Source organism: Sabethes cyaneus, chromosome 2 (assembly GCF_943734655.1).
Source record: "Sabethes cyaneus chromosome 2, idSabCyanKW18_F2, whole genome shotgun sequence".
In the NCBI taxonomy this organism is placed as follows: Eukaryota; Metazoa; Arthropoda; class Insecta; order Diptera; family Culicidae; genus Sabethes; species Sabethes cyaneus.
In genome coordinates this window covers 212,193,016-212,265,104 of record NC_071354.1, presented here as the reverse complement: position 1 = coordinate 212,265,104, position 72,089 = coordinate 212,193,016, and the positions used below count along the sequence as shown (strand labels likewise).

Below are 72,089 nucleotides of genomic sequence, written 5' to 3'. Positions count from 1 at the left end.
CATAAAAAACGGTACAGAAAGGAAGAACAAACGAAACAAAAAGTGGAAAAACGGGACTGGAAAAGAGCAAATACGGAACAGAAAATTGACAAGGGAAATGGAAAGAAAATGGAACAGAAAATCTGTGACCAAGTCAAAATTGAAGTAAAATTCCAAGACCAGAAAAGCGAAGCTTTGCGCTTAAGCGTCTTTACTTGACCCTTCTTTATCGACAGACTTCGCAATCGGCTGTTACGAGTACAGGACAATTACAGGGCTAGTGCAAAGGCCCTACTGACTGTATCTATCTCGGCCTAGCCAAGATTCGAACATGCGACCGACTGGTTTGTTGTGATTTCAAGACCAATTTTAAATACAAAACTCCAAATACTCTCCAATTGCAATAGTCCAATTTCATGTCTAATCCCTAATAAAACGTCCAGTCCAAATTATTTTAAAATGAAGTCCAATTTTAAATCTAGTTTTAAGACCAATTTCTAGTTCAATTTGAAATAAAGCTTCAAGTCCAAATTAGTCCAAATTCAAGGCTAATTTAATGCCCTGCGTTAATTCTAATTTCAACCTTCTAATTCCAAGAGTCCAATTTTTAGCCTCCGAAAGTCAAGAGATTTCAACATAATTAACCGATATTCTTGTGACAAGTAATAATATTCACCAGCCCACGATTAGTCGATAGTGCAGGCCTAAACATTCTTTTGAAAGGTCGGATGACCCCTCCATTTGCTTATCTGGATTCGTTAGTGATTTCATAGACACTGCAGCAGCTTCACTCCTGCAATCATCTGGAATCATCTCCAATAGTTGAATGTGTAAATATTCAAAGCATAATGATTCATAAAAAGTGCACTCAAAATTAGGCTCGTATTCAAAACTAACGGCACCATTCCGGAGTGCTTCTTTTATTTAAGTTGATATATCGTATGAAAACTTTCCGATTGATTTTAAAACAGCAATACAAACATACATCAGTAGGGCGGTAAACTTATGCTAGCAGCCCGCTGCGCTCTGTGCTCCCTCCCGTGACGTTGGTCGTCGTTCGTGTCTGTTTCTGTCGTTTTAACGCAGACAAATGCAGCTTATTTCGCGACGCTCAATAGCAAACGAATCTGGAAAGTATATTTTTGATAGCCGAGTGCAAAAGAAAAACGTTGATTGAGTTTCCTTCGCTTTTCCTGCTATCGGTGCTCTCCAAGTTTTCAGTTGTAATCCATTTCCTATCCCTCTTGCTGCCCATTTCAAGGTACATTCGATTTCTTCAACGAAATAAACCAGTATCCGGACCCGTCTCCCGCTGTATATCCTTCCATCGTCGCCGCCGCCGCCGCTGTGTCCCATACGGTCGAAGCTAAGTGGATAGGATCAGTTGAAGGAAAACTGTGCGCTCGACAGAGGCAAAATAGATCGCACAAAACGGGTATCGGCGAATCTTGGCATAACGCAGGAAGGGAACCCATTCCACTCCCGTGAACCCGTGCCATGCGAGGGAAGCTGGCATGTATGGAAAAATCACTGAAAAAGAAATATTAGCGTGGCTTCTTATTTGTACGAGACTGACTGCAATGCGAATTTTTCATCTTCAACTGCATACTGACTGTTGTAGCTGTTTAGTGCAGAATCATAACTGGTACTTCTCTAGTGCATTCCATGCCGTTGTTGGGCGAATTTACATACGGCAAATAAATGGCGTGGCAGTGATGCGATGGGTACCCAGCTGGATACAGGCAATCGTAACCACTTGTACTGGATGGAGCAGGACTTGACTGCCGGTGCTGATGCGGACTGTACGCTACGTACCGAGAACAAGCCGAGTCTGATTAAAATCGATGAAGTTATTCCTTTTCTATAAGCCAACTAATTTCGAATGAAATGTTCAAGCTAACGCACTTCGTGCTTGCTGTGTTGGTGCTAAATTCAATCTTCTGCAGCAAAGAGTAGTTTTACTTGCATAACAATAAATGCGCTACCGTTCAAGAACACTTCTTATAACTCGATTTTATTAAGTTTACAAATTACAGCACATGAAAATGATACTGAGTTAAGCTTTCAATGAAACTGGATTTTTTTTTGACAAAACGGTAAGATTGACGCTATGAATAGTGGTTCTTGTCTGACTATCAAGGACCTGCTGAACTTTGGATCTTGCAGATCCACGTTTCCGCATCTCATCAAGTAGGGACCTTGTCATCGGAAGTAAAGGTGCGGTTTGCTCCATCTACAAAATAGGCAAACAGCTCGATGGCTCCATTTACCACCGCAGTACGCTAATCAACATCGCCTTCGAGATACTCTCCCAGTTCTTGTTACGTCGTTTATCTCCAATTGGAAAGATTTCGTGAAGCAGTACCTAGCGGGCTTTATAGGAGCCTTTTATTTGCCGCCAGGATAGGTTTGTAACAACAGCCTGATTATAATTGGCTAGAGTATGCTGCCTTGAGTCTCTGCGTCTATCTTTTTTGCATTTTCACTGCAGATTACTCCTGAGTGCCTCCTGCAGATTTCGCTCGAACCTCTCCTCAAAGTATATTTGATCCACCTTCACTGGACCTCCCTAATCTCTGTTTCTATCGAGCGCTGGTGACATCGAACACCACATTTTGGTGGCTTTTGGGAGGCTGCAGTCAGGTCACCAAAGACAAACCTGTTGAAAACAGTAGGCAACGTCAAAGAAGCCTATATGCTCATATATGATAATAAGCTCACATTAACGGAACATACAGAAACTTACTTACTTATGTGACCATGTCCGCTGGTCCGGCAGAACAATGAAGTCAGAGATCTCCACTGCTGACAGTTTCCCGCCATGGCTTTTACCTGTAGTGATGTAGTTGATAAGCTCAATGATAACGTGGTAACACGTATAGAGGTCTAAATCTGGTGGGAGATAATGGTAAAGTGCTTTGATTCATAATATGGTTCGAAGTCTGCCAAAAAACTGTGGACCAAAATGTGGCTGAGGTCTAGAACTTGGTACAGGTGCAAAATCTGGTCCAAAATCTGATCGAAAGTGTAGCCCAAAATTTGCTTTAATCTGGACCAAATCTGAAAAATATGTGGTACCAAAATCAAGTCCAGGACCAAAATCTGATCTTGGTCCAGAATGTGGTTCAAAATTGTGTCCCACATCTGATCCGAAATCTGTCTGAAATCTGACCCAGAATCTGATGGAAGATCAACATATGGTTCAGGTCCAAAATGTGATCCAAAATATGGCTGAAATCTAATAAAAAAGGTAATCCAAAATCCGGTTCAGAATTTAGTCTAAATCTGTTACTAAATGTGTTACAAAATTTGATAAAAAAATGTAGTTCGCAATCTAATCCAGGTCCAAAATATGGTCCAATTCCAGAATCTGGCTCAAATTCTGACCCAAAAGCTGGTTGGAGGTTTTAAAAATGATAAAAAATATGGCCCAAAGTCAGGTTTAAACTCGGTCCAGTTCAAGGATCTGGACTCAAATTTGATTCAAATTCTGGTCCAAAATCTGATAAAAACTGTGGTTCAGAATCGAGCAAAAGGGTCAGAATCCGGTCCAAATGATTAATTTGATTTGATTCAAATCCGATAAAAATGTGGTCCAGAATCTGGTTTAAAGTTTGTTCAAGAATGTGGTCCAAAATCTAATCCAAAATCTGATTCAAAATCAGGTCGAAAATCTGGTTCAAAGTTTGGTTCAGAATCTTACCTAGAGCTATTCCCAAGTCTGATACAAAAATTGATAATAGTTAATGATAGTTAGTCAAAAACTGCTCAAAAAACTGGGCCCCAAAAATTCTGATTAAAAATGTGGTCCAAAATCTGGTTTATAACCCGGTCCAGTTCCATAATCTGGTCCAAATTTTGATCCAAAATGTGATCCAAAATCTGGTCCGAAATCTGCTAAAAAAAATTGTGACCAAAATGTGGCTCGGGTTTAGAATTTGGTCCAGGTCCATAATCTGATCTTGGTCCAGAATGTGGTTCAATATCTGCTCCCATATATGATCCAAGATCTGATCAAAAATGTGGTTCAAAATCAAAATATTATCCAAAATGGTCCGAAATATGGCCCAGAATCTGATAGGTGATCAACATCTGGTTCAAAATCTGATGCAAAAGATGGCTGAAATCTAATCAAAAATGTAATCCAAAATTTGGCTAAGAATCTAGTTTAAATCTATTCCTAAATTTGTTACAAATCTGAAACAAAATTTGATTAACAAAAACCAAAATCCGGTTTAGAATTTAGTCTAAATCTGTTACTAAATACGTTACAAAATTTGAAAAAATGTAGTTCGCAACTAATCCAGGTCCAAAATACGGTCCAAGTCAAGAATCTAGCTTAAATTCTGACCCAAAAGCTGGTTGCTGGTTTTAAATATGATAAAAAATATGGCCCAAAGTCAGGTTTAAACTGGGTCCAGATCGAGAATCTGGACTCAAATTTGATTCAAATTCTGGTCCAAAATCTGATAAAAATGTAGTTCAGAATCGAGGAGAGGTCCAGAATCCGGTCCAAATGATTGATTTGATTTGATTCAAATCCGATAAAAATGTGGTCCAGAATCTGGTCTAAAGTTTGTTCAAAAATGTGGTCTAAAATCTAATTCAAAATCTGATCGAAAATCTGGTTCAAAATTTGGTCCAGAATCTTGCCTAAAGCTGTTCCAAAATCTGATACAAAAGTTGATAGACGTTAATGATAGTTAGTCAAACTGTTAAAAAAAACTGGGCCCCAAAAGTTCTGATTATAAATGTGGTCCAAAATCTGGTTTATAACCCGGTCTAGTTCCATAATATGGTACAAATTTTGATCCAAAATGTGATCCAAAATCTGGTCCGAAATCTGTTAAAAAAAATTGTGACCAAAATGTGGCTCAGGTTTAGAATTTGGTCCAGGTCCATAATCTGGTCTTGGTCCAGAATGTGGTTCAAAATCTGCTCCCACATCTGATCCAAGATCTGATCAAAAATGTGGTTTAAACTCAAAAAAATTATCCAAAATGGTCCGAAATCTGGCCCAGAGTCTGATAGCTGATCCACATCTGGTTCAGAATCTGGTGCAAAAGATGGCTGAAATCTAATCAAAAATGTAATCCAAAATTTGGCTAAGAATCTAGTTTAAATCTATTCCTAAATTTGTTACAAATCTGAAACAAAATTTGATTAACAAAAACCAAAATCCGGTTTAGAATTTAGTCTAAATCTGTTACTAAATACGTTACAAAATTTGAAAAAATGTAGTTCGCAACTAATCCAGGTCCAAAATACGGTCCAAGTCAAGAATCTAGCTTAAATTCTGACCCAAAAGCTGGTTGGTGGTTTTAAATATGATAAAAAATATGGCCCAAAGTCAGGTTTAAACTGGGTCCAGATCGAGAATCTGGACTCAAATTTGATTCAAATTCTGGTCCAAAATCTGATAAAAATGTAGTTCAGAATCGAGGAAAGGTCCAGAATCCGGTCCAAATGATTGATTTGATTTGATTCAAATCCGATAAAAATGTGGTCCAGAATCTGGTCTAAAGTTTGTTCAAAAATGTGGTCTAAAATCTAATTCAAAATCTGATCGAAAATCAGGTCGAAAATCTGGTTCAAAATTTAGTCTAGAATCTTGCCTAAATCTGTTCCAAAATCTGATACAAAAGTTGATAGACGTTAATGATAGTTAGTCAAACTGTTAAAAAAAACTGGGCCCCAAAAGTTCTGATTATAAATGTGGTCCAAAATCTGGTTTATAACCCGGTCCAGTTCCATAATCTGGTCCAAATTTTGATCCAAAATGTGATCCAAAATCTGGTCCGAAATCTGCTAAAAAAATTGTGACCAAAATGTGGCTCTGGTTTAGAATTTGGTCCAGGTCCATAATCTGGTCTTGGTCCAGAATGTGGTACAATATCTGCTCCCACATATGATCCAAGATCTGATCAAAAATGTGGTTCAAAATCAAAATATTATCCAAAATGGTCCGAAATATGGCCCAGAATCTGATAGGTGATCAACATCTGTTTCAGAATCTGGTGCGAAAAATGGCTGAAATCTAATCAAAAATGTAACCCAAAATTTGGTTAAGAATCTAGTTTAAATTTATTCCTAAATTTGTTACAAAATCTGGAACAAAATTTGATAAAAAAATAAATAAACCAAAATCCGGTTTAGAATTTAGTCTAAATCTGTTACTAAATTCATTACAAAATTTGAAAAAATGTAGTTCGCAATCTAATCCAGGTCCAAAATACGGTTCAAGTCCAGAATCTGGCTCAAATTCTGACCCAAAAGCTGGTTGGTGGTATTAAATATGATAAAAAATATAGCCCAAAGTCAGGTTTAAACTCGGTCCAGATCAAGAATCAGGACTCAAATTTGATTCAAATTCTGGTCCAAAATCTGATAAAAATGTGGTTCAGAATCGAGGAAAGGTCCAGAATCCGGTCCAAATGATTGATTTGATTTGATTCAAATCCGATAAAAATCTGGTCTAAAGTTTGTTCAGAAATGTGGTCCAAAATCTAATCCAAAATCTGATTCAAAATCGGGTCGAAAATCTGGTTCAAAATTTGATCCAGAATCTTACCTAAAGCTATTCCAATATCTGATACAAAAGTTGATAATAGCTAATGATAGTTAGTCAAAAACTGTTCAAAAAACTGAGCCCAAAAATTCTGAATAAAAATGTGGTCCACAATCTGGTTTATAACCAGGTCCAGTTCCATAATCTGGTCCAAATTTTGATCCAAAAATGTGATCCAAAATGTGGCTCTGGTTTAGAATTTGGTTCAGGTCCATAATTTGGTCTTGGTTCAGAAGATGGTTCAAAAGCTGCTCCCACATCTGATCCAAGATCTGACCAAAAATGTGGTTCAAAATCAAAATATTATTCAAAATGGTTCGAAATCTGGCCCAGAATCTGATAGGTGATCAACATCTGGTTCAGAATCTGGTGAAAAAGATGACTGAAATCCAAGACTTGTTCGTTCACTTTGACTCAATTTTGATTCACTTGACAGTGCCGTCTCAGCCGAGCAAAATTTGACAAAGTTGTGTATGGAGCATTTGTAGAACAAGTTATCATCTTCAATTTTGCTGAACAAGGTTTTGCTGTATCTGTTGTAGTTATGATGCTACAACGCTAGTATGTCACTAGTAACTAAATGAGCATTCATTTAGTCACTAATAAGGTACTAGCATTGTAGCACGGTATATACAAAAGATACAGTAAAACTTTATTCAGTAAATTTGTAGATGCTGCTGAAATCTAATCAAAAATGTAATCCAAAATTTGGTTTAGAATCTAGTTTAAATCTGTTCCTAAATTTGTTACAAAATCTGGAACAAAATTTGATAAAAAAAATATGGTTTGCAATCTAATCCAGGTCCAAATTATGGTCCAGATTCAGAATCTGGTTCACAAAATCTGGTTGGTGGTTTGGAGTCTTAATAAAAGGTTGCCCAAATTTGATTCAAAATCTGGTCCAAAATCTGTTAAAGTGTGGTCCAGAATCAGGGCATTATCCACAATTTGATCCAGGTCTAAAATCTGGTTCAAATATTGATCAAAAATGTGGTCCAAAATCTGGTCAAAAATCTGTTCAAAAATCTGGTTTAAAATTTAGTAAAAAGTGTGGTTCAAAATATTATCCAAAATCTAATCTGATCCAGAATCCAGAATCTAATGGAAGATCAACATCTGGTTCAGGTCCATAATGTGGTCCAAAATATTGCCGAAATCTAATAAAACTGTAATCACAAAATCCGGTCCAAATCTGATAAAAATGTGGTCCAGAAACTGGTCTAAAATTTGATCAAAATGTGGTCTAAAAACTAATCCAAAATCGTATCCAAAATCTGGTCAAAAATTTTATCAAAAATCTGGTTTAGAATTTGGTTCGGAATCTAACCTAAATCTGTTCCAAAATCTGAGACATAAGTTAATGATAGTGGGTAGTTTAAAAGCTGATCAAAAACCTGGGACCCAAAAATTCTGATTATAAATGTGGTCCATAATCTGGTTTATAACCTGGTCCAGATTCAGAATCTGGCTCAAAATTTGATCCAAAGTCTGGTCCGAAGTCTGCTAAAAACATGTGGACCAAATGGGGTTAAGGTATAGAATTTGGTCCAGGTCCAATATCTGGTCTTGGTCCAGAAGAACCTCATTCTTGAAAATTGATCCTTCATCTGATCAAAATTGTGGTTCAAAATATTATCCAAAATCTGGTTTAAAATCTGTTCCTAAATTTGTTACAAAATCTGGAACAAAATTTGATAACAAATGTGGTCCAAGTCCAGAATCTGGTTCAAACCCTGAACCAAAATCTGGTTGGTGATATAAAGTCTGATTAAAAATGTTGTTCAAAAGCTGATTTATATATTTGTCACGTTTCAGAATCCGGACTTAAATTTGAATCAAAGTCTTTCCCAAAAAATGTGGTCCAGAATTCGGGCAAGTTCCACAATCTGGTCCAGGTCCAGAATCTGGTTCACAATTTCATGAAAAATGTGATCTAAAGTCTTATCCAAAATCTGGTCCAAATCTGAAAAAAATGTGGTTCAAAATTTGTTCCGGAATCTAACCAAAATCTGAAACAAAAGTTGATACTAGTTGTTGGTTTAAAAACAGATCAAAATTTTGGAGCCCAAAAAACGGATCAAAAATGTGGTCCAAAATCTGCTGTGGTCCAGTTCCAGAATCTGGTCCTGAAATCTGATTAAAAAGTGTGTACCAAGGTTCGGTCCAGAATGTAGTTTAAATTTACACCCAAATTTGTAACAAAATCTGATAAAAAATGTGGTCCAGAATATAGTGCAAACACAGAGTCTGGTTGGTTGTTTATCAAAAATAATAATCTTGGAGGGAACCAGAGGTGGGCACAATTCCGCTAATCCGCTAACAGCTAATTAGCTCAGCTAACATTTTGGTTAGCGGTTAGCGTTTTCGCTAATTTTTATAACCGTTAGCGTTTTTGTTAGCTTCCGCTAAATTTATGTACCGCTAAATAAACCGCTAACTTTTTTTGGCAGAAGGAAAATTTGTGAGAAATATCACACAGGCTTCAGTTGAAGGGTTCCAAATTCCAAACTTTTGTACGTACTTTACCAGCCAAGAGCCGGGGTGGCTCTCACCGTATCAAGAATTCCTCTCCATTGTACTTCTGGGGTGACATTGCGATTCTCGTTTCGAGTGATTTTGGTTCGTTTCGCCCATTCGTTTAACGTGTTCGAAGCGAACCAAAATCACTCGAAACGAGAATCGCAATGTCACCTCTGGGTCCTGGGCTACTCGTTTCCAAATCGTTACGCGTCTCGGCACATGCAAGTCGGCTTCAACCTGGTCAAGCCATCTAACTCGTTTGGCCCTCTATTCCTGGTGCCAGTGGGGCTCTTGTAGAGAACAGATTTTACTGCACAATCGTTCGGTATCCTTGCGATGTGGCCGGCCCACAGTAGTCTCCCAACTTTTTCCAAATAGTGACTACAACTCATGGTGCATACGCCTATGCCACTCTCCGCTATCCGTTTGTACTCCGCCAAAAATAGTTCGCAATACCTTTCGTTCAAATACGGCAAGTGCACTTCCGTAAACAAAGTTGCTGTCTCAAGTCCGTAGAGGACTACTTTTGTACGCGGGCTCAAATAAATCGATATTTAAAAAAATTCGAGGCCTCCTACATTCACTGAAAACATCAAGGGAGATTTTTCAATTTTCTCGGACATCACTAGTTTAATAAATTCATAAGTGTTGGGCCAAGTATCAACTCAATAAAGTTTTCACAACAACCAAGGACAATTATTATCAACAAAATATGTTTTTACAAATTTTCTACCTGCTAATTCCCTTTATTCTGATTTCATTGTATTTTTACTAAAAACTTGAAATTTTATTACTACCTTTGAAATAAAAATTATCTTTTATTGCCGAAATCAGCGCTATTCGCTTAAGTAATGTTGATTCTACAGTGCTAACAAATTTAGCTGTTAGCGGTTAGCGTTAGCTTCCGCTAAATTGTTGATTGATTTAGCGGTTAGCGGTTATCGAAGCTAACGTTTTGATTTAGCGAATTAGCTGTTAGCGAAGCTAAAATTTTGGTTAGCGGTGCCCACCTCTGCACAGTGGTCCAATCAGCGAAATACGTGATCGTGTGATATTGCGCCAAAACGTGAAGTTTTTCGCATATAGTGTCTTTAGGAACATTTCTTGGTATAACAAGCCCCTTCTTGTGAGAGAAATCTTTGGGTGATTAATTCCCTTAAAAGTGAGATACGAAATTTATTTTCCCGTATATTCGAGATACAGGAATATTACATTTGGCAAAGTTGTAGTAAATATCAATGCAAACAACTTTGTCAAAGACACTATACTTGTATCTCTTCATGGAAATTATCTATGAAGCGTTATTCGTGGACAAACCCTTTAAAACAGTTTTCAAACCCTGACTTATTCTGGTCAACTTTTACGTGTTCATAGTGTTCTAGAAAGTTGTTTATCTTGCTAAAATAAACGTTTTTGTAGAACATTATTATAAGTGATTTTCTGCAGTTTCGGAGATTTTGAGCATTTTTGATAAAAAATAGTACTACTTTGAGCTTAAATATTTCCCAAGGTGGCAAATGGTGGCAGACCAAACAACTCCTACTTAAAAGTACAACAAAAAACCTCAAATCAAGTATCAATTGACTGTATCTGTTTGTATCCTCAAAAGTTATAGTTGTTTTAAAAATCTTTCTCAGTCATGTTTATCGAACAATTAAAATGTACTTCGGATGCAATAAACGCCATTTTGTTTATGTTGACAATCTCTTTCTAACAAGTTGAGTTCCCAGCCATTTTTTCGCCTATTTTCGAGTCGAAAATGAATGAAGACTGAAAATTATTTGACGCAATTAATAACAGAAAAACTTCACAATAACTAACTTAAGTCTATTTTGTTCAATACCTTCGATCGGTGTCTTTTCAAAAGATCCCACTCATAATGGGCTGGTACCAAATGGCCGAAACACAAATGGTCGAATCACGAATGGCCGAAATCCAAATGGCCGAATTTCAACAACAGTCACAGAAGACCGAATTTTCTCGGAATGACTTTTTAGTCTATTTAATTAGAAAACACGAATTGACAAGCAGTTAACAATTAACTTTACTCAAACAAAAAATAAAATAAGCAACACATCTTTTTGTTGTACTTTTAAGTACGAGTTGTTTGATCTGCCACCATTTGCCACCTTGGGAAATATTTAAGCGCAAAGTAGTACTATTTTTCATCAAAAATGCTCAATATCTCCGAAACTTCGGAAAATCACGTATAATAATGTTCTACAAAAACATTGATTTTAACAAGATAAACAACTTTCTAGAACACTATAAACACGTAAAAGTTGACCAGAATAACTCAGGGTTTAAAAACTGTTTTGAAGGGTCTGTCCATGAATAACTCTTCATAGACAATTTCCATGAAGAGATACAAGTATGGTGTCTTTGACAAAGCTATTTGTATTGATATTTACTACAACTTTGCAGAAAGTAATATTCCTGTATCTCGAATATACGAGAAAATAAATTTCGTATCTCACTTTTAAGGGAATTAATCACCCAAAGATTTCTGTCACAATAAGGGGCTTATTATACAAAGAAATGTTCCTAAAGACACTGTATGTGAAAAACTTCACGTTTCGGCGCTACAGCAAACGATCACGTATTTCGCTGTTTGGACCACTGTGCTCTGGAGGGAACATTGATTTAAAAAACGGCGGACTGGCTAAGTCGGGTCTTTGCCAAGAGCGCCCCAATGTCACGCTTCGGCTCTAGATAGAAGTGACTGAGTTATTCGTAAGGTTTGTTCTGAATCCGAAGTTAGTGACAGTTTCACTGGTATATTTTGGATTTTATATTAGTTCTATTCTTAGTATTGTTGACTTTTTTTGGGAGTCTACAGCTCAATGCGGGCTCTCCGTTCGGATATCTGGTTTTCTGCATAAAGACTAATTGCAATTTCATAAGAAAAACGACATCAAACATAATCTAGTTATTTCAAATTCATAGAGTAGCTACTATTTAATATTTTTATCGCAGAAAAATTTCCCCTTTCTATCTTTCAAAGAGCACTGAAACCATTCCTTTTTTTTTCAAACCAGTAAAGAAATACTTCCGAAGCTAACTCACTTTTAACAAGAGAAAAAATTACACAACGAAGTTCAACGCAATTAAAGCAAACTTTCTCTGAACGGGTTGATTTATTTCCCCAGCAACGGACAATCCAACGTAACTCTTTCATGTTATTACTTTGTACCTACCTACAGCATCTGTTGCTTTTCACCGAACCGAACTCCACTTGGTACCAGGACCAGGACCAGGACATCCATTGCAACCACCACAGTTCAATTAGTTAAAGGACTGCAGCAAATGTTTATAAATTTTGCTTCGCTGTGTTTGCTGATCCTTTCAACCCAATGAATCGATGCTAATAATTCTGTTCATGCAGAGGGGCAAGTGTTTGCGTTACCACCTGAACCGAGAGCTGTGTTCACTTTGGGCCAAGTAATCTAACCTCACCCCGGCAGAATCTGATTTCAACCGAAACCGCCGCATTCAGCGCCAGTAGCTGAATTTGTACTTACGTTCAAAAACCAAGCAATGAACGGTGGTTACGGAACGGAAGGCTTCAGGCTTAGGTTTTAGTTTCATCCTTCGAGCAGCCTAACTCAAATCATACCAATAACCGGACAAATTGAGTCTGTACAAACTTTGTACCGCAGCTCAAACAGTTGACCGTGAAATGAGTGTACGTAATTTAACTTCTTCAAACCATCGTTATTTGTATGCTGAATTGCATCTCGAATGTCTGCCTCACCCCCGCACAGAATGCACAGTCATGCAGGGACAGAGGGGATAGTTCGAACTTCGAACAGCTGTCACCAACATTGGGAACACTGATTGTAGGATGCACTTTGGTGTAAATTTTTGCTTGAACTAATTTAACTTTCTCTTCCGGGAAAGGCGTTGAAGCACAGCACAGCAGCAACCAGCACCAGCAGCTTGTTGCTGGTTAGACCAAAATATGTTTTAGCTTCATCTGTAGTACAGATTCTGTACCGGTCAAGCATCCTTTTGTCAACAGAAAGTGGAGACAAGCGAACGAGGACACTGTACTGCATGCAGAATTTTGTTTTTAATTTCATAAGCTGTGGAAACAAAAAAGTTTTTCAACTTATTTCAAATCAATTCCAGCAAATAGCTTTTGTTTGGGAAATCAAATTATGCGCTCCAAACATGCGTGGTTTTATAAGTAGGTTGACGTAATAGAAAATTGTTTGAAACTGCTTAAAATTCTCCAAAAGTGTACAAACTTATATTCCTTATATCTCAGCGAGGTCCAGATGGTAGAAAATTTTTTGTGTTGTGATAAATTCGAAAACAGCCGAAAAATGAAGCAATTTCCTAAAGCTGACTCAAATACATAGTTTGTAGCATTTAATTACCTATAAACACTTTCTCTTCTAATGCGTGTTGATCGCCTCTCTTAAGCCCCTTGTCAATCAACAAGAGTTTACTACCCTGCCTGTCGAACCACGGACGCGACGCGTCGCCACCACCAACGTGGGTATCATACAAATGTTCAGCAAGTAGGGTACGGGAGGGTATTTTCAGAAGGTTTCTAAATTCAGCCTATTTGCCTTTTCTTTCGCCAATAAAAATACTTTGCCGACATACAATTTTGATGTGTTATAACTATTTGCTCAAGACTGTAAGTAATCTAGTACTTTTCATTCAAACAACGTCAAAATCACCTGTTCTTCCACTAGAACTAGGCCATAGGCCGAAACAGTAGATGCCATCGCTAAATAGGCTGAAAATACCCTCCCGTGCCCTACCTAAACTAAATGCCACTGATCCGCTCATGAAAATGCTCTCTCCTGTAATTAAAGTCAGCCTCCCCGGTCTTGGAGACCACGTTTCCAACGTGTGCCGAGAAAAAGATACATACCCGGCGCGACGATGAAAGCGGTAATGACGCACAGTGTGACAGCTTCTGGCAAAAGTTTGGGTAAAATCTTCCAAACAAGCATATTTAAATTGTTTGATACAATTTATGTTCCTCAAACCAGAGACGTTTTGGATGAAGTGAAAAATTGTTAAAAGGATCATTTTGATTCGTTCAATTTTATTCCTGAGTAATGGAAAGCAAGTTTTTTTCCCGTATGAAAGAGGATTTAAGGGAAAATGAGTAATCGTTGACTTTTCGTCGAAAATCCCAATTTCGAAAGCAGTTTTTTGGCCCAAAACTGAGTCTGTTTTTAAAAATGTATTCACTGTATTCTTCTTGCCAATCTGAACATACACAATGTATTTTCATGGACAGAATTTTTATTTCGAAGAAAAAAAAACTGCTTTTGAAATTTACAGAATCAATGACGACTCATTTCTCCTTAAAAGTAAAGTGGAAAGAGCGGATTATTAGGGCTTGCTACTTACAAGGCACTGCACGTCACGTTGTTTGTTTCTATTAGATTAATAGACGCGCTTGCTCGGGGGTACAGTTTCCTCAATCCGGTTAGAAAACCAGTTGGATTAAACTTTTCGTTCGGTGGTTGACTACAATAGACGTAAGACGAAACAAAATTTTTGTTTAAGAAAAACTCTCTGGTGTCCCGCAAGGAATTAATATGGGACCATTTCCGTTTTCACTATTCTTCAATAATGTCACTCAGATTGGATATCGGTGGCAGTCTTGTGTACGCTGATAATCTTAAACTGTTTCTGGCTGTTGAAAAACTGTCGCCGACTGCAAGCTTAATTCGAGTCTGAACGACCTCGCACGTTTATATAAAGACTAGCTGACCCGACAAACTTCGTATTGCCACAAATTAACCTGTGTTGTACATAAATCATGAATCTCGGATGATCTTTGTCACTATCTCGAGTTTTGCAAGCCCCCCAGTGGGCGGCGCTTCCGACGGCGGGTCACCGGCAACACTTGCGACCGGCTCGTCCTGAATGATCTAGTGTTACTATAGATAGGTTTTGTGGTCTTGTTATTGATTAATGTTTTATGGAAGAGTCTCGAATTTCTCGAGTTGGATTAGTTTTTGAGTTTCGCAAAAATTTCTGTTTTATTTGTATGAGAGTCCATATCCCCCTACCACAGGGGTGAGAGGTCTCTAACTATCATAAAATAAATTCAAGACTCAAAAATCTCCTACATGCTAAATTTGGTTCCATTTGCTTGATTAGTACTCAAATTATAAGGAAATTTGTATTTCATTTGTATGGGAGCCCACCCTCTTAAAAGGGAAAGGGGTCGTAATACACCACAGAAAAAAAATTCTGCCATCTAAAACTCTCACATGCCAAATTTGGTTCCATTTGCTTGATTAGTTCTAAAGTTATGAGCAAATTTGTATTTCGTTTGAATGGGAGCCCCCCCCCCCCCCCTCCTAAAAAGGTAAGAAGTCGTAATTCATAATGGGAAAAATGGTTGCCTCCAAAAACACCCACATGCCAAATATGGTTCCATTTGCTTGATTAGTTCTCGAATTATGAGGAAATTTGTATTTCATTTGTGTAGAAGCCCCCCCTCTTGAAGTGTGGAAGGATCCTAATTCACCGTAGAAAATATTTTTGCCTCTAAAAACCTCCACATGCCGAATTTGGTTCTATTTGCTGGATTAGTTCTCGAGTTATGGGGAAATTTGTATTTCATTTGTATTGGAGCCCCCCCTCCTAATGTGGGAAGAGGTCCTAATTCATCACAGAAAAAATTCTTGCCTCCAAAAACACCTACACGCCAAATTTGGTTCCATTTGCTGGATTAGTTCTCGAGTTATGAGGAAATTTGTATTTCGTTTGTATAGGACCCCCCCTCCTAAAGTGGTGAGGGGTTCCAATTCATCATTGAAAAAAAATTGTCTCCAAAAACACACATATGCCAAATTTGGTTCAATTCGCTTGATTAGTTCTCGAGTTATGAGGAAATTTGTATTTCATTTGTACAGGAGCCCCTCCTTTTAAAGTGGGGAGGGGTCCTAATTCACCATAGAAAATTTTCTTGCTCTCGAAAACCTCCACATGCCAAATTTGGTTGCATTTGCTTGATTAGTTCTCGAGTTATGAGGAAATTTGTATGGAGCCCCCCCTCTTAAAGGGGAGAGGAGTTATAATTCCTCTTATAAAGAGGGGAGGGGTCTCAATTCACCATAGAATAAATTCTTGTCACTAAAAAAAACACCCACATGCCAAATGTTGTTCTATTTGCTTGATTAGTTCTCGAGTTAGGAGGAAATTTGTATTTCATTTGTACAGGAGCCCCCCCTCTTAGAGTGGGGAGGGGTCCTAATTCACCGTAGAAAATTTTCCTGCCCTCGAAAACCTTCACATGCCAAATTTGGTTCCATTTGCTTGATTAGTTCTCGAGTTATGAGGAAATTTGTATTGAAGCCCCCCCTCTTAAAGGGGAGAGGAGTTACAATTCCCCTTAAAAAGAGAGAGGGGTCTCAATTTACCATAGAATAAATTCTTGTCACCGAAAACACCCACATGCCAAATTTGGTTCTATTTGCTTGATTAGTTCTCGAGTTATGAGGAAATTTGTATTTCATTTGTATAGGAGCCCCCCCTCCTAAAGCGGGGAGAGGTTCTTATTCATCATAGAAAAAATTCTTGCCTCCAAAAACACCTACATGCCAAATTTGGTTCCATTTGCTGGATTAGCTCTCGAGTTATGAGGAAATTTGTATTTCGTTTGTATAGGAGCCCCCCCCCCCCCCCACTTAAAGTGGGGAGGGGTCCCAATTCATCATAGAAAAAAATTTTGTCTCCAAAAACACACACATGCCAAATTTGGTTCCATTTGCTTGATTAGTTCTCGAGTTATGAGGAAATTGGTATTTCATTTGTACAGGAGCCCCCCCTCTTAAAGTGAGGAGGTTCCTAATTCAACATAGAAAATTTTCTTGCTCTCGAAAACTTTCACATGCCAAATTTGGTTCCATTTGCTTGATTAGTTCTCGAGTTATGAGGAAATTTGTATGGAAACCCCCCCTCTTAAAGGGGAGAGGAGTTATAATTCCCCTTATAAAGAGGGGAGGGGTCTCAAATTACCCTAGAATAAATTCTTGTCACCGAAAACACCCACATGCCAAATTTGGTTCTATTTGCTTGATTAGTTCTCGAGTTATGCAGAAATTTGTGTTTCATTTGTCTGGGAGCCCCCCCTCTTAGTGTGGGGAGGGGTCTCTAACCATCACTAAAACCTTTCCTGGCCCCAAAAACCTCTACATGCAAATTTTCACGCCGATTGGTTCAGTAGTTTTTGATTCTATAAGGAACACAGGACAGACAGACAGACAGACAGACAGACAGACAGACAGACAGACAGACAGACAGACAGACAGACAGACAGAAATCCTTCTTTATAGGTATAGATTATTTTGTTTATTTGTTTTATAAAAATTCATCTGACACGCAGTCTTAATGAATAAGTAACTCTATCTACTACTAAAAACATTGACTAGACACTCACGGAAAACGTTGATTGGCACATTGAAGTCAAACATATCAAAAGTACAAGAAATTTCGTTGCGGTAACGGTCTGGTAGGTGGCGGCTGTAAAAGCGACGGACAATCGACGTGGTTATATAATAACTTCGCGGCAAAAATCACTTAGGGAATGCATCGTGTGGATTCCAAAAACAGGATACCAATCAGTCGGCAGCGATCTTCATATGATGGCAGGTTCAGCGGATCTCTCTAGGGCAGATGACGAAGCACGTAGCGGATGAATTTTTTCTGCACCATTTCGATTCTATTGATCCAATTAACATGAAATGGACACCGCACAACGGGATTCGTTTCGAGGATTGATCTGACAAGAGAGCAATAAAGCGATTTCAGGCAAAGAGGAAACGAAACTCATCAGCGATTTTAAAAATGAATCTTAGTTGGCGGTTAGCCCGGGATAAGATGCTGTCATAGTGGTTCCCGAATGTCAGTTCGTTATCTAATAAGACTCTAAGATCTTTGACACACTGTACACGGACGAGGCTGTGGCCGGAAATGATGAAGTTACACTCGATTGGCACACGCTTTCGGCAGAATGAAATTATGTTGCACTTGTCAATACTTAAGGCCCAAACACAATGCATACGGATTTTACTACGTTGCGGCAATTTGACAGTTTTTCTATGAGTTTTTTATCAAATTTCCGCAACGTTGTAAAATCCGTATGCATTGTGTCTGGGTGTTTAACGTTAGGCAATTTGCGGCACACCAGTCAACAAAAGTATTAAGAGGGCATAGTACTTTTTACACCATATTTTTTGTCTTATTTCAAATATTTTTTTCTCGATAACGCGAAAAGCGAACCGATTCGAGTTTTTTGCATTCAAAACATTGCACTTTATACTAATATTTACAATTTTGTTTGCATATGTGAACTTCTTCCCCCCTCCCCTACGGCTCCTTGAACATGATCATTCGAAAAAAACCCGAATTAATCCACCTAGCGGCGTGACCTAGCCTTTCTACTGCCACAATAATCATTATTTAATTTCTCAAGAATTTAATTGTAGATGTTATCTTAGACTATATTTTTAAATATCCGTTCCGTATTCCTCAAAATCCTTATTTGCCAGTAAAATTCACAAGGTATTGTGTAGAATAATTATATTTTCTTTCCTTGGGTGCGTAAATACATGTAAGCGTCATTTATGTTACTTGATGAACACCTTATTTAGTTTTATAATATTTATAGAAAAATAATGTAAACACAAAAGATAATTTTTACAGACTTGAATGAATATGTATAGAAAATTAGAAATTAACCCTCTAACGGGTCTACAGACTGCCTTAACTTTCGGGCTTCAGAGCCACATACGAAACTTGTTTTGAATTGACAATATGAAGTATTTGTTCATAGCAGATTTTTTTATATTTTGATATTAATACCATGCATTCAAAAGTTAGCATCTTTGAAAAACAAGAGTTCAGAAAAATTATTATTATATTTCGCTTTTGAAGAAAAAGGATATCTACAACAAAATGATTGATCTCAAAATTTTACTATTGGTCTGCTTGGCTTCAATTTTGCAATATATCTGAATTAGAAAAAAATTACTGAATAGAGCATTAGATATGAAAACGAGAAATGGAACTATTTCTTAGCTAGCACTCCTTCAGATAATTATTTTTGCATGAAAATCAAAACTTAAGCTTCTTTTGAATGTACTTTCATGAAAAGATAGTCATTAGCTTGATCGCATCGTTTTTACAATGTTAGAGGGTTAGGAAAACAAGATGAGGTCGAAAAATAGTGCCAAAGCTGCGCCATAAACATGCTTGAGAATGGGAAATACGATCGATATGATTTCCAGTGCTTGTCTTTTTTGATTTATTTATTAAAACATCTGTCCTTTAAAATATCACTAACGAAAACAAATCTTACAAAATTTCTACCGTGCAACGTTTACTTCCTATTTTTCATATAACATTTCTCTAGTATCTATTGATTGAAAAGAGCATCTATTGATGCGCAGAATTTGTTTGGAATTTGTACAAATTTATTTGGAAAAATCAACTCACTAGTATTTTTGATTCTATACACCACTATACCTACATGCTTAAATAAACTGCTTTTCTTCGCTTTTTGCTTTTCTTGTACAATTGTGAGTAACAGCAAGTGAAGAAAATGACAATTGAAATCTGAAATCAAAGAAAAGAAAAAACTTTTCGATTGAATCCCACTATTTAATATTTATTTGCAACAGATACGTAGTTCACCTACGACGTGCAGGCTTCATCAGTGTCTTATTTCAAAGCGTATACGTATCTGTCGCGAATAAATATTCAATAGTGGAATTTAGTCGGTAAAAGTTTTTTCTTTTCTTTAATTTCAGAGTTCGTATTCCACTAAGAGGCTTCAAAAACTTCAGACAATTGACATGTTTCTCACTTTTCTTGAATTTCATTGCAAATTTTAAAATTGCAAATTGTCATCACATACATACATACATACATACATACATACATACATAATACATACATACATACATACATACATACATACATACATACACACATACATCACACACATCTTATACATTGAATACAATCAACATTTAATTGATATGTTTTGATTTCACACGTTTTAACGGTTTAATATACGGTGCTTAAGTGTTAAAGTTTGAATAACTTTTGAATGAAGCGTCCGATTTTAAATAACTCGATTTCGTTTGATAGATCTCAGCAGTAATTTTCAAATAATCATGAAATGTGTGATGTTTTTCATTGAATTAATGCTTATATGTTACATAAATATGTTTTAAATACTATTTTTTCACATTTATTTATGTAACTTTCAAACTACAAGTCCAATTGTCATGAAATTTGGAAGTTAAGGGTTTGCAAGGCTCCTCTTTCATATGCAATCAATTTTGTTCAAATCGGTTAAGAGACCTATGAGATAATGAAGTCCCATATTTTTCGTATTTTTATACATAACTTTTGAACTAAAAGTCCGATCAGTATGAAATTCAATAGCGACCAATGGGACACCTAGACCTTTCATTTGACACTAACAACATTAAAATCGGCCCAGCCATCTCCGAGAAAAGTGAGTGAGATTAAAAGCGTCACATACACACACACACACATACACACACACACACATACATACACACACACAGAAAATGCTCAGTTTTCGAAACTGAGTCGAATGGTATATAACATTCGGCCCGCAGGACCTTCTTTCCATTTCCGGTTTTCCAAGTGATTTCTATACCTTTATACTATATATTTATATAGTAGAAAGGCAATATACTATATATTTATATAGTAGAAAGGCAAAACATGATTTACGGTACCATGGATTGGCGCTGGGGGGCTTATCCGAATTGAAAAATTCCAAAACGACATGAAAGTATATTAAATCATCTCGTGTTTGACCCATCCTTTTTTTAAAATTTGAACGCATAACAAAATGGCGGACATTCAAACATAAAAGTAACGTTTTTAGTCGAAAAAATTGACTCTAAACATTTCTTAAAAATACAAAAAGTGTAATATCAAAAAATGGATGGGTCAAACACTAGATAATTTTGTTGGCTTTAAAACAAAAAAAGAATCATGAGAATTGCTTGAGCCGTTCTTGAGACATTTATGGTACCGACTTTCAACACCTGGTTTCGAGAAAAACGACGTGGAAGTTTTTATTCGCTGTGTAATCGCTCCAGACATGCGCGGTACAAATAGCTGTAACTTTGTCAATATTTGGAATTCATCGAAATGACTTGAAACACATATGGTCAAAATGTTAATCTTTTGAAATAATCAATAAAAAAAATTTCGATTTTTTTAAATTGAAAAAGTACTATGCCCCCTTAAGGTATTCCTGTAGTCCACACAATCGCTTGGGCACTTGATGACTTTGAAGATTTTCGTATCGTCAGCATAAAACAGTCGCCAGCCAACCGGCAGCAAAAGCGAAACGTCGTTAATGAAAATGGAGAAAAGAAGCGGGCCCAGGTTGCTGCCTTGCGGGACTCCAGATCGATTGAAGAAGCAGCAGGAAACAGTAGAACCCACTTTAACACACAAACTTTGATTAGTCAAGTATCACCTAAACCAGCAGGTGGCGTCCGTCGAAACATCTAGTCGCTCCACGTTGGCTAACACTCTAACAGTATTCCATGGTCTACACGGTCGAACCTTTCAGGTCTAAATAGATAGCCTCAGTTTGAAAGCTGGAGTCCAAGCTTTGTATACAGCGAGAAACAAACTGCATCAGATTAGTGGTAACCGATCTTTTAGAATAAAATCCATGCTGCTCAGCATCAATGCAGAATTTGCAACAAACGAATAAAGCATCATTAACAATAATCTCAAACAGTTTTGAACAGGCACACATGGACGTAATCCCACGATATATAGAGATCAGGGCTTGAAAAGGGATCGCAAGTTGAATGTGACTGCCGTGAATGCGAACTTTCCGCATTCAAACTCCGCTTTTTGAACGATCATTTGACTGTTTTTTGAATTCAGTCAATCTGCCGCTTGTGCTGCTGCCGTCTTACAATTCATGCGGCATCTCAGCAAAAGCAAACAGTCAATCTCCCGTTTTGCTTTGCGCTTTGAGAATATAAACTGCAAACTGACTGGAAGCATACGGTGACGTATTTTTTCGTTTCTCTTTTTGTCTCCAAATCGGCTGCTCACAGTAATAATTTGTCACCCGGACGTCGGTCCGACGCAAGCAAAATATTCGTTTGTATTGGACGGAATCCGACCGACTTCTTCCATGCACATGTAGTGGTTGTTTTTTTTTTTTTTGTAGTATTGAATCATACGATTGTGCGGTTGCTTTTCGTTAGGTGGTGACTGCCAGTCATTTGACTGTTTTGCAGTCATTCGCTGCTCCAAATGGTAAAGGCAACTTGATCGAAACGAAAATGTCAAAAAAAAACTTAAGAACGCGTTCGTTCTACTGCGTGCAATCGGCGTTTGACTGAGCAAACTGCCAGTTGTGTTATGCATAGCGTTCGTATTCCACCACTAAACGGACGGTGTGAACTTGAATGCGCGTTAGCGTGACTGCGGTAGAAAAAAAGGATCGGTCGAAACCCTGATAGAGATACCACGTTCATCACCTGTTTTGTGAATTGGAAAAAGGAAAATGGTGCTTTCGCTCATTATTGGCATGATACCAAGGCAATGTTCACCACATCATTTGAAGCAGCTCGAATTTCAATTCAATTGAGTAGTACCAGCCTTTGTGTACTTAACATTGCCAGTTGTCCTAGTGTTAGATATAATACTCTGCTCTAACAGAATCAGTGACGGTAAGACACAACAGCAAGTCTCAGATGAGATACCAACATCTGTTCATTACTATATAGAGTTTTTTTCTAATTCCCGTCGTAATAGGGAAAGCCACTCTAATTTTCATCATTTGTTGGATGGATTTAATGAATACTCTAAAAGTTCTTGTGCTGATTTGACTAAACACACTTCACGATCCGTGAACTTTGAAATCACTGAAAAGCGACTATTAAAGCATATTATTGAAATTACGCAACTGACTTGATTTCTAAAATTCGTCGTACCGTTTCAAAATCCGTCCATCAAAATTTTTCATCGTCCGAACTAAAAATTACAAGAATGTTTACGAAGTTAGCACGCATGTATTTGTGTAGGACGGCATGACAAATGTTATTCTAAAAAATTTCTGCAGGTCAGGCAAGTTTTCCTGGCTGTAGAATAACGACAATGCCTTGCGTGAGTTATTTTCATTTATGAATGACGGAAATTAAAACGATTAGTCGACATTGTTTTCTTCGTCGCCCGAAAAAACATAGGAAATTTGGCTGGTAGGGCTTCTTTAATGATAAAAAGCATTTAAATAGATCTCAGCTCACTTTGATTGATCGCATGTGATAGACAACAAACTAAAATATTAGGGAATAACTAGTTTTGCATTGTGTGTCATAAAAATGCTGATATTTTTAATAATTTGTGTTGGATAGGACGGGAACAGGCAATTATGACGATGTAGCAACATACCCTATATCTTTACCTTTTGGGTAGAGTTCTGAATTGAAAGACTCAAAAATGTCATGTCACTCAAAAACTCGCATCATTAAACCAACGACGGTCACTGATTACGTGAAACGCTGGTTTAATGATGACAAGTTCTCGCGAGCTATTGAGTTACCATGGCCAGTCTCTCAATTCAGTACTCTACTTTTGGGTGTCTCCTTGTGGCTAAAAAACAACGGTGCGAATTCGAAAAGAGGGTAGAGCACTACTAAGGGAGAAGCTAGATGGCTGCGCTATAAAATGGGGTGGAAGCTAACCAAGATGCAAGCTGAGTGCCCGATCTATATGCAAGTTCTGCCATAACTCCGAAACGCCTGGGCCCTTTTCCATTAAACATAGCAAACGTGTTCCTTAGCATAAAGGGATGAGCACAGGATTGACACCAAAGAGGACGACCCCGCCAAAAAAGTAAAAGATGTATAAGAGATTGGAAGGGAGAGGTCGAAATAATGAGAAAATGTTTCATTGTTCTTTCATTATAGAGATTTTCGGAGAGAAAACAAAAGTATGAATGCATGTGGAACAAAAGGGGGAGCTAACAAGTGGGAGAGAGTCGTCCAAACAAGAAAAAAAAACTTTGTTTCTAGCATTATAAGTATTATTGAAAAATGTGTATGTGTCTTTGTATGTTGCCATTACTCCGAAATGCCTGCACGATTCTTCATCTAATCTGGCATACATCTTCCTTAATATATGGAAATCAGCACAGTAAATTGACAAAAGGGAAGTCGTCCCTAACTATGAAGGAAGAGGTCCAAAAGGGTTTAGTTTAGCTTGCAGACTGTTTAGTTTAGCTTATAATGTGCAAACTGGTGCTGATAATGCAGACTGATCAATAACAGATATTTAAAGCTTAGGAGACAAGGAAAGAGTCTGAAAGGAGAAGTGGTCATTGACAAAAAGCAAGGTTCAAATAAAGAAAAAATGCCTAATTTTTCTTTTTATGGGGTCAAAAGAGGGCAACTGACCGGGGGATGATTACCTAAGAATGGCCGAAATACAAATAGGCCGAATCACAAAAGGTCGAAACACGAATGACCGAACGTCATATTCGGCCGAAAATATTCACGGCCTTCAACGTTGGGTACATGCTGTCCTTACTCGCTGCCGCTTGTTCGGACTTAACTAAGGGATAACCCCTACTATTCAGTAAAACTAGGAAACCTAGCCTCCCCCAAGCGGCCGGCGCTTCCCCAGCAAACACCAACTCGTATATCAATGTACGAAAATTATCGTTATTGACTTTTGATAAATTCAGGATCGTAAATATGGCCTAATGAAATTCACACAAATTCATATTCTGTCGCATTTGACGATAACAAGTGATTCACCTACGACTTCAAGTACAAAATAAAACTAATCGTTTTGAGTCGGGTCTTATCGCTACAAAGACTTATAAAGTAGAATTGTTAAGGTATATTTTGTAGTACGTATATGGCCTCCAAATTAGTACGCATATGCTAGTTTTGTGAATCAGATACGATTTCTCAGGGTATATAAAAGTACATATAACTCATTTGTTACTCTGATATACATATGAAAATGTTTACTGGGTCCGATGGCGGGTCACCGGCACACACTCGCGGCCTGCGGCGGTCTCGTCATGAATCATCTAGGAAACAGGTCTCGCATGTTATAATGAACGAAATTCATATGCGCTTAGAGGAACGAAGAACTTTCAATCATCAATCCTCTATAGTAAATAGGGTAACGTATATGATTTGGACAGAGCGTTAGGCATATATGTTACTGGCGACTTCCATTTGATTTTGCCGTAGGTGGCCAATAACATATACGTGTAACAAAAGCAAAGTCGTGGGCTTAAACCGTCATTAGAGATTACCCTTCTTTATCGACAGACTTCCCCAGCTAGCATTTTCATATGTATAAAAAAATAGAAATCAGCATTACGTATAGATATACATGCTAATAAATCGTATTTGATGCGCAAAATTGGCATATCCGTACTATTTTGGAGGCGATATACGTGATTACGAATAATTCTGAGCGTTACGACTATATAAGTATTTATATACGATAATATCCGATTAAGTGCGAGTTGCTTCGTACTACTATACGATTTTGGGCAGAAAATCGTACGTATGTGAGTTATTATCATTATATACGATAGAAAATCAACTTGGTCCCACTTTATCCAGCTATAGCTACGATTTCGAGTTTGTTAGGAGATATTTACGATAATTTCCGTACATTGATATACGAGTTGGTGCTAGCTGGGTCGCAGCCGGCTGTTTAGAGTACAGGAAAATTACGGGCCAGTGTAACGATCCTACTGACTCTATCAAGCAACCACCGCCTAGCCGAGATTCGAACATGCGACGACTGGCTTGTTGGACCAGCATCGTACCTCGAAGCTAAGTAGGCGGTACGCTATACGTGTAACACTTTGGTCAAAACAAATGCGTTCCCCTAGTCGTGTTGCTTATTATGTTTTTTGCTCGAGCAAAGTTGTTGTAAAGTTGTTAACTATTTGCGAATTCATATTTTTATTGAATCGTTAATTGGGCATTCCGAAAAAAAATTCAGCCTTTCGTGATTCGGCCATTCGTGAATCGCCGGGGTCATTTCAATTGATTTCCGCGATCCAGAGTGCACCTTACGCACCTTACGATGTTGGTCTCACAAACCAATTGTCGTATGTTCGAATCTCGGTTGGGCGGTACTGGTAGATAAAATCAGAAAGATTGTAGCTCCATAATTATCCTGTACTCTAACCGGCTGCGACGTCAGTCGATAAAGAAAGGTCAAGTCTTTCAAAGACATTTTAAGCCCAAAGCTTTGCTTTGCTCACCTTTATAATGAGATCAGACATTTTTTTTTAAAGAGTGTAACCGTGACGAGATCGGGAGAAAGTTTTATGGTTAACACGGTGGTTTTACGCCACTCCCGAATAAGGGAGACCACCGGTCGTGTGTTTGCCCGACTATTATTTTGAGAACTCTCCAGGGACGACTCGCACGGCTCAACTGCAGACTCAACGGACGACTTTCTGAACGGAAACGCACAAAAAGGATTTATCGATATTTGAATTTAAAAACTACAAGGTATACAGCCCTAAGGGTTGTACGAAAGGGTGACGTAGGACTGTGTCATATAATACTCATTATATTGATAACATGTTTTAATCGATGAAGTATAACTTTATGTCTGATCATTAGATCAAAGGCTAATGCAAACTGCATTTATGGCATATGCATATTTGAGTATTTGTGAGTATCATTGTTTGAGTGTTTATTTGTAAAAGAAGAGCTTCATTGAATCAATGGTGGTTTTGAAAAAACCGTTTGAAATTGTTTGGTGGCCCTGAAAAGAACTATGTTTGAGCTGATAGCACTTCTTAAAAATCAGTACTATAATTACTGTTGCCAATATATAGATGGATGTCGCTATTCGGTCCTTTAGACTCTAGGATGGTGGTTGCCCGCTAATACAGGAGTGATAGGAAATACCAAATCACTGTAAAGTAGAAATGGATTAGTTTTATCATAATACTGACCGTCCATCAGTGCGATCCTGCGATAAATGAGCAGACGGCGAACCTAGTGTGCTATTTTATACTCACTGGCACTGCCGTTGCTACTTGTAAGCTAGTATAGGTGTGAGAGAAACCAGATCGGCTGCTGCTGCTGCTCAAATAATTATCCGAATGGAACGTTAACCATTTAGAAAGTGTAGAAAAATCTTTCCATTCTTCAATTACTATAGCTCTTATAAGAACTGTTTAAGACCACAACGGCCTGCTGCTGAATTTACTGCCAGTCAGTCGTTCCGTTTCCGTTTGCCATCAGTGTTGGTTTACGATAATTGCGATCGAAGTTGCCGCCAAAATGCCATCGGCTTTGCCTCCAATTGCGATTAATGTTACCACTAACAACCGGTGTTGCCGCGAAATGTCCTTGGTCTTGCCACCAATTGCCATCCCAAGCCCTTGGTTTACCTCCAATTGCCGCTGTTTCCGCCGAAATTCCATCGTTTTTGCCTCCATTTGCCATCGGTGTTGCCGCAAATTACTGGTGTTGCCCCACCAATAGCCGTCGACGGTAAATACTGACCGTCCATCAGTGCAATCGTGCGATAAATGAGCAGACGGCGAACCTAGTGTGCTATTTTATAGTCACTGGCACTGCCGCTGCTACTTGTAAGCTAGTGTAGGTGTTGGGGGAAACCAGATCGACTGCTGCTGCTGCTCAAATGATTATCCGACACTGATTGAGCAAGCTATCGAACAATTTCGCATGTCTGCGATGGGGATAATGCAAAATGTAACGTAAAGTGCATCGTGTGGGATTCACGTTGGCCATTGCCCGCTGATTCCGCTTGTCTTCGGGGTCGGTGTTGCCGTCAATAGCCATCGATGTTGCCAATTGGATTGGAAAAGGGGTGTGGCTTACAAAGTGGTCTCAAAGGTTATCATTTGGATCCAAATCCTTTGGTATATCTAATTGTCGTCCGTGCCTGTGAAGCTAGACGATCACAAGGGAAATGTATGGGAAAATTCGACCTTAAAACTTTACACATATTTTCACTATTTAGCGTATAAAAAATTATTAATAATATGTTACTATAAAATTGCTGGACATTTTATCTATCCAACGACATATTAACTGTTATGTTTCGTTCAGTAGTATAGTAGCTATTAGCGTTTGAAATATTTCATTCAAACGTTACACTTCTATTTTTCGTTTTTACAAAGTGCTACCCAGTCCCAGTATAGTAAACAAAGACGTAGTCCTACGTCAAAAACGTAGCTTCGGTGTGTGAGTTTATTCTATCGTTTAGAGTTAACTTATCGAATGCGATTTATAGTTCGTATGGCCGCTAAACGGAATTATGGCGGTATACCAGCAAAAGACAAATTTTCGTGTGCACAACTTTCAACTCAAGTTAACTTTAGCCTAGCTTTATTGTTCGTTCGAATTGCACATTACTCTTGTACAGGCAATACTATTCAGGGAGGGTTTCCACCTACCTGCGCGCAGGGTTTTGTAGTAGTCGACGACGGCGGCCTGGGGTGATCCGGGTAGACCACCGAACCTTCAGTGGCGTTTGACGTTGCCAGTCAGCGCTGCTCGAGACGGTGGGCGCGTGGTCTGTTCGTGTGCTAACTGGTCGAACTAAAGTTGCGGAGGGTGGCGTGGTTGGACAGATAGCTATCGACTTTTATCAGTCTTCCGCAAGGGCTGAACGTACTCGCTGACGGCCCTCGCGTACTAAGATTCCGCTGCCGACCGCCGCGAATGAAATGAACCCTTGCTTCGGACTCGCTACCTCGGTGCGCAATTGGCGACGCACGAAACGAGGACCGACTCTCGGACTTCGACCCACGAAAGGTTGTAACGTAAATGGTTGGGTCGGAAACCACGAGCGGCAATTGACGACCGCCGTGAAAATTTCGCAACGGATTGAGCGAACTTACCAACGCCTCCGTTTGGCTACCCTTCAGGGCGGACCTTTTATTAGCACACGAACTCAAACGAAGAAATGGCCGAACGTAGAAACCCAGAATAAAACAGATCTATAGATCTAAATCGCGAGATTTCAACGTATTTTATTTAGTACTCATCGGAATATATTTTCCGCCTCTAGGAGTAGCCGGGACTCAAACCATTTGGGTGGCATTCTCATGCTCAGCCAAGATATGAACCTTTTATAAACGTTAGGTTTATAGCTAAATACTATCGATCTCATATTTTAAATAACTTAATTATCAAACAAAAAAAAACTTATTTTTTTCGGCACAACGTTACAAGAGACTTTGCCTATTTGGCATTCGCCTAGATCAGACATTTATTTTTTCATAACAGAAGTTTTTACAATCGACGGAAGGGACGGCAAAAGAAAGTAATGATACAAAGGTGTTCATAGTACCCAAACAGAGTCGTGAAAAGACAAGACGTGAAGGGGTAAGAGCTGAAAATTGGGAAAAGGAGGGTCATTGAAGCAACGTTTATAAAGTATGAGTACCATTCCTCTTTGCCCAAGTTGGGGGATCCGTTGTTCAAATTAAGCTATAATGCTAGCAAAATTCCGGAGATATTTATTATCTCAGAAATATGCGAATAGTTTAATTCAACATTAATTTACTGTCCAACATCACGCCAAGATCTTCTTTGCTCCACTAAGTTTTGAACAAAATTTTTATACTTGTAGAAAAGCAAAGTATGATTCCGAGTGAATGATATCACCAAATATGTAGACACCGTGCAGAAAAAATATTGATTGACTGAATTGTAGGGTTTTTTCCTCAACTACTATCGACCTATAAAAGTTTTGAAAATTTCTGAGTGGACCACACATAATATATAAAAAAATCAACGGTCCAACGCGACTGCCTTGAGTAACTCTGAGGTATTAATATTAATGGCACTATGGTAGAATTAATCAGATCCAAAAATCATACAGCACTCGCCCATATTTTGTCCCACCGTGCGGCGGTAGTAACGACCGCGTCGCGCCATACAGCCTTCAGTTAATGGCAGCAGCAGCTCGGCGGCGCTTTCTTCGACGGTATTTTCCGGACGTGCAAATTTGAAAACTTTTCCAATAAATTTCCATACAGCGCCGCGTGCGTAAAATTGGATTTCAACAAACGAACTACTGTATGGTAGATATACTACTATTTGGGACCGATAGTGAAGTTCCCCGCACCGGCCCCCGCGAGTCCGTCACCTCGTGAGTCGACCCGGGCTTCGGCAAATATCGGTGATATCGGTGGGAACGAATAATAATTGATAGCGGCAGCTGCGGTGAGCAGCCCCTTGGGATGGTGTTGTCGAAATCGGTTTGCTCCTCGAATTAAATTTGATCCAGTGGCAATTTTGTCACTAGTTCATGTTATACTGGAAACATATGCAACGGAACGATTATTAATCGTGGTGGGTTTCCGGTGCGGTAGTGCTTCATCCGAATTGCATCTTCTCATACCGGATTTGAGAATTTCATTTTTGCCACATTCTACACCTGCCAGTATGGCAGGTGCAACTAATGAAGATCCAATATAGTTCTCACCGAAATCTCAATCGAAATTAAATCAACTTGAATACAACTCAATAATAGTGACAGCTGGTGATGTGTTCGGGAATGTCGAAAATGGAATATTTCTTCACGGAACAGTATCACATCGGAAATATTCTATCAATCAATTGGAATGGTAATTTGAGAGGAATCCTCTGAATTGAAGGATGGGTATTTGCTAATGGCAATCGATTTATGACGAACCTTTGAAAATTTTTAATTAAATTTCTAGTGACTGCCTACTTAGGACAAAATAATCCCAGTTAGTCAATCAGGAAATAGGAAATACGGCGTAGGAAAAAAACGTTGTAGACTTGGCAGTGGTTTATCGAATTTGAAATTGAACTTTTCTTTATAGATAAAAAAAACCAATTAATTCGACTGAACTGAATGAAGTATCAATTTAAGTCTTACCTCGACTGTCACTAACCGCAACGGTCTTGCAAAATTATCGATACCGAAAAAATAGACTCCAACGTTTCCTTCCTGGCACTCTAATCATGACTGATGAACAGCAACGAATGGCACTATCTCCGATCAGTTACCGTCCGTGTCGTTTCGGTTTTCCTTAATCGAAATGTATTGCACTCTTCCATCTCATTCAATCAGCCCCCGCTCGGTCAGCCGGGAGACTCCGGGAGGCAACCGGATCCCATCAATCGATGGACCGCCAAACGTCTTCCGGTGCGTTAATCCGCTTTTCAAATCAATTACCATTAGGACAAATCGACCGACATGAATCCTGTTTTACACTTATGTCTTTAATGGAGCAAACTGGCTTCAAACGGACAACGCCAGATTTAATCGTCAAAGTGAATCTATGGATCTGTGGATAGAACTACGATTTCTCAACCCTTACCGATTGCACACGTACGTAATACTAACGGATCTAATTTTATTTCCTTTCCACAGGTACCATCACATTTTACGCCCGCTTTCCCGCTTGGCATGCCGACACTAGCGGCGTTACCATCGTCTTCCGCCGTCTGCTAGCTCGGTGTGAGCTTCCTAAGCGCTGAGAAACACCGACCATGACCATCGACGCCATCAATCAACAGAGGCTGCTGGAAAGTTACCGTTCTTCCGTCGTCGACGCCATCGTCATCGTCTTCGCTGAAAATCGCCGTCTCCCGGCAGCCGGGGCCAATCCGTCGTCATTACTGCCAGTGCCGGTTGCCCGGGCAGACACCGTTCGTCGCTCCACCTACACCATCAACGGCCTCAATGGCAGCAGAAGCTAACTCGTCAAAGTTATAGCAGGGCAGGGCGCAGTAAAACTTCGTAGCTTATTATCATGAGTTTCCACAAAGCGCCACCGCCCAGGCTACCCAGCCTCGGTGGGACCTCACCGCTCGCCGCCAAGTCCAACGGTAAGTGGGAGAACTTTCAAACGGCATTCGGGACGTTCCGATGGTAATCGCTGGCGGTTCGCCGGTTTATTGGATGCGCGTCGTAAAAATTGAGTGAATAAAAAAAGGCATGCCCTGGTAAAGCGTTCCCTGCCTGCCCGGCACGGCATGGTAATTTACTCCATAATTTTGATTGAAGCTTGGCCATTTATATCTCGCTGTTATCACGTCAAATTGCGTGAAGCGAATGTTGGCTTGTGATGGAATGTCAACGCATTTTTTCTACTAGTGTCCGTCTTCTGGCAAGTTGCCCGATTGAACCTAGGCAAATAAATTGAAGTTATCCGGAGAAATCGGCCAGCTTTATTGAGTTGTTGTGTAACACGCAGCCGTAAGACTCTTTGATTATATGACCTTGGTTAAATTATTAAACTTTCTCAAAATGTTTTTTAGCAGCAAGGTTTTTTGCTCCAATATACGCCCTGCATGAACACTAATAAAAGTATCATAAAATACGTAGGTTTGCTGGACATTTCGCTAGTAGAAAACATGCAATGAGAATAACATGCAAACGCGGCATGCCATTGTAGAAAGCCTACATTTAAGGTCGAGAAAGTTATTAAATTAAATAAGCAATATATTATTCATTACAATCAAACAATTATTTTAGTTTTATCATTTCGTTAGTGTAATGAAGAGTCATTGCAATGAAACAAAAAAGAATAACTTCTGTCTTGTGAAATAAACATTGAACCGGTATGAATTACAAGCAACATGTTGCGCATATATCGCCTCCAACACAGCACGTACAAGCTAGTTTTACGTTAAGTTAAGTGGAACTCCAACACGCTCTTTCGGTTGCAGGCCAAATGTTTTATTACTCTAAAGTACCGCCGCATCCTTATTAGGTAGTTTAATTTCTAATTTCGTTCTTATTCTTCCAATTCTATCATTCCACACACGCACCACATACTCACCTCGGCGACGATATTATTTTTTTTGCGTGATTGCTCTTTGTTTCTGCCGGCGAGAAGATAGACTTTTATCTACTCGATAAGTGCGATAGAAACAGGCAATCTGTTGCCGGACGTCGTCGCTGCGGCAAGTTTAGTGATTTACTTTAGTATCCTTGAAAACAAATTAGGTAAATCCAGAAATTCACCGATGTGCTCTTATACGCCTACTTACTTTGACCAACAGGAGAATTATGTTGCAACGCTTGTTTATATACGATCTTCTGGAAAGTAATATTGATAGCCCGGAGCTGCTAGGCCAAGTTCGGTTCAACGTACCACCTAGGCATACCCGACGAGCGGATTTCTTTCGACTGCCATTACATCGTACTCTCTTCGCCCGAAGTAATCCAATTGTCTTGTGTTCTCTTGAATTTAATATTGTATCTGACTGTTATGATTTTAATGTAACCAGAAGTTACATAATAAGTCTATATTAAGAACTATCTGTGCGACATAGTCGAAGACCAGTAAATTGAAACTAAAATAAAAATAAAATACTTTCTTAACAACTTAAAGAACTGCTTTTCTCCAGTCAACCGACTCAATACAGCATTTTTGGACCTTTACGAAGAAGCTGTCCACCAAAGCTGTGCCAAAAGTTATTTTATCTATTGAAAATGATCGCGGCAGTTCAATTATTAGCTGTCTCTCGAAATTGTCACAATGTATTTTGGCATTTTTTCTATATTCACTTAAAGTAATGTCTAAAAACGAAACTTTTAGTTGACGACTAAGTTTGAACTCCAACAAAATAAGTTCTCACCCTTTAGTTGTATACATCCCGCTATTCAAGTTGAGATCCCGCTAAATCTAGCGGGAAAACCGCTGATCTGGCATCACTTGCCACTTGCTCGACGGTTGTCATCCGACTGTTCGTTCCTACCATACTACAGTTGATTGATATCGTACAGTTAAGTGTGTGTGTGTGTATGGAGTGGTTAGACTGTATCCCTCCAGTCCCTCCAAATTATTTATTTATTTATTTTTCCATTTGACCGGCTGCCAGCACAGCTAGGGCTATATGGGCCCTCCAAATTAGATATTAGTTTTTTTGGGGCCGCGGAAGGTTCTTATGATGGTTAGAGACCCCTACCCCGCTAACAGGGGGGGGGGGCTCCCATACAAATCTATACTTATAAAAATGGATTTCTGTTTGTCTGTCCGTATGTTCCTCGCGGAATCGAAAACTACTGAACCGATCGACGTGAAAATTTGCATGTAGCGGTTTTTGGGGCCGGGGAAGATTCTTATGATGGTTAGAGACCCCTCCCTCCACTAAGAGGGGGGCTCCCATACAAATCTATACCTATAAAAATAGATTTCTGTCTGTCTGCCCGTATGTTCCTTATAGAATGGAAAACTACTGAACAGATCGACATGAAAATTTGCATATAGGGGTTTTTGGGGCCGCGGAAGGTTCTTATGATGGTTAGAGACCCCTCCCTCCCCTAAGAGGGGGGGCTCCCATACAAATCTATACCTAAAAAAATGGATTTCTGTTTGTCTGTCCGTATGTTCCTTACGGAATCGAAAACTACTGAACCTATCGGCGTGAAAATTTGCATATAGGGATTTTTGGAACCGAGGAAGGTTCTTATGATATTTAGAGACCCCTCCCCCACTAAGAGGGGGAGCTGGCATACAAATGAAACCCAAATTTCTGTATGTCTGTCCGTATGTTCCTTGTAGAATCGAAAACTACTGAACCAATTGGCGCGAAAATTTGCAAGTGGGGTTTTTAGGGCCGGGGAAGATTCTTATGATGGTAAGAGACGCCTCCCTCCACTAAGAGGGAGGACTGCCATACAAATGAAACACAAATTTCTGCATAACTAGAAAACTAATCGAGCTAATGGTATCAAATTTGGCTTGTGGATGTTTTTAGAGGCAGAATTTTTTTTTCTATAGTGAATTGAGACCCCTCGCCCCTGTGGTAGTGGGGGCGGACTCTCATATAAATGAAACCGAAATTTTTGCGTAGCTTAAAAACTAATCGAATTCGAGAAATTTTGGACTCTTCCAAAACACACACTAGATGATTCAGGGGGAGACGGCCGCAGGTCTCACAGTTTCATTTTTGGCAATACGAAGTTTGTCGGGTCAGCTAGTATTTTATAAAGTTTTTGTCCCTCCGGTGTTGGGCAAGTGGAGAGGGGGGCGTGGGGGGTTTGCGAAAAGAAACAAAGAGAATTTTTATTCGACCACAATAAATACGCGTTTTAAGCATTTTTACTTAAAGTTTAAATGTGAAAACCAAATCTGTTCTTGCTTTTCATATTGACGTTATGCTTTTCCTTGTAAAGACCTACGAAAATGAAAGAATTTTTTTTGCCGATTTTCAGAAATTCCATTGTTCGAATTGCCATTTCCGTTTTGTGTTAGAAGCATTAACACTCGTACACTCATTTTTCGAGTTTTTTATGCTGTAGAACCCACAGCCAATTGATTTTATAAATAAAATTAATGTATATCCTACAAATTATTTTTTTGACCGCCCCCCCCCCCCCCCCAGATTTTTCAAGCAAATTTCCTTGAGAGGGTGACAAAAACTTTATAAAAAATTTCCTAGAATTATATTTTTTTAGGTAAGATTGGTAAGCAGCACTTGAATGACATTTGACTTACTTTGCCACGTATTCCCTTCAGTTTCCTTCTTGTTTTCCTGCTAACGATGGATTTTTTTTAAATTTATTTTTTTAATTTAAAATAGGATTTAAAGTAAACCTTCATTTAGTTTTACAATTAGCTCTACACAGGAATTAAGCAAATAACGAACTGAAGAACTTCGCACCACTTTTCTGCTCTCTATCATTTTCTGTTTACGTATTATCGAGTGCACGGATGCAGCCGATGACAATGCGACACACCGAGGAGCGCCCCATAAAAACCCTCCTGGTTGTGGTGACTTTGTACTGAACCATTAAAATGATACTTGGGAGCAGCAGAACAGCCTTAGTGTGCATTTTCTGGTGATCCAATTCTTTGTGATAATAAATAACAAAGCGGGACACGTCCAGTAGGTCAATACAGGTCAATTTGGGAAGGAAACGAATGTTAGTACGACCCTTGCTGCTACTACCTTTTGACATCCTTCGATCCATGATCGAACCCATGATACTCAGAAACCCTGACCACTTCTGCATACAAAAGCTATCAAGCTTGATCACGCCACTGCAGATCAAATGTTCACCATTCGGTACATCTTACAGCAAATATGGGAATACAACGTAGCCGTACATCACATGATTATCGACTTCAAAGCAGCATACGATAGAGTCGATCGAAATCAACTGTAGCAGATGAAAAATGAATACCGTTTTCCGAGTAGACTGGCATAGCTGGTCAGAAGACGTGCGAATCCCGGGGATATTCTCGATTCTTTTAGAATTGCGACAAAGATTAAGACAAGATGACGGTTTACCTGGCATGCATGTTAACATCGCTCTTGAGGGGATGATCCGACGAGCTGATATCGAAGCGAGTCGTAAGACTCCACAAGCAGAAAACTGGGCTTACTTTACCCTCCGTAAAAGAACGATATTATCGGGAAGAGTAGCTATGCCGCCGCACAAAACTGATAGTGTACGTTGATTAGACATGTGCGCCCTTGTCGTGTTCGATTGGAAGGTGGTTTATTTATTTATTTATTTATTTATTTATTTATTTCGTCAAACTATGTAGACTACATTCTTACCCTAAAGTTTAATTAATACCTTACTTTAATTGTTTTATTTTAATTCAATTTAATATATAGTTGGCAATCTGTTGCTGGCCTTTAAATCATGCAATTCTAGTGCACGCCTTTTTAAGCATAATTCGTGACATAGTTACGTCAATGGTTTCATAGTATTTATTGTAAATGCTCATTATTCTATTAATAGGACCGTTTCTTGCATAATCTGTTCTATAGTGGTTTAACATAAAGATGTTACGTGTTCTTAACGAACGCACCGGTGCATAGAAGTTAAGGTTTTCTAGTATATTTTCTGAATTTATACGTTGTAAAACTATATCATTTACAAACAGAAGCATAGCAATCTCTCTTCTTTTTTTAAGTGTTTCGATGTTGATGAGCATGCAACGAGATTCATACGATGGAAGAGGAAATGAACTCCAACCCAGCTTTCTGAGTGCATATAATAAAAATTGTTTTTGTACAGATTCGATACGACTGGAATGCACTTCTTGGTAAGGAGACCAAACTACACTACAGTATTCTAAAATGGATCTTACATATGTAACGTATAAAGTTTTTATAGTATAAGGGTCCTTGAAGTGGTAGCTGAATCTTTTAATAAAACTAAGCATGTTATTAGCCTTGTTAACAATCGTGTTAAAATGGTCTACGAATGTCAATTTTGAGTCAAGAATCACTCCTAAATCTCTTACTTTACTACATCTTCCTACATGTTGTTTTCCAAGAGTACAGTTATAGTCATTTAGTGTATGTTTTCTTGTATATGAAATGATGCTGCATTTTTTAATGTTCAGATCAAGAAGACTCTTGATGCTCCAGTTGTAAAAAATGTCGATCTCTTGTTGGAATACTTGAAGGTCTAATTGGGTAGCAATTTCCATGTATAATTTCATATCATCGGCATAAATCAATACTTTGAGACGATTCAACACAAGGGTAACATCATTAACAAATAAAATGAAAAGCAAAGGACCCAAATGAGAGCCCTGCGGAACCCCGGATGTTACCTTAACTGGATCAGAAAGATGTCCACAGAATCGGACAATCTGCAGTCTGTTTGTCAAGTAAGATTTGATCCATTCTAGGAGATTTGCTTCAAACCCCAAACGATTAAGCTTAAATAATAGCATATGGATATCAACCCTATCAAAAGCTTTACTAAAATCAGTGTAGAGAGTTTCAACGACATTACCTCTGTCCATAGAAGCAAGCGAGAAGTTAACGAATTCTATTAAATTAGTGGTAGTAGATCTTCCTTTGTAGAACCCGTGTTGATTGCAAGTTATACGATTTTTCACCTGATCAAATATTTTCTGATTTATAATAGCTTCAAAAAGCTTAGGGATACATGAGAGCATTGCAATCCCACGGTAATTCTTAATTTCTGATCGTTTTCCCGATTTAAATATCGGAATGAGGTATGATTTTTTCCACGTGGACGGGAACCGCCCTGACTGGAGAGATAAATTAAAAATCCAGAACAACGGATTGACGATCGCAGTAGCTACGTTTTTCATTAATGAAGGTGGAATTCCATCTGGCCCTGGTCCTTTAGATGCATCTAATTCTTTGAGCGTTGTCAAAATTTCTTGAGCTGATATGTTTGTCACCGAGATATCATTTAATTGTTCCGGTAAATATGAAAAATAGTCAAAATCTCGGTTTATATCGCTAGTCTTATAAACAGTTTGAAAAAAGGCAGCAAACTTATTACATATTTGTTTGGAATCAGTACTGACGAAGTCCTCATATTGCATTCGAGATGGAAAATTGCTGGACTTCATTTTATCATTAGCAAATTTAAAAAATTGTTTTGGATCTGATTTAATATTGTTTTCTATCCGTATATTATAATTCTCGTGTGTTAAAGATATTTCAGCATCTAGCTCTCGAGATATGTTTATATATTGCTCCAGATTGTAATTAGTTTTATATTTTTTATAAGTTTTATGAGCTTTTTGTTTTCTGTTTTTCAAATTTTTTATTTGCCGGGTAAACCAAACTGGATGCTTCATGGATTGCGTTCTCTTTCTCGATTTAGGAACTATCTCATCAATGATACAATATAGACAAGCTAGGAAAGTATCTACCGCTTTGTCAATATCTGTTTCTTCTTTTAAGAGAGATTGCCAGTCTATGTCAGTTAACCTTCGATTAATAAGCTCATAATTCGCTTTTTTGTAGTTGTAAACCTGTTCATATTCAAACTCAGTAGGACGCGATCTCTTAGTGTCAACTAGCAGCGAATATTCAATAGCTGTGTGGAATTTCTCATTTCTCCACAAAGAAAATGAGGCTTTGTCAACACAGAAATCCTCAGTTAAGTTTGTTAATAAAAAATCTAAAAATTGATTAAGTTCGTTTCTAATGGGATTTACTTGAAATAGCCCTAACTGACTAAATTTATCGAATATCATCTGCAGGGTTTCATTGTCTCCTACTATAGGAAGCAAAAGTGATTCATTATCATCATTTACAATGAATTCCGCGCTATTCTGGTTAAAATCTCCATAAATATGAATTTTTGTGTCTGGTTCCATGTCATCAATAACTAATTCCGCTGTATTTAAAATTTTTTCATACGATTGCCTTTTTGCGCAATGGGGGGGAAATAGACAGATGCAAATATATGTCTTTCGCCATTCAACAAAACTTTAACCCAGACATCTTCAAACTCTGCATACTTTTGAGTTGAGATTAGCTCGGCATCATACAGAACAACATACAGTTTAGTATAAACTAAAAGTGGAAAGAGACGAAGGCACACGAGTCAACGAGTTAGTAATCATGAAGCAAACCCTACCGCCAGCGCGATGAAAACCGTCCTCTTCACCAACCCCGCTAAACCAGGAACCAGGAGAGGCCCAACTTGCGAGATAGCTCAAAAAAGCACCGGGTAGAATGGAGCCTAGTTGCGGTACATTCCGATTTCGAAACTTGACTTTTTGTTCTTATACGACAGACTACGCAGCTAGCTGTTAGGATGTAGAATGGACAACAGGAGTGTAGAATGGAGATGACTGTTTAAAACAGCTCAACCGACACTGGCTCTATGCTAAACAACAACAACATATTATGCTTAAAGACAGTATTAAAAAAACTATATAAACACAAAACTGAAATTTTGAACGATTTTTGCCACTTTCACAGATCGCTTGCCAGGCATGGAATTTTTTACCGTATTTCGACAGTTTCTTCTTTCTTACACTCTTGAGAACTACACACTTGAGGTAACAGCATAGTAATTCTGTTCCGGCATTTGTCTGGTGTCGACCGTGATGTTAGTTTCACTACCCGTCACAAAAGAGAACAACTTTGTGAGCTACTTCCTGTACAGCTTTCTTGCGCGAGTTTTGGCCACCGTAATCTGATTGTAAGTCCGGTTTGATGCATTTTAAACTTTGTGTACGAGTCCAAAACGAGTCATTGTTTTTACACAAAACAATCCGAAGCTTTCGTTTTTCGTTTTCGTTCACATCCCGAATCGCAATCAACCATCGATGAAAAGCCTTTCAATTTTCAAAGCGAGTGCCCAATTTTTTTTCGTATTGTTTTTGTTTCGAAGCTACTCAACTCAACACATTTTGATAAAACAATATACGTTCAAATACTTTACTTTACTTTTATCGAATTGCGTGAGTTTGTTCCGCGAGGCAGTGAAATACTTCAATGCAAAATTGTTTCCCATTTCCTTTGGTCGGATTGTTAGGAAATCAGTGCCATACCAACCTGTAAAATCTAAATCTGAATTAATACTGATTGTTCGACGATACTGGTATGCTATAAAAAAAAGTCATGAGAAACAGGATGTAAAAAGCTTACTAAGGAAGCAGCCAAGGTACGCTGAAAATTACCATCCAGAAGCCAAAATCTGCATATTGTTCGCATTCTGAACTAATTTTCCCGTTGCTTCACACCGAGAAACGCAACGAAAGGGCTGCTTTCGTAAGGGTAGAAGATAGAAAAGGTTGAATTTTTGGTAATGAATAAACAGATGTTTCGACGACCCACACTAAATTTCTGACCCTCGTGGAGCGTGGAGCAGTAGAATATGCAAACAGGTTGAAAATTGAATCACACCTGCCGGAAGGCTAGCTGTATTTCGCATCGATAAAGCTCACCACAATTAATATGTACCTAACCGGTTAGGTTAAACCTAGAACATAGTGAAGCAATAACCTCAATGGTTGATCTTTCTATTAGGTTTAACCCTTAGTTTGGAAGACATCAGCAGTGTGTTGGAATATGAAAGCGAATTGCTTTGATTTTGTGGGATACTTGCATAACAAAATGTGCTGGTTCGATCCACATGCTGACATAATTAATTTCAATTTTGTGTTTTTTTTGTGAAAGACAAACCTGCTTTCTTTCACTAGTGGCGCCATAATACCAACACTTCATTAAAATCTACAATTAAGACTTAATAGAACATAAAAATTTCAATTATCACACCGGATGTCATGTCGACGAAAATTAATGATTTTTCTTTATGTCTGCCTAGCACGAGACTCCAGTCAGTTTATCCACGTCGTCGGTCGATTTACGGGTTTGTAATCGCCACAAACTTCTTTCCTGCAGGTGCCAGATACACACACGCACCGATAGATGTGACATTTTAAAGGCAAGGTTGCCATCAGAAATCCAGCTCCCGTGAACACCCCCCATCGCGACCGAATGCCGACGTACGGTCGTTTCCTAGCACACTAACGATTATTAAGTACTGTAATTAAAATGTACGAAACAGACCTGCAACCTGGATGGATGTGTCGGATGCCTAAAATTGAAATGACAGTGTAGGATCAGTTGAGGTGCGTTAATTAGGTTGACGCCTGGTGTAAATACCAATTTGCCATCAACACATTTTACAATTTATTTTCGGATGGCGCCGATAAATTCATTCAAAAAGACGTAAAATGATTACGCTCTGACAGACCGTGGTGGTGACCGCGGAAATAAATTTCCGATCCATAAATCCTTTCCGAGGCAATTCCAGCTGCTTTATTCGTTATCATATTCAAACGGACGTGTTTTTTTGTTTGAACGCAAAATTTTTACTGACTGTTTAGCATCTGAGTAAACAGTTCTGTAATTGATTTGTGCAACGCTGGTCAAATATAATATTTCTATGAGGTGGAAAAAACGAACTGCTCGACAAAACTAACAAATCGCCCTCGTCAATAATATTCATATAATTTAGTGATTGCGTTGCTCAGGGTTTGGCTATACTGTATGTAAATGGAAATTACACTGTTTATGACAGCTAGTGTTTCCTGCATGGGCGCAAAAATATAATATAGATTTCAACTGTATTATCAGTTACTTTATATGTACATTTTATTAACGGTTCGGAGTGCCCGATTATCATTATTAATCAACGAAATGGCAAAAAAATGGCAAACTAAGGAAGAACTATTGGATGCATTGCGTCCACAAATCATACACATTTTCCTAACTAAACTATCTGCTATCCGGTAGATTACTAAATGATGAAAAGAGTAATTTGCTCTCATTTTATAACGAGAAATATAAAATTTGTCAAATGATGTCATATGGCATCATTGGTCTGAATCGGGTTAACCAAACATTGCATTACATGTTCTGGCACATAAAAAAGACAACCAAAATATTATTTTCTTTACTGTCTTTTCGTCATTCTGTTATCGTCTTTCTGTCCTATGTTCGTCGTCCTTTTTTGCATATTTTGTCGTCTTTATAATGCTTTTTAAATATCGTTTTCTGTCATATTTCCTGTTTTGGTTGTTTTTTTACGGCCTTTTGCCATTTCTGATACTGTTTTGGCGTTTTTTCGTCGTCATTTTGTCCGGTTTCTGTCATATGTTCGTTATTTTAATTTTGCATATTTCATCGTGTTTTTAACGCTTTTGATGTCTTTTTAACGTGTTTTTTTGTCTTCTTTTTATCGCTATTTTGGCGTCATTTAGTCGTCTTCATCATGTTTTTATGTTAATTCCGTTATCCCTTCGACCATCGTTTTCTTAATTCCATTTTTAGCATTTTTGGTTAATTATTTCGGCGGTTTTTCACGTTTTAGTCTTTGTTTTTGTTACTGGCATCTTTTCTTTGTTTTTCTATTGGCATCTTTTCGTAGTCTTTGTTATCGTTTCGCCTTTTTTCGTTGTGTTTTTCCCTATTTTTGTGATTTACTCGTCGTCCTACTTGTTACCAAGAATACAAAAAGCTATCGTTTTACTGTCTTTTCGTTGTTCTTTGGTTCATATTTGCCATCTTTTCATTGTCATTTTTGCGAATTTCGTCGCTTTTTGACCCGTGTTTTTAGTCCTCGTTTTACTGTCTTTTTATCGTCTCTTAATCGCCTTTTCTATATCTTTTTATAGTTATTTCGTCATTTTGTATTATTTTTTCGGCATTTTTTGTTACTACTCTGGTGTTTTTTCATTGTATTTTGACCGTCATTTATCTTTTTCATCCCATTTGTCGTCTTTTCATCATCTTATTGATAGACCAAACTCGTATTTTTAGTCTTTGACCTTGAAAGGCGGTCAGGCATTATTATTAATATTATATTTTTTAGAAACGGTGGTTCTACAAATTTGTTGGAGTGAAGGGAAGAAGCGGAAAGGTGCGGGGTGGGGGGGGGGGGTTTGCCGGGGCATGTGGCTCGCTGGTACCCGTGTACCTATGAACCTATGAACCACAGAAGCGCTGGACAAAAGCAGACTGTGGGTTCAAATCCGGTTATAATCTTAGATTATAGCTTGGTTCGACCCATGCACCTTCCAGCATTGGACAAAAGGTAGTAGTCAACGACTACTTGTTAATTGTAGCAACCAATCCCCCGCCCTCTCACCTTCCCGCTCTTTCTCCTCCACCCCAAAAAAATTTTCATTACTTTCCCCTACCGTCCCTTCTTCAATTGTAGAACCACCATTTCTAAAAAATATTAATCGTATTGATGTCAATGCGAAACCCTTTCACCGTCTTTTTGTCATTTCTTGATTGTCTTCTTTTCGTATGCGTCGTCCTTTTGTCATTCATATTTTGCCATATTTCTGTCGTCTTTTCATGATCGTTTTCCCATCATTTCAATGTATTTTCGTCGTCGGTTCGTCGTTTTTTTGTAGTCTGCATTTGACATTTTTTGACGTTTATTTGTCGGATTTCTGTCTCCACGCTTTTTTGACACCTTTAAACGTCCTTTTTATCGTGATTTTTTGCTATCTTTGTCGTATTTAGTCATTCTGTTGTGGCTGTTTTGGCTTCTTTTCGTTTTCTTTTTGTTGTCCCTTGAACCCTTTTCGCCATCTGTTTGTCATTTTTGTTGTTGTCTCTTTTCATATTCGTCATCTTTTTGTGATCTCTCTGTCGTATTTTTGCTGTTGCTGTTTCTGTTTTCGCGTCTTTTTAATGTCAGTCGTCTTTTCTTTATCTTTGTCATCTTTTCACCGCTGTTTGTCGTCGTTTCGCCGTTTTTTTTTGGTTTTTCGTCACTTTTTTGTCAATTTTTCGTCATTCCGTTTGTTGTCTTCACTATCATTTCAACCTCGTTTGTAACATGTTTCGTAGCCCTTTTGAGGCTTTTAGACCGTTTTTGTCGCTATTTTGGCCCTTTTGCGTTTGTATGTTGTTTCCATCGTATTTATGTCATTTTTTGTTGTCTTTTTGTCAATTTTGTATCGTATTTTCGTCATCTTTCCGTCACTTTTACATTTTTTCATCGCATTTCAATCCTCTTTACGACGTCTACTCATTAGAGTAGTAAACCCTTTTTACTATGAGTAATTCTCGCTGAAACGGGGCCACTACAGACAAGAGGTCTTCAAATATTGGAACTTTTGCACTAATTTGGTTGAAAATGGCTAAACAATAAGAATTACACTTTTGATACCTCGAAATAGTGGGCCCCTCGTTCGCCAAGGGGCCTAACAGTTTCAAAAAAGTTGAATTTTGAGCAAACCTTGGGATCTATATCATGTGATATTTGATAAATTTGCCATGCAACAACTAACAAATGGTCCGGTTCTGTAAAGAAGAAGAACAGGACTTTCAAATAGAATAAAAAAAAATTTGGCGGCCATCTTGGATTTGGTTGCCCTGGTTGTTTTATTCAGTTAATGCCATTGCACACCTAATTTTATGAATATTTCTTGTAGCATTTTTTCTCAGCTTTCCAACGGTGGTCCTAAAATGAAAATCGGTTGGGGGGATCATGATGAAAACGGCGATTTTTAACCAAATCCAAGATGGCCGTCAAAAATTTTATTATTCCATTTGAAAGCCCTGTTCTTCTTCTTTACAGAACCGAGTCATTTGTTCGTTGTTTCATGGCAAATTTATGAAATATAATATCACATGATGTAGATCTCAAGGTTTGCTCAAAATTCAACGTTTTTTTTTTTTTGAAACTGTTAGGCCCCTTGGCGAACGAGGGGGCTACTGTCATTTCCGTGAAGTTTATGAAAATCCGTAGGTATGAGCAATGGATCCGTAGGTCCGTAGAAAGTTCCTAGATCCGTAGAACTATGGATAAATCTGTAGATCTGTCGTCACTGCGGGGAGCATCGTACCTTGAAGCTAACTGGACGGTTATGAACAGAACAAATGCAAACGAAAAAATAGAAAAGTAGTCAACGAGGCAGAAAATAAAAACGAGAAAAAAGGAACAAAAATGACGGAAAACGGTAAAGGTAAGATAAAATAATAGGAAAATCAGGACCGAAAAAAGTGAAAACAAGACAAGCAAAAAAACAATGAGGAAACAGCAGACACAAAAACGGAGAGAACGAGAGAACAAAGGATGGAAAACGAGAAAAATAGAGTGAAGACGGAACAGAAAATGAAAATATACGTGACAGAAAAGGTGGGAAACGCGAAAGTAAAGCAGAGAGAAAACGAGACTAGAAAGGGAAATCGGGACAGAAACCAAACGGGGAAAGGAGAATAGAGAAAAAGTGAGATAGAAAAAGAAAACCGTGAGAGAAATCGAGAAAAAAAACAATCAAACGGAACTTAAAATGAAAAGATGGGACAAAATGGGAAATGGGATCAGGACGGGAAAGTGCGACAGAAAAATTTGAAAAGGGAAACAGAAAAAATGGACCAAAGAAAAATCTTAAGCAAGAGAGGAAAAAGGTGAAACGGAAAGCAAAGAGAAAAGGGGGACGAAACACAATGACCGTGACAGAAAAGAGGAAAAAACGGGACATCTAAAAGAGGATAAACAAAACTTTTATAACTTATATATGCATTCCAGTGACAAACAGTCTTCAGAGAAAATGTGTACTATAATACACTTAATAACTTTGTAAAACATTTGAAAACAATAGAAAAAAACTTGTGCAAAGTTATTGAGCAGAATTGAATTTTAAACGCTCTTTTTAAACAAATCATTATGTTTCGCAAACAATCAGAAGCAGATAGTAACTATATTCAGCAAAGTTGCTTTTTTTAGTGCGTACTATGGTATTCTAGAAGAAAAAAAAAGTTTTTAGGCCCATTCATGAACAATAAGTTTGTATCACCAAAATAAATAGTTTAACGGTCACACTAATAGTGTGAAAAGATGCGCTATATTTTATTAGTAAACTTCTACAAAGACACCATTCTTGAAAAACTACGTTGCTTTCAGGCAATAGCGAATAATCACGCTTTTGCAAGGGAGAACGAAAAGGAAAGAGAGAACAAAAGAATGAAAAGAAGTAAAAAAAGGGTTCCGAAAGAAAGAAACAAAAAGACAAAATACGGCAGCCAACAAAAAGACGAAAATGAAAGGAAAAAATGAAAAGAAAAACTGGACGTTACAGAAAAGAAGGAAAAGCAGGAAATAATAACAACCCAAGAACGGAACAGATGAAAAGGTAAAAATAAAAAAGGAGTTAACGGGACAGAAAACCAAGACAAGAAAAGACAAGACAAGTTATGTAGTTTTTACTTAATGACCGCGCTTTTGCGAGTGAGAACGAAAAAGAGAGAAAAAAAGTAAAAAAGATAAAAAACGAGAAAAAATTAAGACAAAAGGAAAGGCTCCTAATCTAAGAATAATATAAGACCAAATAACGGGACTGGGAATATTGAGATATGAGAGAGAAAGAGAGAGAGAGAGAGAGAGAGAGAGAGAGAGAGAAACCGCGACAGAAAAGGTTGTAAAAGAGGGAAAGCAAAACAGAATGAGAAAACGGAACAAAAAATAAGAAAAAAATAGCAAGAAAGGAAATAAAACCCGAGAGAATAATCGAGGAAAACGGGAAAAAGATGGCAAATTGGATGCAAAAGAAGAAAAGTGAGACACAATGGAAAAGGGCATTGGAGTGAAAAAGACAGAAAAAGAAGAGAAGAAAAACGGACTAAAGGACAAGGTAGAACGGGAGAGAAAAAGGGAAAGCGGAGAGTTAGGGGGAAAAGAATGCTAAAACAGAATAAACGTGACAGCAAAGAAAAAAAACGGGCATCTAAAAGTGCATAAATCATAATCGACATAAAAAGTGCAGCAGTGTTTTGGGGGTTAAGTGTTCTCAGAACTTTAAGTCTTGAAGTTGAAGCCCACGGTACTTTTCCGACAAAGTATTGCTGGGTAGTTTACAAACTACTGTCAAGCATAATGGCAAATTAAGCATAACCGATCATCTTAGTTCCACTTTTTAGTGCCTGCTTCTTACCGACATTAAATCATTTGACACCGTCACTAAAGTCACCTGGCATATGAATTATGATATGACATCAGCCCTAGAGCGTGCGTAGGGGGGTGAAGTGTTACAAGCCATATATTATGAAAAGCAGCTGCTAATAGGAGAATTGTTAAAACTTTACCGGGGTGTTTGTTTTTCTTTTGTTCGCCTACATCCCCCGCCTACAGTGCCATAGCCAACCAACCAGGCAGACAGACAGCGCAAATTTTCCCGACCGTTATTTGAAGCATTATTTTACACCGCTCATTAAATGTCTAAAAGTAAAACCACCACACACACACACATGATGGCAGGAGACGAGGTGTCAGTACAGTACGGGAAACGGCAGTCTAATGAAGTCCTCCTATGGCTGCGTTGGAAAGCCTTTTCGGTGTCTATGCACGAGCAACAACTGATTTTGTCATGAATTTTTAATGACTTCATTACAGAGTGAAAAGTGAAATATGAATTTAATTAAGTTATTTTGACAATTCATTGCAGGCCTAATTTGGGGAACATTTTCTATCATTCTTGGTTTGTCTGTTAGGTAAACCAACAATGATCAAATTAAGAATCAAATGTACTGCTCTGTGCGTAACAATATTAGGCCATTATTGCACGGCACAGTAATTTAGTACCCATTGTAAGAATAATAGCAACTCTTTACGTTTGTTTATTATGCAGTTTAGTGATACATAAATTATTATATCATTATCTTATTAGCACTTCCAAGTGACCCATTACCCTCTCAGTTGTGTCCATAATAAAAACACTCTCGCGCATAAACTCGATTAACGCGCTCGGCGAAAGTGGACACAATTTACCATCCTACAAACTAACCTGCCATGCCGAGATTACAGGGACACTGTGAAATATGGCTTCTCTTACACCGCTGGTTCCGCTGCTGTGCACATGCACTAATTTAGCACTTTGTCCGTTTGCTCTCGTTTCACCCTACCGTCCTCTCACCGACAAAACTCCCGGCGGCTTGGCTTTTCCGGCAACCGGCAACTGGCAACTGGTAACTCGTGCTGGCCCTGGACCCAACGAACGCTCGACCAGATGTGTACGATTACATATTCATCGACAGTGGCAGCCCCGATTCGTACCTGGCCGGCGAGCTAGTCGGCAGCATCGTGAACGATAGCCTGCAGCAGCTGCTCAATGGCACCGATTCCGCCGGCAACCGGACCGAGCTGGACGGCCGGCTGCTCAATGGCACCCAAACCGGGCTGAACGAACCGCTCGGTGACGTTATCGTGATGGCGGTGACGTCGCTTATCCTTGGACTGATGATACTAGTTACCGTTATAGGTGAGCATATGGAGTGCCAGTACTTTGCAATTTAGAAAACAATTTCACTGATTTATTTTTCTGATTTCTAACTTTTTAACTTGACTCTTGATTTCCGTTTTAATTCAATCTTAACATATCTCATTTTTTGTCTGCTTTTCAGGAAACGTTTTCGTAATTGCTGCCATCATACTAGAACGAAACTTACAAAATGTAGCAAACTATTTAGTGGCGTCACTCGCTGTAGCCGATTTATTGGTAGCTTGTTTAGTTATGCCATTGGGTGCTGTTTACGAGGTAATTCAGTTCTTTAGACTCAAAACATAATTTACTATTCATTGTTGTAAATTTTTAACACATTTTCATAAGTTAGAATTTAAAATTGCGAGATCAAAACATTATCCGAGGATGATCGTAGCCTAGTTAGTTGATACGTCGATCGCATTAAAAAATTTAATGATTATCTGAAAATAGTTTATGAATCTGATCTGATATTTCCTGCATTTGTTGATAGCTTACCATTGTTTTGTTTTGATAATGAAATACCTATTTCATATTAATCGACTAAACTTGCTGACCATTCGCAGATAAGCCGTGGCTGGATCTTGGGCCCCGAACTATGTGATATTTGGACGTCGTGTGACGTCCTTTGCTGTACGGCTTCCATTCTACATCTGGTTGCAATTGCCACCGATAGGTAAGACATATTTCACGTAACATAAGTAACCAATAAAACCGATACAGATTACGAAAAGGTACTTATAACTATATAAGCTGCTGCTATTCTTTGTCAAGGTAGTCACTTTTCTGTTCGCAGCAATCAACCACATCATTACTCATGTTGGCAGCTGCGATGATGTGTGTCCCATCCAATTAAATCGTACGCGTGCGAGCAAATTGTATGTACCTGGTTGGCCGTGAAGTGAAGGCAAACCTCAAATTGAAACGTGCTAAAGTGTTTTCGGTTGATACCGTGCGTTGGTTGTCAGTAGCGTCCGCGGAATACTCCAAGATCGTAAGTCGCGACAATTTTGGCGACGCCGATACGTGAGTGTGCCAAAAACATAAGAGTCCTAGAATTCTAGGATCGCGAAAGGATCCTTAGGGACAAGAAGAACACTTGGTTGGCCGTACTTTGAAGTGTAACTTCACTTGTAACTTACGTGCTTCATCCTTCCCTTACAGTCAAACTTCTGTAAATTGCAAACTGAAAATGTTTGTTCCCAAAGATGTTCAAAAATAAGAACAGACAGGAAAATTGTACGATTTAGTGATTTATCCATTTTTATAAGAAAAATATTCCGCATTGATAATTATGGGCACACTGGGCTAACGCTTTCATTTCACCGTCAATTGCTTTCCATGCACCGGACTGGCTGTGTCCATTTGTATACACTTATTTTGTCATTTCCGCCAAGCATGCAACAATGGTTTTGGGAAAAAGATCAGCATCTGTCTACAGTAAACGGTTATATGGAAAAGTGTCGTGAACATTTTTTTTAGGTTTTTAATCATTAAAGTCTAATGCTTAGTTTTTGACTAACCAAGAACATAAAATAAGTTTACCTACTTAATAATAAAAAATGCTACGATTTTGCTTTGTATGCTTGTCCGTTTTTTAAATTCTAGACCCGTCTTTATTTATATTATCCTGTTCCTTTTTTAAATTCATATTTCAATTACCCATTTCACTTTTCAAGCTTTTGAACAAAGTTTTCTGCGTTTTTTATTTCGTATCAAAAAAACAATTTTTCTATTATTATTCGTTCTATCTAATTTTTCTCTAGTTTTTGTGTTTATTGTCCCAATTTCCATGCTGAACTCACTATTTCATTCTGGTTCAATATTTTTTATTCAATCCTGCAATGCTTTGCCTTCTGTGTCTGTTAATGGAGATTTGAATAGACCTCCACCGCATCCACAGGAGCGCCAATCACCCAATTTCCGTTTGGCCTATTTCTCCCTTTTCTTTCTTCTTGCCTCTCTTCTCTCCCCAAAACTCTCTTCAAAATTTTCCGTAACGTTCTTCGTGAATCTTTCCCCAAATCTCTATTCAAATCTCTTATCAAATCTGTCCGTAGATCTCTCTTTAAAACTCTTCTCAAATCTCTTTCGAAATTTCTTCAAATCTCTCCCCAAATCCTTACTCAAACCTCTCAACAAATCTTTTCCAGAATCATTCTCCAAATATCTCCACAAAACTTTCCCCAAATCTCATCCAAAAGATCTCTCTATATCCTTCTCCACAACATTATTCCAATTTTCTCTCTAAATCTCGCTTTAAATACCATTCCGGATCTCTCTCCAAATCTCTCCCCGAACTACTCCATTTTTTTTATCTATACCTTTTTTAAATTTCTTCTCAAATCTCTACTCATTTGTCTCCCGAATCTCTCGCCAAATCTCTCTCCAAATCTCTCCCCAAATCTCTCTTCAAATCTCTCCACAAATCTTTTCCCAAATTTCTAGCCAAATCCCTTCACGGATTTCCTTCTACATTTCTCCATAGAACTTTTTTCTAAATCTATCTCCAGTGCTCTCTCTCTCTCTAAAACTTTTTCCATTTCGCTCCTCGTAAATCTCACTACAAATCTCTTCCCTAATCTTTCTCCAAATCTCCCTTTAGATCTCTTTATAATTTATAATTTCAAATCTCTGTCTAAATTTCCCATTGGATATTCCCTAAAAATCTCTCTAAATTCTTTCTCCATCTTAATCTCTGTCTATTTCTCCCTAAATTTCTCACCAAAGCTATCTCCAAATCATTTTCCAAATATCTTCACTAATCATCCCACCATATCTTTCCCCAATTTATCGCTCCAATTCTCTCTCCAAATTTCAAATCTGTCCGTAGATCTCTTTCTAAAACTCTTCACAAATCTCTTTCGAAATTACTTTCCGGATCTCTCTTCGAATCTCTCCCCAAATCCTTATCCAAGCCTCTCACCAAATCTTTTCCCGAATCATTCTCCAAATATCTCCACAAAACTTTCCCCAGATCTCTTCCAAAAGCACACTCTAGACCCTTCTCCACAACCTTATTCCAATTTTCTCTCTAAATCTAGCTTTAAATACCATTCCGGATCTCTCTCCAAATCTCTCCCCGAATCTATACCTTTTTTAAATTTCTTCTCAAATATCTACTCATTTGTCTCCCAAAACTCTCCCCAAATCTCTATCAAAATATCTCCCCAAATTTCTAGGCCAATCCCTTCACGAATTTTTTTCTCTTCTCTCCCTAAAACTTTTTTCTCCATTCCCAAAAAATCCTTCTTCATTACTTTCCCTTACCGTCCCTTCATCAATTGTAGAACCATCGTTTCAAAAAAAAATTAATATATGCCTGACCGCATTTAAAGGTCAAAAGACTAAAACACGAGTTTGGTCAATTTTTTCTCTCTTAGGATCTCTCTCCAGTGTTCTCTTTCTCTAAAACTTTTCCCCTCTAAAACTTTTTCCAAATCTCCCCTCCAATGTTTCCCTAAATCTTTTTCCAAATCTCCCTTTAGATCTCTTTATAATTTATAATCTCTGTCTAAATTTCCCATCGGATCTCTCTACAAATATCTCCTCAAAACTTTCTCCATTCCATTCTCTAACCAGATCTCAACCCAAATCTCTACCCGAATGTCTTGAAATCTCTCTCCACATTCCCTAAAAATCCTTCTAAATTCTTTCTCTATCTTCAACTCTTTCTATATATCTCTCTCAAACACGATCTACATTTCCCTTCAGATTTCTCACAATATTTCTCCCCAAAGTTAGCTCCCAATCATTTACCAAATATCTTCACTAATCATTCCCCAAATCTCTTTCCAAATATTTCTCCATATCTCCATACCATATCTTTTTCCAAATCTTCCCTAATATATCGCCCCAATTCTTTCTCTAAATTTCAACCCATATCTTTTTGCAAATCTCTCTCCAAATCCATCTCTAAAACCCGTTCAAAATTTCTTTCTAAAACTCTATCTAAATTTCTGTATAAATCTGGCCCTAAATTCCCTACCGGATCTCTCTCCAAATCTCTTCCGAAGATCATTCCTCAAACCTCTCCAAATTTCCAACGAATCTTCACACAACCCCTTTCCTAAATCTCTCTCTAAAACTCTTTCCAAATCTCAATTTTTTTCCAAATCTTTCCCCAAATATCCTCCCAAATCTCTATCCAAATCACTGTTCAAATCTCTTTCTAAGTCATTCCTCAAATATCTCTCGAATTCTCTCTCCAAATTTATAACTATTCCTTTCTGCAAATCTCTCTCCAAAACGCTTTCCAAATCTTGCCCTAAATTCCCTTCCGGATCTCTCTCTCTAAATCTCTACCTTGAATCTTTCCTCATATCTAAAGAAAACTAAATTGAGAGAATGGCAAATCACTCAAGAACTCGATGAAAAATGTGTGTCTTACTTACATTTTGCGACAATTTTATTTAAAAACTTACGTTTTCTGTACATTGGGGTCAATTTGACCCCAAAATCCAAATAGCTGTATCTCAGCGAAAACTTGACGGATTTCCAAATTTTTAGATATTTCAGAAAGGTAATTCAATAGACTAAATGATAAAATTATGATTGTTGACTTGGCAGGGGGACCTTTGTACAAGGAGGGGTTTTAGTAAAGAAAAGTCGGAAAAATCGGATTTTTTCAGATTTGTGACGTTTATATTACGAAATCCTTACCACCTAGAGCGATGGTCCTTCTACAAAAATACGCGCGTACACGAGACCTTCAAAGTCACATGTGGCATTTTACAGGATTTGCTCGCTAGGTGGCGTTAATGCGAAAATAATCCTCTTTTTTTTGTCTTAAATATATGAATTCTACTCGTGTAAGTCGTTCTTGCTCTCGGAAAATTTGAACAGATAGATATCTCTTCGATCTCACTCCAAATTTCTCTTTTATACTCTGCATTTCTCGGATACTTCTTCCTTTCGATGTATCTGACAATGAGAGATTCTCTTCGTCTCCCCTCTCTTCCACTTTTTACGGCGATTCTAATGCATTTCTGCGCATCAGCTTTGCACAAATCGGTTGCCGGAGTCACTAGCTAGGTAAATTTTTTGAAAATTTTCTTTTCAATGCTTTAGTTTCGCCGTAAAAAGTGGAAGCGAGGAGACACGAAGAAAATCTCTCATTGTCAGATACGTTGAAATGAAAAAGTACCCGAGATTTCTGTCTCTAAATCTCGCTTTAAATTGCATCTCACTCCTTACCTCTCCCCAAATCTTTATCCAAATCTTTCTACATATCTCTCTCTAGATATCTATGCAAATCTATACCTAAATCTTTCCCCGAATTTATCTTCAAATCTGTATATAAATCTCACTTCACATTTCACTAAAAATTTCTCTAATTTCTCTCTTCTCTAATTCTAAATCTCTCTGGGGATCTCTCTCTACCGCTCTTTTCAAATTTCTCTCTAAATCTCTCCCAAGTCTTACCGTAAATCTTCTTTCAAATCTCTCCCCTAATCTTTTCTTAAATACCTCTCTAAATCTCTCTCTCTCTCTCTCTCTCTCACAAAATATTTTTCTTTCCTTTTCGCTTTCTTTTTCTTTCACTTCTCTCTTTATTTCTTATTGGTGGAAACATGTCTACTTGTCTTATAAATATAAATTTGGAAATTAACTATTCAGGTACTGAATTTAAACAGAGATTTGCATTACCTTTCGATCCCGACGTAGGTCCTCCTGTATGAAGCCTCTAAGGTATTTCTATTTCTACTTTTCAAAATTTTGATAGAGTATTACATTTGACGAAAAATTCCTTCTACGCTTATGGTCAAATCTGAATCGTTACAGAGTTAGTGAACGTTTTTAGTTTTCGGTTTTGTTTGTCTTAAATTAACTCTGGTACGAAAAATATGCTAGCTGATTCAGATCTGTTACCGTAAACGCGCCTAATCCTGCGCACCGCACATTTTAGTCAAAAATACAAATTTTCTGCAAATTGTACATCGAGCTAGATATTTGAGAATACTATGATTTTTGACGAAAGAATGCGGTGCGCAGAATTTGAAACCTTACGCAGACTCAGATGCGTTTACGGTACTTTCATTCGAAAGCTGAGAAAATGTTGTACTGAAAATCAGTATTGCGAAGCCCACACTCGAGCGGTCTAATTTTCTCACACACGTGTCATTCTAACGAACACGCCGGTATAAGCATCTCGAACTCTTGCTTTTGTTTATTCATGCACTGCGAGTGCACGAGTTACTCCCGCCCATGAGTAGAATCGAGGGCGAACAAGAAGTAGAAAAGAAGAAGTAATGCAAAAACTGTGTCTTAATGCGCCACTAGTCCTCACGGGCAGCTGATTGCTGATTGAACTATTTGACTCGTGAGCAAGTTATGCAGGAAGACGATATGTGGACGTGCGTGCGCAAGTGTGTAGGTAGCAGAATGTCTGCATACAGCAACGCCGGTTGTTTCTTTTACGCTTGCTTCAACGGCGTAAGCGTTGAATGCTATGCTTCTCATACTTTGTCGCGTGAGAGTAAGTATAGTTGTTTTTACGCTCGGCTCGCAACATTGCAGAAAATTTCCCTTAAGCCGTTTACTTCATAGAAATTAGTTTTTTTTTTCAGAAGCTAAAATCTTTGAAACAAGTGTTTCTCGCGGCGTCTTTATCAGTTTTCTAAACAAAAGCATGGTAAAGTTGATTGTTTTTTACCAATTTGAAGCTCTAGTTTTGTTCTTTGGTGTTCTTTGGCGTGAAACGGCTATGCCTTTTAATTTCATCACCATTTAATTTTAAACATATCGTGTTGGCTGTTGAATTAGTATCTGAAAACTTCACGAATTCTTACATCACACAAAGCACACTAGGTCACCGCGTGCGACGGACACGGTCTGATACGTATGAAAAACAACAGTGGTTTCGCCTCCACGTTTGCTCAAGCCGCTTAGGTTTATCCGCAGGCAGCAGATCTTGAACCAGCAGTGTACAAAGAAAGCATTTTGACGAGCTCCGCACGCTCCATACCTTCCAGTGCAGCACGGCTGTGGCACCACTTGGCTTATGCTTGTTTTGGGATCATTACCCATAATCCGCAAAATTTCATGGTTAATTGCTGATGCTGCAGTCGTTTTCAGACACGTCCTAGAGAGATCCGAGAAGTTTGTTTTGTTGTTGTTTTCTATAAGTGTCAGACCGTATCCGTCGCACGCTGCGATCCTGTGTACTATGCGTGATGCATAAATTCGAACAGTTTTCTGATACATATTCAACACCCAACACGATACATTTTGAAACGATATTGCAACGAAACTAAAAAAGATCGACAAAGGCAAAGCCTTCGGTTTGAACGTTCTTTCTAAGGCCCTTCTTTATCGACAGACAGCAGGCTATTAGAGTACAAGCCCTACTGACTCTATCTAGCAGCACCACCTAGCGGTTCTGTTCACGTGGAAGAACGAATTGTAAAATGATACCAAAGCTATAAATTGATAAAAAAAATTCCCATACATTTTACGTGTCAACGGACGACGATTACATTCACCGAGCTTGTGATTGTGGCTGCTGCTGCTGCTTCAAGACAGAGAAGCAGAATAAACTTGCAGCGGTTGCATAGTCCTGCCTTCTTAACAAGCAAAGACTATTTAAATGGCGAAAAATATAAAGCAAAGCCATTCTCCTTTGACTTTTTGCTTATAACGCTGCAAACAAGCGACATATGCAGTCATGGACTGGCTAATGTAAATCAATGTTCATGCCTTGACGGTTGCAGTCGCGGAATGAGAGAGCAGACAAGAGCGAATATATTCAGACGGCAAAGAATTAAATTGCATCTGCACGACAAACTTGCTTTGCAATTGTTAGCGCGGAGTGAGGACAAAAAAAGCAAAGCAAATCCCAAGTGCTACATTTCGTTATCGAAACTTGACCTTCTGTTTTTATACGACAGACTTCGCAGCCAGCTGTTAGAGTGCAGGACAATTGCAGGGCCAGTTGCTACGATCCTATTGACTCTAACAGCCTCTCCCAGTCGGGATTCGAGCATATGACGACTGACTTATTAGGCCAGAATCATACCTCGCGGTCAACCGGGAGTGAGGACAATCGTTCGCTAAATATAAACCTAGAAATGGCTTTTATTAATGCCAATAACGGTGCTTGAGGGAGATATCTATTTTATAATACTCCGATTTTCGCACTGGTAGAAATATTTGTTTTTGAATTCCACGAAAAATTCACGAAAATAATTAATAATTATACATTTTAAACAGTTTTTGCATAATTTTCCATGATCCAAAGAAACTCCAAAGAATAGTCTAAAAAAATATGGTCATGTAATCAGCAAACTTACGTTGTATAGTGATATAAATTTCACGACGGCTTTTTTTTCGTTCCTGAGCTATGAACGAATACAATCAATGAACCAAGCAAAACTAACAGACTTTCATGAAAATTTAAAGATGCCTTCTCAAAGTTTTTTAAAAAAAAAACTCCCATCAATATAGTTTTTGCTAGATAGATGATGATTAACCTAATTCAATCAATTCTATTTACGTCTCACCTGTTTTTTTTAGAGTGGTTTTAACCCAGTCTCACTTGTTGTTCGTCTTAATCAATCATTGATTTGATTATGTTTGCTAACATGTATTGTCAAATTTCTGACAGTTTTACTCTAATTTATTCAGTTTTTCCCTGAATTATTGCTAGGTTGGCTAGTTGGCAACATTTACTGATATTTACAGTTGTAATAATGTTTCTATCTTGATCCACGGTACGCTCGTAGGTCAATTAGATTTGATCTGCTCAATACAAAAAGGAGTTTTAAGTATTTGTTCGCAACGGTAAAGTACAATTTATTATTTATTCTTTCTTGGATCCCTACATGTTTTTCTTCATTTGGATCCTACCTGAAACCGGCGTTGAATACTTTTATCATTCCTAAAAAAAACTTCATCAAAGCAAATGAACAAAAAGCAAAAAAAAAAACGACCAGACAGATCATGTGCAGCGAGCCAACACGAACTGTCGTCCTCTATGTAAATTTCATCGCGGCAAAACCTAAATAAACCTTTCAATAAACCTTATTTCAATCAACAACCGACGAGACAGTCTGTTTGATTGTGTAGATTTGGCGTCGTGTTCGGCAGAGAAGGGACGATAGGCTCCAAAACTTCCCCGGCCAGCAGCAGCAGCAGCAGCGTGTTCGATACGGCGGGAGGCGAATCGGCTTAGTGAAAGTAGGGTACACCCAAATATTTTGGTAGATCTGCTTTTAATTTTTCGTAATTTTTTTTATTTCTACAGATCAGAGTCAGATATTTGGTTTAAATTCTATGATTGAGTGAAATTTGAAAACTAGTTAAATTTCCTCTTTCTGAACGTAAATTTTGGGTGTGTCACACGAGATTGGTGGTTGGATAATGATGAGAATTTTTCATTTAGTTCTTTTTTCGTCCTTTCCGGTCATCCAACGTGAACGTGTTGAGCGGATGTAAGCAAGCTTTTGAATGACTCGTTTTTTTCTCGACGATGCCTATGAATGTTTTGGCAGCTGGTCGGACTAAATTGAAACTGTTTCACAGGCATTGGTGAAATGGAATTCAATTTAAAAGTTAATAAAAAAACACTACAGTTTCAGTGATAGAAAATAAGTCGTGCCCCACAGGTTGGAAACTGAGCACTGCTATCACTGGCAGGCGGATTTTGACCAACTTGGTTAAGTAAGAGCTTTGTGAAAATTGTGCTCGCCCCCGTTGCATCGATAGTTTTAAATACTGGTACACTGGTGCAAGTGTCATCTCGACTATAGTAAAGCTCTGTTGAGCGAAGAGATTGCTCCATCAATCGGAATGCCAATAAGACTTAATTGATTAATCACACGAGCAGAAAAGGCTAAAGCACTCCATTGCACGATCAAAGCTGCTACTCCCTGGTACACATGTCCCATTCTTTTCTTTTTATTCCATGTGCCATTCTGACGTTGGCTTCATGCCCGGACAGGTACTGGGCGGTGACCAACATCGATTACATGCACTCCCGCACCAGCCGGCGCGTCTTCACGATGATCTTCCTGGTCTGGTTCGCTTCGGTCATCGTCTCGCTAGCACCGCAGTTCGGATGGAAGGACCCAGACTATTTACAACGAATAGAGCAGCAGAAATGCATGGTTTCGCAGGACATTGCATACCAGGTACGTACCGGTCGGTGGTAGGATAATGAGAATGGCAGTGGCTGACGGGACCGGAGGTTAACCTGATGGTCCGACCCGGAACACTGATAAAACATGTCCAAAGTGAGGTTTCTGTGTAATTATCTTCTTGTTGACCAACGAGAACACTTAGCTGAAGGAGAATTTTTCATTGTTTTTTTGCTCTCTTTCTATACGATGTTCGTTTCAGATCTTTGCGACGTGCTGCACCTTCTATGTTCCTTTATTAGTTATACTAGTGCTGTACTGGCAGATTTATCAAACCGCCCGGCGACGGATACACCGACGGCGGCCCAAACTTCCGGTGACGGCCAATAACAATCAAGTGAGTAGATTTTACTTACGTTGCTAACGATGTGGCTATTGTGTGTAAATGAACTGATGAATTAATTTTGCCTTTGTTTAAGGATTTCACTCTTGGTTCATTCCTTGAATGAAAAGGTAAACCTTCTAATGTTTTTCATTAATAAAAACAACCTCCATGATTCGCCGTGAAAGTTGCAGTCGATTAAATAATTGTTGAGGGAATAAATTCACGAAAATACAATCACAATATTATCACCGTCGTTCTCGAACTTCTGAACGAGTTATGCAAACAAAATTGAATAATGTTTCGGCGCTAACCGAGTGGAAGGTTTGGCTCCATTGAAACCTTTCTGAGCAGCAATAACTCACATAAACCTCGTTATGAGCGTTTGTTATTCGTTATCTTAATTTCCTTCCAGTTGTACTTTTGATTAGTCGACTTTGATTCATTGTACCCGGCGGCCCAATTTCTTCTAAGCGGTGCTAGGCTCTGGCCCGGAAGCCTTTGTTTGTTCGCAAACAGCGAAACCCAAACAGAACGGGTGACCAACAACCGCTGGTGCTACCTAGACGAAAATCTAGCTCGATCCGCGCAGCGGTTTCACGGCCTGGTGGCCAGTGACGAGAGGGTTTAGGCAAAAAGAGCTCCCAAAATTACATCCATTAAGCATGCCAACCACGCACAACTAATTAGCCGTTCTGCGACACCGTGAGTTACGGGCGGGCATCCCACAATCGGACTAGGCAAAAGAGTAATTACGCGAACGATAATCCGGTAACTGCTTCTCGTTACCGCTTCCGAACACCTTAGGCGCGACCACACAGCCGCGGAAAACGCTGCCCACACCGCACCACCGCCACCGCCCTCTACGGAGAAACTTCGTAAGCCAATCAGTAGGACGCACAATCAGATTAACCATATACTTGATTGTCGGCATCAATTATGGCTTTGTTCGCCGTTCTGCGTGGGCTTACATGAAGAATGGTGTAGCTTGACGGATCAAACAAATAAAAACCAAATAGAAGCATCGCCGGTAGGATGAGAAATATAATATTTAGGTACATTCGCGATTCCGGCGCTCGAAAGGTCAATTTATCGCCTGCCTGCAAAAGCACTGAAAAGTGTCACTCTTGTTTGACAGCAAAGTATGCCCTTTCATATTCTACGATTCACAAATCGTAGAAAAACTGGTTTTAACCAAGCAAATCTCTCCAGAAGTTCCAGATGACTATTCTCAGTCCAGGTTCGATGATTAAGTATCTGAGTTTGAACAATTAATAACAGAGTAATAATGTTTTTCACATCACGTTGTTCTCTAGCAATAAGTGGTTCTTCACCGATTTAACACCTGCCTTCCACAACCCGCCAAAGTGCGGTGTTCGTTGAGGGAAGAAACGCCAGACAATTTTATATACCGCTCATCAGTCGAGCCTTTTTTGATTCCGATCGATTCCACTGGATTTCAGCATCTCTTCTTTTTTTTTGTATGCCAGAAGGGCATTGGCTTAAAAGGCCACTGCGACAGTCTTAATGATCGTCTTTTGTGACAGGCCCCGATTGCTGTACACAGTTTATGGAGCGCTCATAGCCACTGTTGGAGTTGAGCCAGATAGTTGTAATCCTGTGCCCCAATTCGGTACTACATGGTTAATAGAGCCAATGACCGTTTTGAGATTCAGGCTCCATACTTAATATGGAGTAAGAAAGAAACTTCCGAAAAAGTTGTGCTTTGATAATGCAAGAGCCCCGCAATTGCAGAGCAGATGCGATGAACCTTCAGGTTCAGAGTTACAAAAGTGGTAGGTGTCAGCATCTCTTATATTCTGCTCAGCTCATTTACTGTGCACTTGAGAGTAGTACCGTTATCGCTATGGATTTCATTCATCCTTCCACGGCGGGAGACGAAACGGTGAAGTGAAGCTAAGGAACTTGTGATAGATCGCTCGGAAATTAGCTCAATGAATATGGTCCCGGCTTTGAAACGTCAAAGTACGTTCATGTAAATAAGACCTGTGTAGTATATCTCACATTCGGCGACTTGTTTTGTTGAAGTTACGCCTGATTTTTCCCCGAATGGGTTTGTTACGGAAGCACTTATGGCACTGCACTGCTGTCATGTGCGATAAACTGGGTTTTGGCTATTGATGATCCAAAATTTTTGGCGATCTGTGGCAATGCAAAAGAGAGCGTAATTAACGTGAAATTAGTCGTCATTAACTGTTCGTTGGAGAGCCCAATTTCGGAAGTGGTTTTTTGGCCCAAAAGCGGAGTTCTATTATAAAAATATATTCACTGTATTCTTCTTGCCAATCTGAATACAGCAAATATATTTTCATGAACAGAATTTTTGTTTTAAACAAAAAAAAACTGCGGTCGAAATTAGCAGAATCGATGACGACTAATTTCACCTCAAAATTAGTAGCGAGCGTAATAGTGTGATTATATTTGGCTGGAAAATCACAACCAGTGATTGTTCTGAAGCTCAAACACCTCGATGTACATGAAGTTCTTGTTTATTGTACCGAAACTCATTGCAATGATAGTGGAAGCATTGCATAACGCCACGGAGGTTGTCATCAAAAGACGGTTCGAAAAGTGATGAACCGCGACTAATCAGATCAGACGCGAATCAGATGGCTAAAAAATTGAAAATAATTAATTGCAGTATCCGACGCACGTAATTGTAACGTATATTTTCTTCGTGATTATCTTACTTCACAGGAAAGACGACAGTTAAACAAAAAAAAGTAATAAAACCCCCCGGTCCCAACAGGTAGAAAAAATTTTACGACGTTTAAACCTATACCAATTTGATATCCGTGCTTGCGAAGTACGCCACAGTGCAAACTGAAAAATGTGAAACGTCTTAGAAAAGTGAGCGGTCATTCTTTCCTTTTGTCAGATTGCATCCATATACTGCAAAATTTACGCGGTTTTTTACGGCATTTTCGGAATTAACGCGGATGTGCCCACCCAATTTGGTTATTGTTTCGCGTAGTGTTGAAATCCCCAAAGTTTTTTCTACGCGAATGTTTTTTTTCATGTGTGGACTCATCACTGCGACCAGTATAGTTGATCTATTGTGATATCGCCCGGGTGTTTGCTGTATGACCTGCACTGCATTTCTTTTTGCTATAATCGCTATTGAGTGAGCGAAATGCTTATTAAATTTTATGCGTGTTTGTGTGTATTGGGGTTTACCCTTCCCTTAAAGCTCGATCTACTTTACGCACTTATTCCTCGCTCTCAGTACTATCCCATATTATAGCCGTCCCTGGCGAGGACTCATTCGTACCTCTGACCAGTACACTTAACTATTGGAGGGACATTTTCACTGTCAAGAGGCTTCAGAGGGTAAATATGGAATTCAGCATGAAGGAAGGGTAAATGAGGGACCTGAGAATAAACCCATGCTAAAGTCACTTGACATCGAATGGCTTGATTCTACTAAGATTCGAACCCACGAACCCACGACCACTCGCTTGTCAAAGCAGACTCGGTAAAGTTGTAGCTACGGAGTCCCCTTACGCGAATGTTTGGTTTTTTTCTACGTGAATTTTGGAATTTACGCGGTTTTTTACGTGAATTTCGGAATTTACGTGATTTTTTACGCGAATTTCGGGATTTTCGCGATTTTGTTTTACGCGGAACGTATCCTTCGCGTAAAAGGGCGACTAGTGTATTTCCATGAAGTATGCAAATAGCTGTAAAGTAGAGTATCGAAAGGAATTAGTAAGATGCAGAGGACGTTTGCTAAATGATGTTTTAACTGGCTGCCCACATGTTAGTTGTAAGGTGATTATACTTCCAAACAATCTATCACAATGAATGGTGCCATCAACAATTTCGTGGAAATTAACGAATGTGAATTAATGCTGTAAATGTTAGCCCAGAATAGTTATGTATTTCTTAGGTTTAAACGTAGTTGTAAGCAAGCTCCTTAAATGGTATACAGAGTGCGGACATTTAGGACACTTCAATTTAACTTCATTTAACAAATGTATATAAATATTCTAGGACATTTATTACATTATAGTGAATTATAAATTTGCTTAACAAACTGGTGAACATTTTCAAATTGTCAAATATCATCAAATTGTAGCTGCCTTCATAGTTTTGCGTGAACCCTTAGCTTAATCAGTCTTCCAGCTTTATTAACTTGAAAATATATAACCGAGGGAATCATCTTGATCGGTTTGGTTTATAGCGACCATAACAAAATATCTGAAAGAATCTATTTATATAATCTATTTATATAATCTATTTATATAAGAGGCTTATGTCTGAACCGAAAACCAGGTCTCTGACAGGACGTCATAGAAGGCTTGTCGGTAACTAATAACAGGTTCCTGCCAGGACGTCATGCTTTTATAGCAATGGATTATGTTCTCAGTCACCTCACTGGTCGACTGCTGGACTGCCTGATTGCTCAACTAGTTGACTAGACTGCTCGACTGGACTGGTCGATTAGACTGATCGATTTGATTGCTCGACTGAACTATTCGATTCGACTGCTTGATTGGACAGATCGACTTGACTGCTTGACTGAACTGCTCGAGTGGACAACTCGACTTAACTACTCGATTCGACTGCTTGAAACATTTGATTGACATACTACTCGACCCGACTGCTCGACTTAACTGCACAATTGAACTGCTCGACTGGACTGTTCGATTCGACTACTTGACTGGACTGCTTAACTGAACAGCATGATTCATCTGCTCAACTGGACTGCTCAACTCAACTGTTCGATTCGACGTTCGACTCAACTGCTCGGTTCAACTGCTTGATTCTACTATTCGACTGGACTACTCGACTCAACTGCACGACTCGACTGCTGGAATGAACTGCTCGACTTAACCACTCGATCCGACTGCTTGACTAAACCATTCGATTCAAGTGCTCGACTAGACTACTCGATTCAAGTGCTCGACTGGACTACTCGACTTAACTGCTCGATTTAACTGATCGACTTGACTGCTCGACTCGACCACTCGATTCAACTGCTCGACTCAACTGCTCAACCGGACTGCTTGACTGAACAGCTTGATTTAACTGCTCGGCAAGACAGCTCGATTTGACTACTTGACTTGACTGTTCGACTCGACTGCTCGACCCAACTGCTTGATTCGATTGTTTGATTCGACTGCTCGACTCGCCTGCTCAACTCGATTGCTTGTCGCGATATCATATGATCGGTGTTAAATCAGACCGGACCAAGTCGCAAAATCAAAAAAAATGAGTTAATGATAGCAAACGATCAAGAATTTTCCAAGCAACATTATAATCTAATCGGACTACATAAAAGTTGCAAACAGCCAGATGTTTTTATTCAGTTAAATAAAATCCAATACGACCATAAAAACTATTTGGTTCAGTTTCCGGCTATGACTCTTTTATGTACAATATCTTAGAGCTATATCACAGACAAACAGACGAGACACTCGCGATAATTCCATCGTCCAATCAAAAACCACTCATTTTTGAAAAAAGCATGTTTCGCAACATGGCCACACCGCGGCGTGCAAGTGTTGCTTTGAGTTTTCAGTATAAAACCATTCAAATGTACAAAACCCTGCAAATGCAAGCTACTCCGCAATATGTATAACAGAGGGTGCTAGTGTGCAAGCAAAATGTGCAGGACGATGGTTTTTAAAGGATTTAGTTCTAAGTGTCATGTCAGTTCGTCAGTGGTTATATTATGCAATATAAGAACACAAAGAACTAATACAAAAATTGAAACATCTGCAAACACTGGCCAATGAAATGTATCCGCAGTTTTCTGAATTCTGAGCAGACATTTTGTTGCCGGATCATAAGATTCGGGCTCAACTAGTAAACAATAAATGTTCAGCAATTTCCGTAGTTTTGCCGTATATGCGCAGTGCATATTGATACAGCAGGTGAATACAATCAATGCGCCATCGAAATCCATTTCCATTCATTACCTGATTTTCCGCTGTGTATCACAACTTTTACCCAAGCTGAAGGAACCGTCGATTGAAGCAAGCTATGATCTGAGCCAATTATAACCGGATTTGCAACCACTTCTCCTCCCAGGCCCGACCGGCTAGATTGCTATAATTACCGCGGCATCACGTTGGTCAACGCTGCCTACAAGGTGCTCTCCCGGATTTTGTTGCGTCGTCTATCCCCAATTGCAAGAGATTTCGTAGAGCAGTATAAGGTGGGCTTTATGGGGGCCCGTGCTAGTACGGATCAAATTTTTACTCTCTGACAAATTCTCCAGAAATGTCGAGAGTACAACGTGCCCACGCATCATATTTTCGTGGATTTCAGGGCAGCATACGATACAGTTAAACGAGAACAGCTATGGCAGATAATGCACGACTACGGTTTTCCGGACAAACTGACGCGGCTGATCAAAGCTACTCTGAAGCGAGTGATGGACTACGTGCGCGTTCCGGGGACACTTTCGGGGAGTGCTTTCGAAACGCGCAGGGGGTTGCGGTCAGGGGATGGACTGTCCTGTATGTTATTCAATATCGCTATTGAAGGTGTGTTCCGGCGAGCGGGCTTCGAAACGAGAGGAACGATCTTCAGCAAGAGTAGCCAACTCCTAGCCTTCGCAGACGACCTCGACATCATTACTAAAAACCTTGGAACATTTGCCTCAACGGACAGTGACTATTGACGACGATGAACTGCCGATGGTTAACGAGTTCGTATATTTGGGATCTCTCCCAAGTAACAATTTGGATTTTATTACACTCTTATGATGGTATTTAAGACCAAACTTGGTCTTGAAGACCACCATAAGATTACAAGTACAAGTAAGTAAGATTCAACGACGCATTCAAGCTTAAAGTCGAGCTTACTTTTTCGTCCACAAGACGCTTCGAGCTAGGAAAATACGCCGCCGCACAAAGCTGACGATGTACAAAACGCTAATCAGACCGGTAGTCCTCTACGAACTTGAGACAGTAACTTTGCTTACGGAGGATATACCTGCACTAGCCGTATTTGAACGAAAGGTGTAGCGGACTACAAACGGAAAGCGGAGAATGGCAGAGGCGTACCAATCACGAGCTACAGGCACTGCTTAGAGCGATTCCCGTCGTACACCTTGCGATAGTTGGGCGATTACGATAGGCCGGCCACGTCGTAAGGATGCCGGACGGCTGTGCATTGAAATCTGTTCTCTTTGAGAACACCAGCAGGAATAAAGGGGACCAATGTGCTAGATGACTCGACCAGGTTGAAACCGACTTAGGTGTGTTGAGATGCCCAACGAATTGGCGACGAGTAGCCCAAGACCCAGTACAATGGAGAGGACTTCTTGATACGGAAAGAGCTCTCGTTTGCTAGAGAGAGCCGAGAGCCGAGAGAGAGAGAGAGGTAGAGATAGAGTACTCTTTATTACATGTTTGTCTGCAAAATAATCATTTCCTATTAATTTTTACTTCATTTTTATGACCTGTTTGTACCATTTTCGAAACATATTGTTTTTGTTGTATTTTTGTGCCATTTTGGTAATTTTTCACGTTCGTATTGCTGAGTCATTTTGCGAATCATGGTTTTCATGTCATTTTTGTATCAATGTATGAGTCATGTTGGTACAGTTGTGTTATTTTTATGCCGTTTTGATAATAACTTTTTCATCATTTTGCTGTGAATCATACCATTTTATCATCTGTTTCATTTTTGATGCTATTTTTTTATCGTCATTGTCATTTTTACATTCATATAGCGTCAATTTGATGCCAATTTAAGGAATATGATTGATGCAGTAAATTTCCAAAGGAGTTTTTTCGCAGTCGAGCGTGAACAGATATGTTGAATAATGCATGAGAACAGTTTTTCGGACAAACTAACGCAGCTGATCAAGGCTACCCCACAGTGTTCAAAATACCGTTATTAAAAAATAAAATAGGCCATTCAAACGGTAAATGCCAGTTGGTTTGTATTGCCATCCTACACCTCTGAGCCAAAAATCGTTCGACGAATTTTTGAGTTACGCCCTTTTGAAGTTTGAAAAGACAGATTGCTCATATAAAGTAAATAAAAATCTTCAATGACACTTCCAAAATGAACGTAAATCACAGCTGGTATTGATTTTCATGCAACGTATGCCTATTGGCGACCATTTTAGGAGTTTTATGCTATATTGGGACGGTAATGTTCCGGATTAAATTAACGCTGTGGGAAATGGCCAGTATCGAACATGAACAAAAACTTACCATGCGACACCCCAAATTACCCTAAAATGGAAGTCAGATCAACTACTTAGCACTACGTTGGTCACATTTGGACATGTTCCTGGGACTTCCGAGAACACCCAGACAAGTGGTCAGTTTCGTCCATAAACAAGGGTTCCCGGAGTCCCTCAAACATGTCCAAATAAGACCAAACCTGACCCTAGATAACAGATTTGGCTTCCATTGACCTAGTTATCGAATTCTAGTGTGATTTAAGGTGTCGCACGTTAAGTTTTTATTCATGGATGAAACTGGCCACTTGTCTGAGTGTTCCCGGAAGTCCTCGGAACATGTACAAATATAACCAACGGGGTGCTAGGAAGTTGATCTTACTTCAATTGGCCTAGTTTTTAAATTCTAGCGTAATTTGAGGTGTCGCATGATAAGTATTAGTTCATGTTCGATGCTGGCCATTTCCCACAGCGATAATTTAATCCGGAACATTCCCGGTTAGTCCCAATACAGCGTAAAACTCCTAAAATGGTCATTAATGAGCATATGTTGCATATAAATCAATACCGGGTGTGATTTACGTTCACGACCCTGGAGCGAACGTACGTGTTGCGGAGGCATTCTCGAATCCCTTCAATTCGCACAGAGGTTTGCGGGAAGAGGATGGATTGCTGATCCCATATTTTATTCAACATCGCTATTGAAGGTGTGAAGCGGCGAGCGGACATCGAAACGAGAGAAACGAAAGGAAACGAAAAGATTTTCGGCAAAAGTAACCAACTTTCGCAGACAACCTCGACAACTTTCCTGGAAACCTTGGATGGAGGCAATTCATATCAAACTAAAAAGGAGGGCAGGAGGATTGGGCTACAAATCAACGCGTCGAACGAAAACCAAAGATATGCAACGAAGAGGCTCCAGAGAAAATTATGTTCGCCTGCTACGGACAGTTACTATTGACGACGATGAACTGGAAATGGTTGATGAGTTCATATGTTTGGGATCTCTGGTCACCGCCGACGATAATACGAATAAGAAGGTTCAACAACGCACTCAAGCTGAAAGTCGCAAGACGCTTCAATCAAGGAGCCGCCGCCGCTGCTGGCGATCTATAAAACGCCAATCAGGTCGATGGTCCTCTACGACTTGAGATTATATCTTTGCTCACGAAAGACATACGTGCACTTGCCGTGTTTAAATGAAAGGCGTGGAGGATTTTTTTTTTGTGGAGTACAAAGGGTTAGCGGAGAGTGGCGGAGGCGCATGCATGCAGATATGCAACTGCAGGCACTACATGAAGTGATTCGTACACCTGGCGAAAGTTGGGAGACTACAGTGCCAAATGACTGTTTTCTTCAAGAACCCCTCTAACATCTGCAATAGAGGGACTCAACGTATCAAATGGCTCGCCCAGATTAAAACCGACTTGTGTGTATTGAGACGCTCAATGAATTGACGACGAGTAGCCCAGAACCTAGTAGAGTGGAGAGAAATTCTTGATACGGCAAGAACCAGCCCGGCTCTATGCTGGTAGAAGTGACCCAAGGAACATTTATCAGCTGTACAATAGTTAAATAAGCTATTCTTAAACAAAAATGTTTGTTGGGAAGTAAGTTGAACTGTAGGACTATTTGAGAAATATTCAATTACGTTAGTGTCCAGTTCATAGACCTTAAAAATGTCACCAAGCATATATTCTATTTTGGAAAAATATAAACTATGAGCAAAGAACTGGCATAGTATATTTTATGTTATAAATTTAGTTTAGTTTAGTTATAGTACTCATAGGGCATCATTCGTAGACCAACTGCAAACAGAAGGTGGATCGTGCCAAACAAACTATAAATCATATATCAATATACCAAAAACCTATTAAGTATTCAATTAAAGTGTTATGTTTGCCACTGAACACTAGAGTAAAGAAATAGAATACCACAATAAATTCAAATAATGGTCGTGGTGATTCTAATCTGCCTACAAGAGCATGCAATAAATGAAAACCATTTGTCATTTATGCACTTCTTACCATAAACTTTTTCCACTCGCCACTGAGAGCTAAATTGCTGTACCGCAAATCCACACAATGGCCATTTAGCACACTTCCAGACTGTTAACTTTTCCAAACTACTAACGTTCGCATTTCATTCCACAGCAAGAAACACCAAAAGCAACAAAATCGAAAATACGCTTCCGGCTGAAGAAAAAATTTGGCAATCCAGCCAAAACGGCAGCATCCTCGCTGGGTCTGGTGGAAGGTAACTCGACCAACACGGTCAACACCGTGGAGGACACCGAAGCCAGTTCGAACGCGGAACGTAAGGCGGGGGCCGAAACGGCCTTCAGCAGTGACGAGGTAGGTCAATTGATTCGATGTTGCAGCAACTTGAATAACCGTTTCAACAGTGCAATTAACGTTCACATTCATTGGCTAGTCTCGGCACAACAATGTAGACGCATGGTACTTTCTGTGAACTGATAAAAAACGATGCGTCTACATCGTGCACGTGTCCTAACATTGTGCTGCCAACCATAAAGCCCATCCCAAAGGCAATCACATTCAGAAAATATCCAGCTTTTCAATCAATCCTCTCTTTTTCTATCTCGTTGCGACCGCGTGGCAGACGCCGACAACGGCAGTGGCTAACAACAGCCAAATCCCGACCGTGTCCCATGAGGTGGCTCACCGTCTGATAGCGACTACGTTGGAGGCGAACAATAACAATCATAACAACAACAATAATAACTCGTCTTCGGGGAGTGACACTCACCAGCATCAACAGCACCAGCAGCAGCAGCATTCAGCTCAGGGCTCTGGGCAGCTTAGGCCGGCCAGCAATAATGCCTTATTGCAACCTATTCAACACTCTCCCACGCTGTCCGGTTCGGCTGCCAACACCGGCTCGACGCTGAACATCGCCAGCACTCCGAACCCGCACGCTCAGGTTTCCAAGCGGAAGGAAACGCTCGAAGCGAAGCGCGAACGAAAAGCAGCCAAAACGTTAGCCATTATCACCGGGGCGTTCGTCGTGTGTTGGTTGCCATTTTTTCTGACGGCTCTGCTGCTGCCACTGTGCGAGTCCTGCTACATCAACGATAGCGTCGCGTCGCTGTTTCTGTGGCTGGGCTACTTCAACTCCACTCTGAATCCGGTCATTTACACCATCTTCAGTCCCGAGTTCCGGCAGGCATTCAAACGAATCTTGTTCGGAACGCATCGCAGCACCACCTATCGGCGGGGAAAGCTGTAATGTTGAGCCTTCACACAAGCCCCCGCCCACATCGTTCGTTCGTATCGTTCCATTCGCCAGCCGACCAGTACCGGTCGATCAGCAGCAACAGCAGCAGCGCCGGGAACAGCCGGAAAGGTAAGTGATTAATTCCTTTTTTATGCATACACAGCCAGCCACACAAGACACCTGCCTCGAAATGAGTGGATCGAGTCAATATAGACAGATAAAATTGAAACACCTGTGTTCGTTTGAAGCTTGCTAGAGTAAGCGCATTTTTATGGTTGAGCAAATTTGGTTTTTCATTCTCGTAAAAGAAATTGATTTCCATTTTACTAACTAATGCAATTCTATTCGCTATCCCATATGAATAATTTTAACTATCCATTGTTGGATTCATAGAAATGGTTTTAATGCGGATTAATACATGCGTTCAATAGAAATCCTCTCGATTATAATTAGCAATTCCATTCGGCAGCTACAGCGCGCGGGTGACGTTTCATACACGGTTTGCATGTATTATCAATCAAAGTTTCCGATCAATCAACTCCATCAATAAAATCAACATCCCTGTCCGGTATCAATGCGTGCATAACGGCATCATCGGCGAAAATGCTAAATGGACTGTTCAACATCAACCGGGCGCAACCATGCTGCTGCTAACATGCTTTGCCGCATTATTGTACGCATGTAGTCACACGTTGGCCAGAAATACTCAATCAAACAAAGAAACACATCCAGTCTGGCCTACGTGTCACTGTCACGGCACGGGTCAGCACAGGGAAAAGGCTGATGGGAAGGAAAAGGATCATGGTGAAGCGTTTAGCATTGATTATGCTTTGGAAACGGACAGCTCATGAACGTGCCTGTCGGAGTGGAAACTGCGTGAATCGAATACTGATCCCAAATAATTCTATCATCAATGTGGGATGCAGGATGATTGTGATGGACAATGGCAGCAGCTGGTGCAGCTGATTTGGTCCGTTTAATACATCACTGCTCGCCGGGACAACATACTGACACTGTTGAGCAGTTCCGTTGTTCAGTTGCTGGAAACTGTTTAAACTATGCACTGCATTTAACGTTAAAACATTCGTAATAAGCATTTGTTCATGGTGATGCCCGATCCCGGTAAACGAGTAATTGTCTCGTTTGCGCTGGTTTGATTCACAATTTCCCGTTCGAAGCAAAATACCAATCACAGTGTGGATGATTTATAGCTTGAAATTGAATTTTGTTCGGTACATTGATAGGCATTAGAAGACAAACCCGGGCTTTGTTTTCTAGCAAATGCAGCAGAATTGGAGAATCGAAATAGAATGACTATGAAACATAGTCAACACCAGAATATTTTGAGTTTTACTTGGCACCTTAGTTACTTATTGTTGCCCAACAATATCGTATACGATTTATTTTCAATATATTTTCCTATTTTTTGTGTACAAAACATGATCGCATGGTTGATGATGACAAATATATTAATACTAGCTGACCCGACAAACTTCGTATTGCCACAAATTAACAACCTGTGTTGTACATAAATCATGAATCTCGGATGATCTTTGTCACAATCTCGAGTTTTGCAAGCTTCTGAGGAGATGACCTTAGATGATTCATTTTGGTAG

At 39.1% G+C, this 72,089-nt stretch overlaps 1 protein-coding gene across 1 annotated transcript; it reads left to right on the top strand.

Annotated features, from left to right (window-relative positions):
- The first annotated feature begins 31,886 nt into the window (after window positions 1–31,886).
- LOC128734438 (5-hydroxytryptamine receptor-like) lies at window positions 31,887–70,485 on the top strand. Its single transcript, XM_053828639.1, has 8 exons — window positions 31,887–31,962; window positions 48,360–48,611; window positions 48,754–48,887; window positions 49,178–49,287; window positions 58,552–58,741; window positions 58,950–59,084; window positions 69,390–69,590; window positions 69,859–70,485. Exons 1-8 carry the CDS (start codon window positions 31,887–31,889, stop codon window positions 70,483–70,485), a joined length of 1,725 nt encoding a protein of 574 aa, XP_053684614.1.
- The last annotated feature ends 1,604 nt before the right edge of the window (window positions 70,486–72,089 follow it).

Bases quoted from the DNA above. Each gene is read 5' to 3' on its own strand.
- LOC128734438 (XM_053828639.1), top strand. From the start codon at position 31,887: ATGAGTTTCCACAAAGCGCCACCGCCCAGGCTACCCAGCCTCGGTGGG. The intron at 31,963-48,359 runs GTAAGTGGGAGA...ACGCTCGACCAG, and splicing joins GCTCGCCGCCAAGTCCAACG to ATGTGTACGATTACATATTC. The intron at 69,591-69,858 runs GTAGGTCAATTG...ACCGCGTGGCAG, and splicing joins CGGCCTTCAGCAGTGACGAG to ACGCCGACAACGGCAGTGGC.